The following is a 72089-nucleotide window of genomic DNA, read 5'->3' on the forward strand; positions in this document are numbered from 1 at the left end:
CCAAAGGGATCTGGACAGGCTGCAGGCCTGGTCCAGCAACTGGCTCCTGGAGTTCAACCGCAACAAGTGCAGTCATGAAGCTTGGGGAAGGGCAAAGAAAACCGCAGACGGAGTACGGTCTAGGGGGGGCCAGAGTCTACAAACCTTACTCAAGGAAAAGGAACTTGGGGTGATTATAACTCCGGACACATCTCCTGAAGCGCACATCACGCAAATAACTGCTGCAGCTTACGGGCGCCTAACAAACATAAGAACAGTATTCCGACATCTTAATAAGGAATCGTTCAGAACCCTGTACACAGTGTACGTTAGGCCCATATTGGAGTATGTATCACCAATTTGGAACCCACACCTAGCCAAGCACGTAAGGAAACCAGAGAAAGTGCAAAGGTTTGCAACAAGACTAGTCCCGGAGCTAAGGGGTATGTCCTAGGAGGAGAGGTTAAGGGAAGTTGACCTAACGACACTGGAGGACAGGAGAGATATGGGGGGGATATGATAACGACATATAAACTACTGAGAGGAATCGACAAGGTGGACAGAGACAAGATGTTCCAGAGATGGAACACAACAACAAAGATCACAGTTGGAAGTTGAAGACTCAGATTAATCACAGGGATGTTAGGAAGTATTTCTTCAGTCACAGAATTGTCAAGAAGTGGAATAGTCTCGGAAGTGATGTAGTGGAGCAAGGAAGAGGTATATTAAAGCTCACGGAGCAGGAAGAGTGACCTAGTAGCGACCAGTGAAGAGGCGGGGCTAGGAGCTATGACTCAACCCATGCAACCACAACACACACACACACCAGTGAAGAGGCGGGGCCAGGAGCTATGAATCGACCCCTGCAACCACATATAGGTGAGTACACACACACAGACACACACACCACACACGCACACCACACACAAACACACACAAACACACACACACACAAACACACACACACACACACACACAAGCACACACACACACACACATACACACACACACACACACACACACACACACACACACACACACACACACACACATACACACACACACACACACACACACACACACACACAGGAGCCAGGAGCTCGGACTCGACCCCCGCAACCTCAACTAGGTGAGTACACACACACGCTATGTGTACCCCTAACAACAATATTCAATACATCTATCGAAACAGGAAGATTGCCTGAGGCATGGAAGACAGCAAATGTAGTCCCAATCTTTAAAAAAGGAGACAGATATCAAGCACTAAACTACAGACCAGTGTCACTGACATGTATAGCATGCAAAATCATGGAAAAGATTGTCAGGAGAAGAATGGTGGAACATCTAGAAAGGAATGATCTCATCAACAGCAGCCAACATGGTTTCAGAGACGGGAAATCCTATGTCACAAACCTACTGGAGTTCTATGACATGGTGACAGCAGTAAGACAAGAGAGAGAGGGGTGGGTGGATTGCATTTTCTTGGACTGCAAGAAGGCGTTTGACACAGTACCACACAAGAGATTAGTGCAAAAACTGGAGGACCAAGCAGGGATAACAGGGAAGGCACTGCAATGGATCAGGGAATACTTGTCAGGGAGACAGCAGCGAGTCATGGTACGTGGCGAGGTGTCAGAGTGGGCACCTGTGACCAGCGGGGTCCCACAGGGGTCAGTCCTAAGATCAGTGCTGTTTCTGGTATTTGTGAACGACATGACGGAAGAAATAAACTCCGAGGTGTCCCTGTTTGCAGATGACGTGAAGTTGATGAGAAGAGTTCATTCGATCGAAGACCAGGCAGAACTACAAAGGGATCTGGACAGGCTGCAGACCTGGTCCAGCAACTGGCTCCTGGAGTTCAATCCCACCAAGTGCAAAGTCATGAGGATTGGGGAAGGGCAAAGAAGACCGCAGACGGAGTACAGTCTAGGGGGCCAGAGACTACAAACCTCACTCAAGGAAAAAGATCTTGGGGTGAGTATAACACCAGGCACATCTCCTGAAGTGCACATCAACCAAATAATTGCCGCAGCATATGGGCGCCTGGCAAACCTCAGAACAGCATTCCGACATCTTAATAAGGAATCGTTCAGGACCCTGTACACCGTGTACGTTAGGCCCATATTGGAGTATGCGGCACCAGTTTGGAACCCACACCTAGCCAAGCATGTAAAGAAACTAGAGAAAGTGCAAAGGTTTGCAACAAGACTAGTCCCAGAGTTAAGAGGTATGTCCTATGAGGAGAGGTTAAGGGAAATAAATCTGACGACACTGGAGGACAGGAGAGATAGGGGGGACATGATAACGACTTACAAAATACTGAGAGGAATTGACAAGGTGGACAAAGACAGGATGTTCCAGAGACTGAACACAGCAACACGGGGACACAGTTGGAAGCTGAAGACACAGATGAATCAAAGGGATGTTAGGAAGTATTTCTTCAGCCACAGAGTAGTCAGGAAGTGGAATAGTTTGGGAAGCGATGTAGTGGAGGCAGGATCCATACATAGCTTTAAGCAGAGGTACGATAAAGCTCATGGTTCAGGGAGAGTGACCTAGTAGCGACCAGTGAAGAGGCGGGGCCAGGAGCTCGGACTCGACCCCTGCAACCTCAACTAGGTGAGTACAACTAGGTGAGTACACACACACACACACACACACACACACTAAGACTCGACCCCTGCAACCACAAATAGGTGAGTACACACACATACACACACACACCTGGAAAACCTCATGCACCAACATGTTAAGGACACTACCAGAGTGAGAGGGGAGGATGAACCAGCAAGATTGGACCTTGTGTTCACCCTGGGCAGCTCAGACATTGAGGACATCAAGTATGAGAGTCCCCTAGGAGCTAGCGACCACGTGGTTCTGTGCTTTGAATACATAGTAGAGCTGCAAGTGGAGAGAATAACAGGAGTAGAATGGGAAAAGCCTGACTATAAAAGAGGGGACTACATAGGGTTGAAGAACTTCCTGCGGGAGGTCCAGTGGGACAGAGAACTGGCAGGAAAGCCAGTAAATGAAATGATGGAATATGTAGCAACAAAATGCAAGGAGGCAGTGGAAAGGTTCATTCCCAAGGGCAACAGTAACAACGGGAAGACCAGAACAAGCCCCTGGTTTACCCGACGGTGTAAGGAGGCAAAAACAAAGTGCAATAGAGAATGGAAAAAGTACAGAAGGCAGAGAACACACGAAAATAGGGAGATCAGTCGCAGAGCCAGGAACGAGTACGCACAGGTAAGGAGGGAGGCCCAGCGACAGTATGAAAATGACATAGCATCGAGAATCAAGACTGACCCGAAACTGTTGTATAGCCACATCAGGAGGAAGACAACAGTCAAAGACCAGGTGATCAGATTAAGGACAGAAGGTGGAGAACTCACAAGAAATGATCAGGAGGTGTGTGAGGAGCTGAACAGGAGATTTAAGGAAGTTTTTACAGTAGAGACAGGAAGGGCTGTGGGAAGACAGCACAGAAGGGAACATCAAGAGGGAATATACCAACAAGTGTTGGATGACATACGAACAACTGAGGAGGAGGTGAAGAAGCTCTTAAGTGACCTTGACACCTCAAAGGCGATGGGACCGGACAACATCTCCCCATGGGTCCTTAGAGAAGGAGCAGAGATGCTGTGTGTGCCTCTAACCACAATCTTCAACACATCCCTTGAAACTGGGCAACTACCTGAGAAATGGAAGACAGCTAATGTAGTCCCCATATTTAAGAAAGGAAACAGAAACGAGGCACTAAACTACAGACCTGTGTCTCTGACATGTATTGTGTGCAAAGTCATGGAGAAGATTATCAGGAGGAGAGTGGTCGAACACCTGGAAAGGAACAAGATTATAAATGAAAACCAGCATGGGTTCATGGAAGGCAAATCTTGTATCACAAACCTCCTGGAGTTTTATGACAAGGTAACAGAAGTAAGACACGAGAGAGAGGGTTGGGTAGATTGCATTTTCCTAGACTGCAGGAAGGCCTTTGACACAGTTCCCCACAAGAGATTAGTGCAGAAGCTGGAGGATCAGGCACACGTAAAAGGAAGGGCACTGCAATGGATAAGGGAATACCTGACAGGGAGGCAGCAACGAGTCATGGTACGTGAAGAGGTATCACAGTGGGCGCCTGTTACGAGCGGGGTCCCACAGGGGTCAGTTCTAGGACCAGTGCTATTTTTGATATATGTGAACGACATGATGGAAGGAATAGACTCTGAAGTGTCCCTGTTCGCAGATGACGTGAAGTTGATGAGAAGAATTAAATCGGACGAGGATGAGGCAGGACTGCAAAGAGACCTGGAGAGGCTGGACATGTGGTCCAGTAACTGGCTCCTCGAATTCAATCCAGCCAAATGCAAAGTCATGAAGATTGGGGAGGGGCAAAGAAGACCGCAGACAGAATATAGGCTAGGTGGACAAAGACTACAGACCTCACTCAGGGAGAAAGACCTTGGGGTGACCATAACACCGAGCACATCACCGGAGGCACACATCAACCAAATAACCGCTGCAGCATACGGGCGCCTGGCAAACCTGAGAATAGCGTTCCGATACCTTAATAAGGAATCGTTCAAGACACTGTACACTGTGTATGTTAGACCCATACTGGAGTATGCAGCACCAGTCTGGAACCCACACCTGGTCAAGCACGTCAAGAAGTTAGAGAAAGTACAAAGGTTTGCAACAAGGCTAGTCCCAGAGCTCAAGGGAATGTCGTACGAGGAAAGGTTAAGGGAAATCGGACTGACGACACTGGAGGACAGAAGGGTCAGGGGAGACATGATAACGACATACAAGATACTGCGGGGAATAGACAAGGTGGACAGAGATAGGATGTTCCAGAGAGGGGACACAGGGACAAGGGGTCACAACTGGAAGCTGAAGACTCGGACGAGTCACAGGGACGTTAGGAAGTATTTCTTCAGTCATAGAGTTGTCAGCAAGTGGAATAGCCTAGCAAGTGAAGTAGTGGAGGCAGGAACTATACATAGTTTTAAGAAGAGGTATGACAAAGCTCAGGAAGCAGAGAGAGAGAGGATCCAGTAGCGATCAGTGAAGAGGCGGGGCCAGGAGCTGAGTCTCGACCCCTGCAACCACAATTAGGTGAGTACAATTAGGTGAGTACACACACACACACACACACACACACACACACACACACACACACACACACACACACACCTCACTGAAGCAGGTGATGGCGGTTGTGGCTGACGCTCTGCCGCTGTTACCCTTCTGCTGCCGCTGCCGTCTTCTTCCCCGCCGCCATCGTTACCGCCGTCACCTCCCCCGTCGTCGTCCCCGCCGCCGCCGCGTTACCATCGCCTCTGTTTGCGTGCGCTCTTGCGTGCCTGCATGTGTTACGCGCGAGCGTGCGTGCGTGTGTGTGTTAATTACCATTTTGTCTTAGTGTGTGTGTGTGTGTGTGTTAGTTACCATTTTGTCTTAGTGTGTGTGTGTGTGTGTGTGTGTGTGTGTGTGTGTGTGTGTGTGTGTGTGTGTGTGTGTGTGTGTGTGTGTGTGTGTGTGTCGAAAAACCACCCTGCGTCCTATAAAACAAGTCTTGTAAGCCGCATTTTATAAGCCGTGAAATACGGTAGTTACCCCGGTTTTACACATGTGTTTGATTAATCAACTTGTCGGTATTGTATACTACTTGTCAGACATAGCACCCTGAATCTGCACTCTCTAGAAAGACGTAGAATTAGGGGGGTATGATTGAGGTGTATAAAGACAGGAATAAATAAAGGGAATGTAAATAGTGTGCTGAAAATATCTAGCCTAGACAGGACTCGCAGCAATGGTTTTAAGTTGGAAAAATTCAGATTCAGGAAGGATATAGGAAAGTACTGGTTTGGTAATAGAGTTGTGGATGAGTGGAACAAACTCCCAAGTACAGTTATAGAGGCCAGAACGTTGTGTAGCTTTAAAAATAGGTTGGATAAATACGTGAGTGGATATGGGTGGGTGTGAGTTAGACCTGATAGCTTGTGCTACCAGGTCGGTTGCCGTGTTCCTCCCTTAAGTCAATGTGACCTGACCTGACTAGGTTGGGTGCATTGGCTTAAGCCGGTAGGAGACTTGGACCTGCCTCGCATGGGCCAGTAGGCCTTCTGCAGTGTTCCTTCGTTCTTATGTTCTTATGTTCTTATCTCCACAGTCTACTTGCTAACCTGTGAACCAGCTTTCCGGCGTAAGTAAGTTTATTCAGGTGTACGTACACATAAATACAGGTACATAAATTGTCATACATAGCAGCATGTGTAGATTACCTAGGATAACCCACTTCCACCTACTTCCACTAGTGGGTCCCGTCTACCAATGACAGTGCCTTCATCTACTGCACTTCATCTGATTCCAGTATATAAGTGCTTATCTTTCTGTCTGTACTTAAGATTTATCAAACCTGCCATGATCAGCACCTGGGATAATGGACTGACTACCTCATGTACTGTCTTCTAAATATAATTCAGCAAGGCCTGAGGGACTGATTACCTACCCAGTCTTCTATTTATGCTCTTGTATTGACTGAATATGAACATTATAATGGTATAAAATACCGACAGGTTGTTAGGTAAGACACATATGCAACAGTTAGGTATCTTTATTATGAAACGTTTCGCCTACACAGTAGGCTTCTTCTTATATGCAACAGTTAGGTATCTTTATTATGAAACGTTTCGCCTACACAGTAGGCTTCTTCAGTCGAGTACAGAAAAGTTGATAGAAGCAGAAGATACTTGAAGACGATGTAATCAGTCCATCACCCTTAAAGTTTTGAGGTGGTCAGTCCCTCAGTCTGGAGAAGAGCATTGTTCCATAGTATGAAACAATATGGAGATGAAGTGACAGGATGGAGCCTACTGTGTAGGCGAAACGTTTCATAATAAAGATACCTAACTGTTACATATGTGTCTTACCTAACAACCTGTCGGTATTTTATACCATTTTAATGTTCAATCTGTCAGACACTGCAACACAAGGGTATCTTGGTACAGACCTGCAATCAACTTCGACAACTTCCACTAGTGAGAGCGGCTGGATTTGAGAGGGACCTGACCTGTCAACATCTGAGTTCTTACCTCTCCTAGTGACCTACGTCTCACCTCTTGGCGCTATATAAGCTCCATCCTGTCACTTCATCTCCATATTGTTTCATACTATGGAACAATGCTCTTCTCCAGACTGAGGGACTGACCACCTCAAAACTTTAAGGGTGATGGACTGATTACATCGTCTTCAAGTATCTTCTGCTTCTATCAACTTTTCTGTACTCGACTGAAGAAGCCTACTGTGTAGGCGAAACGTTTCATAATAAAGATACCTAACTGTTGCATATGTGTCTTACCTAACAACCTGTCGGTATTTTATACCATTTTAATGTTCAATCTGACAGTAATGGTTCTACTGCAGCATAACTTACGAACCTGGATTACTCCACAACGATCATTTCTTCTGAAAAGACACAAGCAGCTAATACTAAAATATATTTGGACGACGTTTCGCTCTAACAACTTTATCAAGAGCGAGATGATTTTCTTTTCTTTGTCCATATTTATTGCTGTTGTTGTTACGCCCTGTACCTGGAGTTTACCTGGAGAGGGTTTCTGTGTCAACGTCCCCGCGACCCGGTCTGAGACCAGGCCTCATGGTGGATCAGGGTCTCATCAGCTAGGCTGTAACTGAGGAAATGCTATGGTGATACCGACAAGATGTGGAAAAAGACACTTATGTACAGTTCAGGACATTTATTAAAGGAAACGTTTCGCCACGAGTGACTTCTTCAGTCCTAATACAGAGAAAACTAAGAAAACACACATATATATAGTGGTGGGAGTCAGGTGAGGTGAAGCGTGGGTAGAGGTGGTAATAGTAGTAGTAGTAGTAATGGAACTAAGGAGGTGAGGTTAGAGAGGGACCTGCTGGCATCAAGTAACACCAGTTCCCAATGTAGGGGAAACAGCCAGAACTCTGGACATTAGAATAGCAGAACACAAAAATGCTTGCAGAAATGATGACCGCAAAAACGCATGTGTTCAACATAGAGACGATGTTGGACACCTCATGAAATTCAATGAAGCTAAACTAGTTATTAAAGAAGACGACTTAAGACGGAGAAAATGCATTGAAGCTGCACTAATTTCTGTCAGTAACACTATAAAGCAAAAATCCGGTAGTTACAATATTTCAAAATTACTAAGCAAGAGGATACTACCCCTAGGCTGTAACTGCTGGACGCACGCAAGCTGACGTACGAACCACAGCCCGGTTGGTAAGGTACTGACTTCAGCTGCCTGTCCAGTGCCTTCTTGAAGACAACCAGGGGTCTATTGTAATCCCCTTTATGTATGCTGGGAGGCAATTGTAACCTGTCATTGTTTTTCCAAACAAACTTATTGTATATTATTTTGTTTTTTTTCGTGTATGACCCAAACGGGTTTATTGCTTAAATTATTATTATTATTATTATTATTATTATTATTATTATTATTATTATTATTATTATTATTATTATTATTATTATTATCTGATGTAACTTAAACTAAGTTTCCCTATCACGAAATTAAAATTTTTCATTGAAAAAATTACACTAAAGTTAGGCTGACTTTATTTCAGCAGCCTTAGTAAGTACATTACTTTAATTCAAGCACCTTTTGATCACATCGCTAAGCTGCCGTTTAAAATAAAAGGTTCATCTTAATTTACAGAAATGTATCTTATTCCAACATATGATATGATATATGCAAAACAACCACTCTGAAAGAATAGATAAATTCCAAGCGCTTTCGTGACTACTCACATTATCAAGGTTCCTTGATAATGAGTAGTCACGAAAGCGCTTGGAATTTCTCTATTCTTTCAGAGTGGTTGTTTTGCATATTTTAAAATCACCTGTTTACTGTGATCTTATTGCATATATATATATATATATATATATATATATATATATATATATATATATATATATATATATATATATATATATATATATATATATATATATATATATACATATATAAAATGCGTGTGTGTGTGTATTATTCAGCTCATACAGAACAAAAACTATAATTCTCCTTTTTTTTATATCAATGCGCTTAAAAAGTTCCATACAAAATTGAACAACAAACTATGAAGGCCATATCACCTGCTGTTCAATTTTTGGTGTAATTTTTCAATCGCATTTATAAAGAATCAAACTATATACAGGAGGTTTTTTTACGACGGTTGACTCTATATACAATATACGTATATAAGGTAGGCGAAGAAAAACAAAGATTGGAATATAAACATGCTAATATCGTTGTATTGATGCGAGGAAAACGGTTTACTGGTGGTGGTGGAGGCGAGCAGTAGTGGCTGCACCTGGACACCTGGACTGTGCTGATATTGCAGCTCGGGAGGTCATATGGACCGTGATGTGCACTTTTTGGTAAAGACGTCTTGGTAGTCATTGTTGACGAATGTTTTTATCTTCTGGGTCACCATGATGTGTGTGTGTGTGTGTGTGTACTCACCTAGTTGAGGTTGCAGGGGTCGAGTCCAAGCTCCTGGCCCCGCCTCTTCACTGGTCGCTACTAGGTCACTCTCCCTGAACCATGAGCTTTGTCGTACCTCTGCTTAAAGCTATGTATGGATCCTGACTCCACTACATCGCTTCCCAAACTATTCCACTTCCTGACTACTCTGTGGCTGAAGAAATACTTCCTAACATCCCTTTGATTCATCTGTGTCTTCAACTTCCAACTGTGTCCCCTTGTTACTGTGTCCAGTCTCTGGAACATCCTGTCTTTGTCCACCTTGTCAATTCCTCTCAGTATTTTGTAAGTCGTTATCATGTCCCCCCTATCTCTCCTGTCCTCCAGTGTCGTCAGGTTGATTTCCCTTAACCTCTCCTCATAGGACATACCTCTTAGCTCTGGGACTAGTCTTGTTGCAAACCTTTGCACTTTCTCTAGTTTCTTTACATGCTTGGCTAGGTGTGGGTTCCAAACTGGTGCCGCATACTCCAATATGGGCCTAACGTACACGGTGTACAGGGTCCTGAACGATTCCTTATTAAGATGTCGGAATGCTGTTCTGAGGTTTGCCAGGCGCCCATATGCTGCAGCAGTTATTTGGTTGATGTGCCCTTCAGGAGATGTGCCTGGTGTTATACTCACCCCAAGATCTTTTTCCTTGAGTGATGTCTGTAGTCTCTGACCCCCTAGACTGTACTCCATCTGCGGTCTTCTTTGCCCTTCCCCAATCCTCATGACTTTGCACTTGGTGGGATTGAACTCCAGGAGCCAGTTGCTGGACCAGGTCTGCAGCCTGTCCAGATCCCTTTGTATTTCTGCCTGGTCTTCGATCGAATGTGTGTGTGTGTGTGTGTGTGTATGTGTGTGTGTGTATGTGTGTATGTGTGTGTGTGTATGTGTGTGTGTGTGTGTGTGTATGTGTGTGTGTGTGTGTGTGTGTGTGTGTGTGTGTGTGTGTGTGTGTGTGTGTGTGTGTGTGTGTGTGTGTGTGTGTGTGTGTGTGTGTGAGTAAAGCTGTATTGTTGGTGTTTTTTTTTAATTCATTCAATTGCTGGTACTTTCAATTTAAATAAAAAACGTGAAAATTCTTAATAAACAAACCATAGAGATGATTTCCTGGGTGTTTGTGGCCACACCTCGTAGCCGGTGTAAGTCGGCCATTTTGTTGTAGCAGTGGTGTGGCGACGCCAGGGCACAACACCTGGTTAATAGGCTTCCAACACTCACCTTTATGAACTAGCACGGTACAAACCTTTCCTCAGTCATGGCAAGAATTTTTTTCAGGAGTCTGGTTTGCCATAGGCAAAAGGACACCTGTGTACAGTTGAGAATATTTATTAAGTGAGACGTTTCGCCATGAGTGGTCTTTTTGTCGGTCCTAGAGACAAGACCGCTCGTGGCGAAACGTTGCCTTTAATAAACGTCCTGAACTGTTCAAAAGTGTACTTCTCAGTTTGTGGGCACCACCGTACCGTTGATATCCCTGCCTTGTCTTAGTTTGCAAGTGTCCCAAGCTAAACGCTTACTACCACCACTACTATTACTACTACTACTACTACTACTACTACTACTACTACTACTACTACTACTACTACTACTACTACTACTACTACTACTACTACCACCACCACCACCACCACCACCACCACCACCACCGCCGCCACCGCCGCCACCACCACCGCCACCGCCGCCACCACCGCCACCAATGTCCTACTAATACTAGTACCACTGATATTACTATTGTACTACTATTACTATCACTATTCCACTGCTGTTAATACTACAGCTGCTAATACTGCTGCAGCTGTTGCTGTTACTACTACTATTACTAATACTGTTATTACTGTTAATACTGTTATTACTGTTAATACTGTTATTAGTAATACTATTACTCATACTACTATTACTACAGGTATTACAACTACATCTACAGCAACAATTATAACAACATCAATTATTACTTAAGGTTAAATATAAAACCCGCTTCCCCTCCTCACACACACGCGAGAAACGGATAAATAATAATATGCAAATTTTTTTATTTGTACTAAAACTAACATATCCTAAACTGCAAATTTACTTAGAAGAAATTAATAATATATAACCCCTAAATATTTGCATAACTATATATTGCAATTTTCTCTGAGGGATGGTTAGGTAGTCCTTAAATAATAATAATACGTAATAATAATAATAATAATAATAATAATAATAATAATAATAACAATAATAATAATAATAATAATAATAATAGTAATAATGGATGTTTTGTGTGTGAGGGGCTTGGACTTCCAACAAGCATGCGTGAGCGTGTTAGGAGTGGAGACAAATGGCTTTTAGGACTTGACGTGCTGTTGGAGTGTGAGCAAGGTAACATTTATGAAGGGATTTAAGGAAACCGGCAGGCCGGACTTGAGTCCTGGAGGTGGGAAGTACAGTGTCTGCACTCTGAAGGACGAGTGTTAATGTTGCAGTTTTATAACTGTAATGTGACCGCGCTTCTGGCAAGACAGTGATGGACTGAAGGTGATGAAAGTTTTTCTTTTTCAGGCCGCCATACCTTGTTGGGAAACGCAGTATGTGTTAATAAAAAAATATAATAATAATACTTTTATCACTACTTATATTACTAATAATAACACGAAGAAGAGGAAATAAAAAAAGAAAAAGAAAAAGAACGAATAAACTGTTATAAAAGTTTACTTATCTACAAAAAAAAAGGAATTTCAGGTTAATGTAACAGAGAGCAGTAATGAAAAAAGTTTGTGAACCAGAAGTGTGTGTGCTGGTGGTTGTTGTTGCTGCCTCACACTGCAGAAGTGTGTGTGCTGGTGGTTGTTGTTGCTGCCTCACACTGCTGAAGTGTGTGTGCTGGTGGTTGTTGTTGCTGCCTCACACTGCAGAAGTGTGTGTGCTGGTGGTTGTTGTTGCTGCCTCACACTGCAGAAGTGTGTGTGCTGGTGGTTGTTGTTGCTGCCTCACACTGCAGAAGTGTGTGTGCTGCTGGTTGTTGTTGCTGCCTCACACTGCAGAAGTGTGTGTGCTGGTTGTTGTTGTTGCTGCCTCACACTGCAGAAGTGTGTGTGCTGGTGGTTGTTGTTGCTGCCTCACACTGCAGAAGTGTGTGTGCTGGTGGTTGTTGTTGCTGCCTCACACTGCAGAAGTGTGTGTGTGCTGGTGGTTGTTGTTGCTGCCTCACACTGCAGAAGTGTGTGTGCTGGTGGTTGTTGTTGCTGCCTCACACTGCAGAAGTGTGTGTGCTGGTGGTTGTTGTTGCTGCCTCACACTGCAGAAGTGTGTGTGTGCTGGTGGTTGTTGTTGCTGCCTCACACTGCAGAAGTGTGTGTGTGCTGGTGGTTGTTGTTGCTGCCTCACACTGCAGAAGTGTGTGTGCTGGTGGTTGTTGTTGCTGCCTCACACTGCAGAAGTGTGTGTGCTGGTGGTTGTTGTTGCTGCCTCACACTGCAGAAGTGTGTGTGTGCTGGTGGTTGTTGTTGCTGCCTCACACTGCAGAAGTGTGTGTGTGCTGGTGGTTGTTGTTGCTGCCTCACACTGCAGAAGTGTGTGTGTGCTGGTGGTTGTTGTTGCTGCCTCACACTGCTGAAGTGTGTGTGCTGGTGGTTGTTGTTGCTGCCTCACACTGCAGAAGTGTGTGTGTGCTGGTGGTTGTTGTTGCTGCCTCACACTGCAGAAGTGTGTGTGTGCTGGTGGTTGTTGTTGCTGCCTCACACTGCAGAAGTGTGTGTGCTGGTGGTTGTTGTTGCTGCCTCACACTGCAGAAGTGTGTGTGCTGGTGGTTGTTGTTGCTGCCTCACACTGCTGAAGTGTGTGTGTGCTGGTGGTTGTTGTTGCTGCCTCACACTGCAGAAGTGTGTGTGTGCTGGTGGTTGTTGTTGCTGCCTCACACTGCAGAAGTGTGTGTGCTGGTGGTTGTTGTTGCTGCCTCACACTGCAGAAGTGTGTGCTGCTGGTTGTTGTTGCTGCCTCACACTGCAGAAGTGTGTGCTGCTGGTTGTTGTTGCTGCCTCACACTGCAGAAGCGCGTTGTTGCTGCCTTATGCTACAGAAGTATACTGCTGCTGCTGCCTCACACTGTAGACGTGTGTGTTGCTGTTTCCTCACGCTGCAGAAGTATGCTGCTGCTGCCTCACTCTGCAGAAGTATGCTGCTGATGTCTCATGCTGCAGAAGTATGCTGCTGCTGCCTCATTCTGCAGAAGTATGCTGCTGCTGCCTCATGCTGCAGAAGTATGCTGCTGCTGCCTCACTCTGCAGAAGTATGCTGCTGCTGCCTCACGCTGCAAAAGTATGCTGCTGCTGCCTCAATCTGCAGAAGTATGCTGCTGCTGCCTCACGCTGCAGAAGTATGCTGCTGGTGCTACACGCTGCAGAAGTATGCTGCTGCTGCCTCACTCTGCAGAAGTATGCTGCTGATGTCTCATGCTGCAGAAGTATGCTGCTGCTGCCTCATTCTGCAGAAGTATGCTGTTGCTGCCTCATGCTGCATAAGTATGCTGCTGCTGCCTCACTCTGCAGAAGTATGCTGCTGCTGCCTCACGCTGCAGAAGTATGCTGCTGGTGCTATACGCTGCAGAAGTATGCTGCTGCTGCCTCACTCTGCAGAAGTATGCTGCTGCTGCCTCATGCTGCAGAAGTATGCTGCTGCTGCCTCACTCTACAGAAGTATGCTGCTGCTGCCTCACGCTGCAGAAGTATGCTGCTGGTGCTACACGCTGCAGAAGTATGCTGCTGCTGCCTCACTCTGCAGAAGTATGCTGCTGATGCCTCATGCTGCAGAAGTATGCTGCTGCTGCCTCACTCTGCAGAAGTATGCTGCTGCTGCCTCACTCTGCAGAAGTATGCTGCTGGTGCTACACGCTGCAGAAGTATGCTGCTGCTGCCTCACTCTGCAGAAGTATGCTGCTGCTGCCTCATGCTGCAGAAGTATGCTGCTGCTGCCTCATGCTGCACAAGTATGCTGCTGCTGCCTCACTCCGCAGAACCTAAGAACATAAGAATGTAGGAACACTGCAGAAGGCCTACTGTCCCATGCGAGGCAGGTCCTTATCAAAACGACATCTACCTAAAGCTACTCAAGAAATAACTCCCGTACCCAATGACACCATTCAAACCCAGCCCCTCCCACTCATATATTTGTCCAGTCTCTTCTTAAAGCTACCCAAGGTCCTAGCATGTTGTTGAATTAGACACATGTGCAACTCTTGGGTATGTGTACGAAATGGTATATAATACCGACAAGATGAGAGTAAGACACATGTGCAACATCTGGGTATCTTTATTGTAGACGTTTCGCCATCCAGTGGCTTTATCAATACAAATTCTAGGACATAACTTGAAGACAGTAGAACTATGTACAGAAGATGAGGTAATCAGTCCCTCAACCTAGGAGTAGGTGCGAAGAGCAGCATAGTCGTGGAGATTCTGAAGCAGAAGAAAGAATCCTGGCGCTTATATAGTAACGTCAGGTGTAGCAGACGAGGGCATATTCACTGGTAGGCGGGATTCCCCAGTGGAAGTAGGTCCTTCCCAAAGAGATGGGTTAGTTGTAGAAGTAGTTGTCGTAGTCGTGAAGGTTATGTACATGTCCTTAGAATTAAGATTCCATGATGTTGCAGTGTCTGACAAGTTGTGTACGAAATGGTATATAATACCGACAAGATGAGAGTAAGACACATGTGCAACATCTAGGTATCTTTATTCTGAGGACATGTACATAACCTTCACGACTACGACAACTACTTCTACAACTAACCCATCTCTTTGGGAAGGACCTACTTCCACTGGGGAATCCCGCCTACCAGTGAATATGCCCTCGTCTGCTACACCTGACGTTACTATATAAGCGCCAGGATTCTTTCTTCTGCTTCAGAATCTCCACGACTATGGTGCTGTTCGCACCTACTCCTAGGTTGAGGGACTGATTACCTCATCTTCTGTACATAGTTCTACTGTCTTCAAGTTATGTCCTAGAATTTGTATTGATAAAGCCACTGGATGGCGAAACGTCTACAATAAAGATACCCAGATGTTGCACATGTGTCTTACTCTCAACTCTTGGGTATCTTTATTGAGGAAACGTTTCGCCACACAGTGGCTTCATCAGTCCATACAAAGGATAAACTTGAAGAACAGGAGGAGAATGAGGTAATCAGTCCCTCAGCCTTGAGTCGATGTGGTCAGTCCATCAATCTTGAATAGAATGCTGCTACTGCCTCATGCTGCACAAGTATGCTGCTGCTGCCTCACGCTGCAGAAGTATGCTGCTGCTGCCTCACTCTGCAGAAGTATGCTGCTGCTCCCTCACTCTGCAGAAGTATGCTGCTGCTGCCTCATGCTGCAGAAGTGTGCTGCCGCTGTTGCCTTCAATCAGACAGTCACACAATCAATTCATTTCCACGTGATGCATTGTTTGTACAAAATTGCATGACATTACATCTCTCATGAAAGGCCCCTTAATTATGCAGAGTATTTCGGGAAATGCAGAAGTGACTGCTGTTGCTGCTACCTCACGCTGCAACAGTGTGTGTTTGTGGTGTATGTCGAGTATGTTACACTTTATTCGATGTTCGTCACACAACCATTGGCATGTCATCTCGGCCAGCGAACTGGCAGTTCAGAGTATAGCAGTTCTGGGGCTCCACTGCTGTATTTATTGTCCAGTTCAATCCGCTAGTCAGGTGAAAACACGCTTTCCCAGCCATAGTGAGGTCATGCCTGTTTACCTGGCTGGGAGGGCAGACTTTCACTAACTCTGGTCGAAACCACTCGTTGCTTTGAGTGGTTCTGTTGTCTTATTATTATACTACTAACTTAATATTCTAAATAAATGTCGAAGGAATGCTGTGTTTGCCTTGCCCTTGTCTTTTCCTGTGGATCGCTATATTGCCAACTTTGTTGACTTGGTTTACGAATAGGTGCTACGGGCCTTAATTGCTACCTATGTTCGTAATAATGCTGTTACCTCGCGCTACAAAAGTGTGCTGGTGGCTGTTGTTGTTTGTTGGTTGTTGTTGTTGTTGTTGTTGTTGTTGTTGTTGCCGCTGACGCCGACGCCATCTCTGCGGAATGGAAGTGTTTACTGGTGACTTCTTGTTGCTGCTCCCTCACGCTGCAGATGTACCTCTGGAGCCTGTCCTGTTCTACCCCTGGAACCTGTCCTGTTGTACCCCTGGAACCTGCCCTGTTGTACCCCTGGAACCTGCCCTGACGTGCTTCTGGAGGCTGCCCTGTTGTACCTCTGGAACCTGCCTTGGTGTACCCCTGGAGCTTTTTTATTTCTAAATCGTTTGCAGTTTTTCAGAATTATTTAAGTTTCTGAAATGGGAACATTATTCTGTTGAGATGTAATGAAAAGCATATTAATGTATTGATGTATCGGAGGATGACGTCTCACTGTATCAGTGTTACACAGCGTTACATTAACATTATCGTTGTAACATTGCGTCACAATAATACTATCAGTGTAACATTGCGTTACAGCAACACCTTCGTTGTAACATTGTTACAGCAACATATACAAGCGCGCTCGCACACACGCACGTACACGCACGTACACATACATAGCTTTAAGTCGAGGTATGACAAAGCTCAGGAAGCAGAGAGAGGACCTAGTAGCGATCAGTGAAGAGGCGGGGCCAGGAGCTGAGTCTCGACCCCTGCAACTACAATTAGGTGAGTACACACACACACACACGCACACACACACACACACACACACACACACACACACACACACACACACACACACACATACACACACACACAGGGTAGGGAGGAGTGGATGGAGGAGCAGTGGAAAAGGATGGAACAAGAGTGGGAGAGAAAATTAGGAGAGCTTTCTGAAAAAATGGAGAAAGAGCTCTCTGTGAAATTGGAAAGGAGGTTGGAGAAGGAGACAAAGAATTGGGAGGCACAAGTCGAAACTGCAGTAGCCAAGATAAGGGTCCTAGAAGTTGAGATAAATAGGCTGAAGCGAGTTACAGGGGCAGTGACCAGAGAAGACACAGCATATGAAGCTGCGAGGCTGAACAGGAAGGAAGGAATTATGAATTATGCTAAGGTCACATCAATCTGCCAAGGAGGATCAAGGAGTGAAAGGGAAGATCAGCTGGTTGCAGATGGAGAGGGTGATAGGTCGAATGCTGAGGCACAACAAGGCTATCAAGAGCCACTGGAAAAATCAAGGGAGAAACTGACCACATACAGGCAGGATCCAGAGTCACAGAGGGTGAGGCAATGGGAGGAAGAAAGGGCAAAATCAGTGTTTATCCATGGGCTTCAGGAGAGAGAGGAAAGGACACACACTGAAAGGAAGCAGGAAGAAAGAAAGGAGATTGAGAAAATCATCACGGAAATAGGTGAAGAGATGGACGAGATTGTAAATTTTCAGAGAATAGGGGGGTACTCAAAGGGGAGAAACCGACCAATCAAGCTGATTCTCAGGACGGAAACAGTGCGGAACAGGATCCTCCAAGAGAAACCACGATTGAAATACTCGGAAGAGTACAAGAGGGTGTTCCTAGACAGAGACAGAACAAAATCAGAACGACAGCAGCTGAGGGAGAGGACAAAAAAGCGAAAGGAGCTAGGAAAAGAGACAAGGAGGGAACCAGCAGAGGTCAGTCAGAGCAGGACAGAACAGCAAGGGCAAGCACACACACAACTACTCTCAGAACCATACAACCTATCACACCATCCCAACACACACTACAATCCATACCCACAGCCTCCACCCAACACCGAGCTATAGAATCCCACAGTATGCCACCAGGTCTCCCACCCTCACAGGCCCCCCAAACCACAGTCTTGGAAAGGAAACTGAAGGTATGGTACACAAACGCTGATGGAATAACAAATAAGTGGGAGGAGTGGCACGAAAGAGTCAAAGAAGCATCACCGGACATCATAGCTCTCACAGAAACCAAGCTTACAGGTATGATAACAGATGCCATCTTTCCAACGGGATACCAAATCCTGAGGAAAGACAGAGGGAACAGGGGGGGTGGAGGAGTGGCGTTGCTGATCAAAAATCGCTGGAATTTTGATGAGCTGGAGAGAGGAGATAGCGGAGAAGAAAGTGATTACATAGTGGGAACACTTCACTCTGGAGGTCCCAAGGTGGTAATAGCAGTGATGTATAACCCACCACAGAACAGCAGGAGGCCAAGGCAAGAGTACGACGAGAGCAATAGAGCGATGGTTGACACACTGGCTAGAGTGGCCAGAAGAGCTCATGCATGCAGGGCAAAGCTCCTGATCATGGGTGACTTTAACCACAAGGAGATCGATTGGGAGAACTTGGACCCACATGGGGGCCAAGATACATGGAGGGCTAAGATGATGGAGGTGGTACTGGAGAACTTCATGTACCAACACGTAAGGGACACTACAAGAGAGAGAGGAGAGGATGAACCAGCAAGGCTGGACTTAGTATTCACCTTCAGTAGTGCAGATATCGAGGACATCACATATGAAAGACCCCTTGGGGCCAGTGACCATGTGGTTTTAAGCTTCGAATACACAGTAGAGCTACAAGTGGAGGGAGAAGCAGGAAGGCCAGGACGAATGAAGCCAAACTACAAGAAAGGGGACTACACAGGAATGAGGAACTACCTGAACGGGGTTCAGTGGGACAGAGAACTGGCAGGGAAGCCAGTTAATGAGATGATGGAATATGTAGCAACAAAATGCAAGGAGGCTGAGGAGAGGTTTGTACCCAAGGGTAACAGGAGTAATGAAAAAGCCAGGATGAGCCCATGGTTTACCCAAAGGTGCAGGGAGGCAAAAACCAAGTGTGCTAGGGAATGGAAGAAATATAGAAGGCAAAGGACCCAGGAGAATAAGGAGAACAGTCGTAGAGCCAGAAACGAATATGCACAGATAAGAAGGGAGGCCCAAAGACAATATGAAAATGACATAGCAGCGAAAGCCAAATCTGACCCGAAACTGTTGTACAGCCACATCAGGAGGAAAACAACAGTCAAGGACCAGGTAATCAGGCTAAGGAAGGAAGGAGGAGAGACAACAGGAAATGACCGTGAAGTATGTGAAGAACTCAACAAGAGATTCAAAGAAGTGTTCACAGAGGAGACAGAAGGGACTCCAGAAAGACGGAGAGGTGGGGCACACCACCAAGTGCTGGACACAGTGCACACAACCGAGGAAGAAGTGAAGAGGCTTCTGAGTGAGCTAGATACCTCAAAGGCAATGGGGCCAGATAACATCTCCCCATGGGTATTGAGAGAGGGAGCAGAGGCGCTATGTGTACCCCTAACAACAATATTCAATACATCTATCGAAACAGGGAGATTGCCTGAGGCATGGAAGACAGCAAATGTAGTCCCAATCTTTAAAAAAGGAGACAGACATGAAGCATTAAACTACAGACCAGTGTCACTGACATGTATAGTATGCAAAATCATGGAGAAGATTATCAGGAGAAGAGTGGTGGAACACCTAGAAAGGAATGATCTCATCAACAGCAGCCAGCATGGTTTCAGGGACGGGAAATCCTGTGTCACAAACCTACTGGAGTTCTATGACATGGTGACAGCAGTAAGACAAGAGAGAGAGGGGTGGGTGGATTGCATTTTCTTGGACTGCAAGAAGGCGTTTGACACAGTTCCACACAAGAGATTGGTGCAAAAACTGGAGGACCAAGCAGGGATAACAGGGAAGGCACTACAATGGATCAGGGAATACTTGTCAGGAAGACAGCAGCGAGTCATGGTACGTGGCGAGGTGTCAGAGTGGGCACCTGTGACCAGCGGGGTCCCGCAGGGGTCAGTCCTAGGACCAGTGCTGTTTCTGGTATTTGTGAACGACATGACGGAAGGAATAGACTCTGAGGTGTCCCTGTTTGCAGATGACGTGAAGTTGATGAGAAGAATACACTCGATCGAAGACCAGGCAGAACTACAAAGGGATCTGGACAGGCTGCAGACCTGGTCCAGCAATTGGCTCTTGGAGTTCAATCCCACCAAGTGCAAAGTCATGAAGATTGGGGAAGGGCAAAGAAGGCCGCAGACGGAGTACAGTCTAGGGGGTCAGAGACTACAAACCTCACTCAAGGAAAAAGATCTTGGGGTGAGTATAACACCAGGCACATCTCCTGAAGCGCACATCAACCAAATAACTGCTGCAGCATATGGGCGCCTAGCAAACCTCAGAACAGCATTCCGACATCTTAATAAGGAATCGTTCAGGACCCTGTACACCGTATACGTTAGGCCCATATTGGAGTATGCGGCACCAGTTTGGAACCCACACCTAGCCAAGCACGTAAAGAAACTAGAGAAAGTGCAAAGGTTTGCAACAAGACTAGTCCCAGAGCTAAGAGGTATGTCCTACGAGGAGAGGTTAAGGGAAATCAACCTGACGACACTGGAGGACAGGAGAGATAGGGGGGACATGATAACGACATACAAAATACTGAGAGGAATTGACAAGGTGGACAAAGACAGGATGTTCCAGAGATTGGACACAGTAACAAGGGGACACAGTTGGAAGCTGAAGACACAGATGAATCACAGGGATGTTAGGAAGTATTTCTTCAGCCACAGAGTAGTCAGTAAGTGGAATAGTTTGGGAAGCGATGTAGTGGAGGCAGGATCCATACATAGCTTTAAGCAGAGGTATGATAAAGCTCACGGCTCAGGGAGAGTGACCTAGTAGCGATCAGTGAAGAGGCGGGGCCAGGAGCTCGGACTCGACCCCCGCAACCTCAACTAGGTGAGTACAACTAGGTGAGTACACACACACACAAACACACACATACACACACACACACATACACACACACACATATACACATACACACACACACACACACACACACACACACACACACACACACACACACACACACACACACACACACACACACACACACACACACACACACACACACACTTGACACCTCAAAGGCGGTGGGACCAGACAACATCTCTCCGTGGGTCCTTAAAGAGGGAGCAGAGATATTGTGTGTACCATTAACATCATTTGAAACTGGGCAACTCCCCGAGGTATGGAAGATGGCAAATGTAGTCCCAATTTTTAAAAAGGGAGACAGACATGAGGCACTAAACTACAGACCTGTATCACTAACGTGTATAGTATGCAAGGTCATGGAGAAGATCATCAGGAGGAGAGTGGTGGAGCACCTGGAAAGAAACAAGTGTATAATTGACAACCAGCACGGTTTCAGGGAAGGAAAATCCTGTGTCACAAACCTACTAGAGTTTTATGATAAGGTGACAGAAGTAAGACAAGAGAGAGAGGGGTGGATCGACTGCATTTTTTTTGGACTGCAAGAAGGTCTTCGACACAGTTCCTCACAAGAGGTTATTGCAAAAGCTAGAGGATCAGGCACACATAACAGGAAAGGCACTGCAATGGATCAGAGAATACCTGACAGGGAGGCAACAACGAGTCATGGTACGTGACGAGGTGTCAGAGTGGGCGCGTGTGACAAGCGGGGTTCCACAGGGGTCAGTCCTAGGACCTGTGCTGTTCTTGGTATATGTGAACGACATAACGGAAGGGATAGACTCAGAAGTGTCCTTGTTTGCATATGATGTGAAGTTAATGAGAAGAATCAAATCGGATGAGGATCAGGCAGGACTACAAAGAGACCTGGACAGGCTACAAGCCTGGTCCAGTAACTGGCTCCTTGAGTTTAACCCTGCCAAATGCAAAGTCATGAAGATTGGGGAAGGGCAAAGAAGACCGCAGACACAATATAGTTTAGATGGCCAAAGACTGCAAACTTCACTCAAGGAAAAAGATCTGGGGGTGAGTATAACACCGAGCATATCTCCTGAGGCGCACGTCAATCAGATAACTGCTGCAGTATACAGGCGCCTGGCAAACCTACGGATAGCGTTCCGATACCTCAGCAAGGATTCGTTCAAAACTCTGTATACCATTTACGTCAGGCCCATACTGGAGTATGCAGCACCAGTTTGGAATCCACACCTAGTCAAGCACGTCAAGAAATTAGAGAAGGTGCAAAGGTTTGCAACAAGACTAGTCCCAGAGTTACGGGGATTGTCCTACGAAGAAAGGTTGAGGGATATCTGCCTGACGACACTGGAGGACAGGAGGGTCAGGGGAGACATGATAACGACATGTAAAATACTGCGCGGAATAGACAAGGTGGACAAAGACGGGATGTTCCAGAGATGGGACACAGACACAAGAGGTCACAATTGGAAGTTGAAGACTCAGATGAATCAAAGGGATGTTAGAAAGTATTTCTTCAGTCATAGAGTAGTCAGGCCGTGGAATAGCCTAGAAAGTGACGTAGTGGAGGCGGGAACCATACATAGTTTTAAGATGAGGTATGATAAAGCTCATGGGGTAGGGAGAGAGAGGACCTAGTAGCAATCAGTGAAGAGGCGGGACCAGGAACTATGACTCGACCCCTGCAACCACAAATAGGTGAGTACAAATAGGTGAGTACACACACACACACACACACACACACACACACACACACACACACACACACACACACACACACACACACACACACACACCTTTTTGTCCTTATCTAGGATAATTTTTTTTTTATTCGGGACTAATAACAAATGATTTTCATTTAATTTTTTTAAGACATCTTTTTTCTGTAGAACAAACAAATGTTTTTTTTTCTCTCTAGAACAAATATTTTTTTAAATAGGACAAAACCTTGTTCGTTTTATCTGGGACAAAACACAACAACAGTTCGGTTTTATGTCGGACAAGCAAGTGGTTTTTAGGACATTTTTTTTTTATCTTGGATTTTTTTTTATCTTTGTTAAATGTTTTTTTTTATTATGAAAGAATTTTTTTTATATTAGACAAACAATTGGCTTTATTTTGGGCATTTTTTATCTAGGACAAACAACAAATGGCTTCATCTAGAACAAACAACAAATGGCTTCATCTAGAACAAACAACAAATGGCTTCATCTAGAACAACAAATGGCTTCATCTAGAACAACAAATGGCTTCATCTAGAACAACAAATGGCTTCATCTAGAACAACAAATGGCTTCATCTAGAACAACAAATGGCTTCATCTAGAACAACAAATGGCTTCATCTAGAACAAACAACAAATGGCTTCATCTAGAACAACAAATGGCTTCATCTAGAACAAACAATAAATGGCTTCATCTAGAACAAACAACAAATGGCTTCATCTAGAACAACAAATGGCTTCATCTAGAACAAACAACAAATGGCTTCATCTAGAACAAACAACAAATGGCTTCATCTAGAACAAACAACAAATGGCTTCATCTAGAACAACAAATGGCTTCATCTAGAACAAACAACAAATGGCTTCATCTAGAACAACAAATGGCTTCATCTAGAACAAACAACAAATGGCTTCATCTAGAACAACAAATGGCTTCATCTAGAACAAACAACAAATGGCTTCATCTAGAACAACAAATGGCTTCATCTAGAACAAACAATAAATGGCTTCATCTAGAACAAACAACAAATGGCTTCATCTAGAACAACAAATGGCTTCATCTAGAACAAACAACAAATGGCTTCATCTAGAACAAACAACAAATGGCTTCATCTAGAACAACAAATGGCTTCATCTAGAACAAACAACAAATGGCTTCATCTAGAACAACAAATGGCTTCATCTAGAACAAACAATAACTGGCTTCATCTAGAACAAACAACAAATGGCTTCATCTAGAACAACAAATGGCTTCATCTAGAACAAACAACAAATGGCTTCATCTAGAACAAACAACAAATGGCTTCATCTAGAACAAACAACAAATGGCTTCATCTAGAACAAACAACAAATGGCTTCATCTAGAACAACAAATGGCTTCATCTAGAACAAACAACAAATGGCTTCATCTAGAACAACAAATGGCTTCATCTAGAACAAACAACAAATGGCTTCATCTAGAACAACAAATGGCTTCATCTAGAACAAACAACAAATGGCTTCATCTAGAACAACAAATGGCTTCATCTAGAACAAACAACAAATGGCTTCATCTAGAACAACAAATGGCTTCATCTAGAACAAACAACAAATGGCTTCATCTAGAACAACAAATGGCTTCATCTAGAACAAACAACAAATGGCTTCATCTAGAACAACAAATGGCTTCATCTAGAACAAACAATAAATGGCTTCATCTAGAACAAACAACAAATGGCTTCATCTAGAACAACAAATGGCTTCATCTAGAACAAACAACAAATGGCTTCATCTAGAACAAACAACAAATGGCTTCATCTAGAACAACAAATGGCTTCATCTAGAACAAACAACAAATGGCTTCATCTAGAACAACAAATGGCTTCATCTAGAACAAACAATAACTGGCTTCATCTAGAACAAACAACAAATGGCTTCATCTAGAACAACAAATGGCTTCATCTAGAACAAACAACAAATGGCTTCATCTAGAACAAACAACAAATGGCTTCATCTAGAACAAACAACAAATGGCTTCATCTAGAACAACAAATGGCTTCATCTAGAACAAACAACAAATGGCTTCATCTAGAACAACAAATGGCTTCATCTAGAACAAACAACAAATGGCTTCATCTAGAACAAACAACAAATGGCTTCATCTAGAACAAACAACAAATGGCTTCATCTAGAACAACAAATGGCTTCATCTAGAACAAACAATAAATGGCTTCATCTAGAACAAACAACAAATGGCTTCATCTAGAACAACAAATGGCTTCATCTAGAACAAACAACAAATGGCTTCATCTAGAACAAACAACAAATGGCTTCATCTAGAACAAACAACAAATGGCTTCATCTAGAACAAACAACAAATGGCTTCATCTAGAACAAACAACAAATGGCTTCATCTAGAACAAACAACAAATGGCTTCATCTAGAACAAACAACAAATGGCTCCATCTAGAACAAACAACAAATGGCTTCATCTAGAACAAACAACAAATGGCTTCATCTAGAACAAACAACAAATGGCTTCATCTAGAACAAACAACAAATGGCTTCATCTAGAACAAACAACAAATGGCTTCATCTAGAACAAACAACAAATGGCTTCATCTAGAACAAACAACAAATGGCTTCATCTAGAACAAACAACAAATGGCTTCATCTAGAACAAACAACAAATGGCTTCATCTAGAACAAACAACAAATGGCTTCATCTAGAACAAACAACAAATGGCTTCATCTAGAACAAACAACAAATGGCTTCATCTAGAACAAACAACAAATGGCTCCATCTAGAACAAACAACAAATGGCTTCATCTAGAACAAACAACAAATGGCTTCATCTAGAACAAACAACAAATGGCTTCATCTAGAACAAAAAATGGCTTCATCTAGAACAAACAACAAATGGCTTCATCTAGAACAAACAACAAATGGCTTCATCTAGAACAAACAACAAATGGCTTCATCTAGAACAAACAACAAATGGTTTTTATCTATAACAAATTTTTTTTATATTGCCTGGGACAAGATACAGATATTTTTTATCAAGGACAAACAATTTCTTTTAATCTAAGTCAAGCAACAGTTAGTTTTTTCAAGCAAATAAAAGTCTGATGTAGACGAGCATGTAAAGTAAATTTTATTGATAGAACTTTATTAAATCCAAAAGTCAATGTGTTTTTGTTGTTATTTTAAAAAATATAAAATAAGAGAAAAATTATAATAACTTAAAATAAGTTATTTTATTATTATTATTGTTATTATTATTATTATTATTCTTATTATTATTATTATTATTATTATTTATTATTATTATTATTATTATTATTATTATTATTATTATTATTATTATTATTTATTATTATTATTATTATTATTATTATTATTATTATTATTATTATTATTATTAATATTATTATTATTATTATATAATGGTATTTTATTATTTTTGTTTTATTATCAATACCTCTATTTTTTTCATTAACAATATTTCAAGATCTTCAGAAACAGTGTAATAAGCATTCCTAAACCATCCCACATGAGCATTTTGTCTAGTGTTGAGTGCGACCCATCCTCCTCTTAACTTTCTTATAATAATAATAATAATAATAATAATAATAATAATAATAATAATAATAATAATAATAATAATAATAATAATAATATTAATAATAATAATAATAATAATAATTTCTACGAGTACATGATACAACTTATACAGACCATAACTGACATCAGTGACGTACTATATGGAAAGTCCCTGGTTATGCAGAGCATTTCGGGCAACTTAGGTTAATCTTGTCCCTCAGATTGCGACTCAAACCAGTCGGCTAACACCCAGGTACCTACTTGCTGCTAGGTGAATAGGGACAGCAGGTATAAGGAAACATGCTCTATGTTTATCCTTACCGGGCATCGAACCACGGACATTCAGTGTGTGAACTGAGTGCGCTACCAACCGACGTACGGAACAACGAGAATTTCTTTCGCTTACGCCTTCCAGCATATTTCTGGGTTAGGTTGGGTTGTCTTCAAATTAATAAAAATAACTATCTCACAACAGGGGGAAATGTGAAGGAGGTGAAAAGTTGCGCTGCGGGAAGAGGAAACGTGCAGCCAGTGAGCAGAGGAAACGGGCAGCCAGTGAGCGCGGTACGCGTAACTATGTCAGATTTTCACTGTATCGCTGACAGTTGTATCCACAGGTACACTTGTTTCCTGTGTCTACAGAGAGATGCAAATAAACTTCTGTCTTTGTCGATTCGTTGACGCAAATACATTTGTGTCTTTGTCTACACGAAGACGCAAAATTTATTTGTCTACACGAAAACGCAAATACATTTGTATCTGTCTACACGAAGACGCAAATACATTTATGTCCTTGTCTACACGATGACGCAAATACATTGGTCCTTGTCTACACGATGACGCAAATACATATCTTTGTTTACAGACTTTACACGATGACGCAAATGCACATGTCTCATTATCAACACAAGAGCTTATCTGCTGAAGTGGGCCTCAGCTGTAGAGTTTAATACTTAGAACTCTTCCTGTGTTGTGCTGTTTCTCGAAACGGGTTTATTTGTGCCGTTGTGATGCATTTTGCACCGTTGTGGTGCATCTTATACTCATTGGAGCGGATGACAGAGAGACACATTATAATATATACCTGGAAAGTACTCGAGGGACTAGTCCCAAATCTACACACTGCCATAACAACATACTGGAGTGAGAGATATGGGAGGAAGTGTAAAATAAACCCAGTGAGGAGCAGGGGTGCGGTGGGGACAATAAGGGAACACTTTATCAACATAAGGGGTCCCAGACTACTCAACATCTTACCAGAAAATATCAGAAATACGACTGGAACAAGTGTAGAAGTCTTCAAGAGGACACTGGACAAGTATCTTCACCAGGTGCCAGATCAACCAGGCTGTGATGGATATGTGGGGCAGTGGGCCTCCAGCAGCAACAGCCTGGTTGACCAGGGAAGCGCCAGACGAGCCTGGCCCATGGCCGGGCTCCGAGAATAGTGAAACTCTCGAAACTCTTCAAAGGTATATCAAAGATAAGGTATTGGGATTCATCTTGCACTGTTGTGATGCAGCTTGCACGTTGTGATGCATCTGCGCCATCGTGATTTATCTTGCGCCACCGTGATTTATCTTGCACCTGTGTGGTGCATCTTGCAATAAACCTGAAAGAGAAACTCTAAAAATCACTTCAAGAAATTTGTGGTAAATAAGATTATGTTTAGAATTATTTTATTATTGTTGATATTATTATTATTATCATTATTATTATTATTATTATTATTATTATTATTATTATTATTATTATTAACATACTATTATTTTATTTTATAATTATTTTTATTTATAATTATTTTATTTTAACTTTTAGTAATAATACTTTACCTAATATATTTTATTTTTATTTGTCACGAGAAAATCACTTGACGTTAATCTATCCTGCTCAGTGATATTTAAATTTTATTGTACATATTTTTATTACAGTATAATCATTAGTATAGTGTTATTATGTTTTATAATTGAAAATAAATACTATTTTATTATTATTATTATTATTATTATTATTATTATTATTATTATTATTATTATTATTATTATTATTATAGGTACCTGGACAAATATTTTAAAAAGTCAGTATATATATATATATATATATATATATATATATATATATATATATATATATATATATATATATATATATATATATATATATATATATATATATATATATATATATATATATATATATATATATATATATATATATATATATATATATATATATATATATATATATATATATATATATTGGATCTGTAAAATTCTGTATTCTGAGCGTAACGTACTGTATATACGTACTGTAAGAAGAAACCACCTCTCCGTCTAAGGTACATTATGTATATACCTGAGTATACGTGTATATATCTAATTATTTTATGAATTAGAAAATGGTATATACAGGTATACTTAGGTATACAATGTACATTAGATAAACGGAGAAATGGCGTGTTTTAACGCAGTAATTTAAGAATAACGTTTTTTATTTATTTATTTTTTTATTTATTTATTTATTTTTTTTGGAGAGATTCGACACAGTTCGTGTTTCTGAGGACTGACAGGAATTTACTGTGAGTTGAATGTAAAATATACAATATGTGTGTTAAGAAAGTGCGTGGGTGCATACCCACGCTCAGATTAGCCAGAGGGATGTTAAGAAATACTTCTTCAGTCTCGGGGTAGTAAAATGGAATCCGCTAGACGAGGAAGTGGTGAAGGTGTTAACACCTTGCATCTTATGAACAGTAGATCTGATAAGAGCACAAAAAGCTAGAAACCAAACCTAACGAGTTACAATGACTACACACACACACACACACACATACACACACACACACACACACACACACACACACACACACACACACACACACACACACACACACCAACACACACACACACCAACACACACAGCAACACACACACACACACACACCAACACACACACACACCAACACACACACACACACACCAACACACACACACACACCAACACACACACACACACCAACACACACACACCAACACACACACACACCATCACACACACACACCAACACACACACACAACAACACACTCACACACCAACACACACACACACCAACACACACACACACACACACACACACACACACACACACACACACACACACACACACACACACACACACACACACACACACACATATTCCTGCACATACAACAGGCCTAGTGTCTAATCGACATGTGCCTAGGACCAAATGGTAACTAACTAACACACACACACACACACACACACACACACACACACACACACACACACACACACACACACACACACACACACACACTACGAGTATGTTTTCAAGTGATGTTAAAATCTTTTGTAAAATAAATATATAAATCTGTACAAAATGATTTGGATAAAATGGACAAATGGAGTGATGTGAGATGATAGAAAATAATGTAGATAAATGTTATGTAGAGGAAGTGAGAGAACGAAATATAAGGAAAGAAGAACATAGACTGTGTGACCATATTTTGAAAGTATCAGACAGGGAATTAGGAATTAAAAAAATTGTTAGGTAAAAGGACATAGATGAAACTAATGTGACATTTTATTGCGGCATCGTTTGGCTCTCCTGGAGTTTTGTCCAGATTGACAAAGCTCCTGGAGAGCGAAACGTAGCCAGAGTAAAATGTCACGTTAGTTACATCTGTGTCCATTTCCCCTAACATTTTGTTGGTTGTTATACCTTTAGTACCAAAAAAAAAATATATTATCACTGGTAAATCATATAAATCATATTAATAATATACACTGGCGAACTATAAAATTGCTTTCAAAAATATGGATGGAGAAATCCTAAATAGGTTGTTTACCTTATACAGTATACTAAGCCAAGATTGAAATGTGCAACGGTTGTGAAAAAACGAACAGGTTAGGAAAAAGTTCGCAGGAATCCAGAATGGTTATCAGAGTTCAATAACAAAAAAAAAATGAATGAAATGTTGACAAGACTAAAGATAAATTAGACACATGTGCAACTCTTGGGTATCTTTATTGAGGAAACGTTTCGCCACACAGTGGCTTCACCAGTCCATACAAAGGAGAATCTTGAAGAACAGGAGGAGAATGAGGTAATCAGTCCCTCAACCTTCTTCAAGATTCTCCTTTGTATGGACTGATGAAGCCACTGTGTGGCGAAACGTTTCCTCAATAAAGATACCCAAGAGTTGCACATGTGTCTAATTTATCAACATGTCGGTTCTCTGAACCATTCACCTACAAGACTAAAGATGCCTGGCTGACAGGTGGAAATGTGGAGACATGATAACCACATGCAAGGTCGCAAAAGAACAAGAAAGAGAAAATAATGGTGGTTTCTTTGTACCTGCAACAGGGATAATAAGAAGCCACAGTTGCAAATTGAGGAAAACGTGGAGCTGAAATTTAAAAAAAAAATGTAATGAACAAAGTATTGGAGACGGGATGGCACGAGCATAACTATGCTCTGGATTTGCTGTCGATTTTTCAGTATATTGCAAACACAGAATATGAAAAGGGGGGATAATAGATTGTTTACAATACAGGAAAAGCTGAACTAGAATATGCAGGTCTTTTATGCTGTCTAAACCTGAAAAAAACACTCAAAAAAATTGAAACTCGGATGATATGAAACCAAATGAATCTTGGAATTAGAGGAGGTGACCTTTAAAGAGACAGTTATCAATGAAAATATCATTTATGCAAGACATGAGACATCTTACAACGTGATGAAAGGATGTGGAAAACCAGATAGAACTAGAGTGCACAATGTTACCTACCTGGAGTCTACCTGGAGGGTATTCCGGGGATCAACGCCCCCGCGGCCCGGTCCACGACCAGGCCTCCAGGTGGATCAGGACCTGATCAGGCTGTTATTGCTGGCCGCACGTAGACCAACGTACCGGATGATCTGGCAACGACTCTTAAGTATTTGTCCAGCTCCCTCTTGAAGGCTGCCAGGGGCCTATTGGTAATTTCCCTTATGCCTGGTGGGAAGATGTTGAGCAGTCTTGGGCCCCGGACACTTATGGTGTTTTCTCTTAGTATACTAATGACAGATAAAACAATATAAAGTATTAACTTTGGTCCACCAGCACAGTTGTATTTTAGTAATTATCTTACGCTGTTGCACAGGTAGTGAAGACAGACTCCTTACACAGGTAGTGAAGACAAACTCCTTACACAGGTAGTGAAGACAGACTCCTTACACAGGTAGTGAAGACAGACTCTTTACACAGGTAGTGAAGACAAACTCCTTACACAGGTAGTGAAGACAGACTCCTTACACAGGTAGTGAAGACAAACTCCTTACACAGGTAGTGAAGACAGACTCTTTACACAGGTAGTGAAGACAAACTCCTTACACAGGTAGTGAAGACAAACTCCTTACACAGGTAGTGAAGACAGACTCTTTACACAGGTAGTGAAGACAAACTCCTTACACAGGTAGTGAAGACAGACTCCTTACACAGGTAGTGAAGACAGACTCCTTACACAGGTAGAGAAGACAGACTCCTTACACAGGTAGTGAAGACAGACTCCTTACACAGGTAGTGAAGACAAACTCCTTACACAGGTAGTGAAGACAGACTCTTTACACAGGTAGTGAAGACAAACTCCTTACACAGGTAGTGAAGACAGACTCCTTACACAGGTAGTGAAGACAAACTCCTTACACAGGTAGTGAAGACAGACTCTTTACACAGGTAGTGAAGACAAACTCCTTACCTTACACAGGTAGTGAAGACAGACTCTTTACACAGGTAGTGAAGACAGACTCTTTACACAGGTAGTGAAGACAAACTCCTAACACAGGTAGTGAAGACAGACTCTTTACACAGGTAGTGAAGACAGACTCCTTACACAGGTAGTGAAGACAGACTCATTACACAATATTGAAGACAAACTCCTTACACAGGTAGTGAAGACAGACTCTTTACACAGGTAGTGAAGACAGACTCCTTACACAGGTAGTGAAGACAGACTCATTACACAATAGTGAAGACAAACTCCTTACACAAGTAGTGAAGACAAACTCCTTACACAGGTAGTGAAGACAGACTCCTTACACAGGTAGTGAAGACAGACTCATTACACAGGTAGTGAAGACAGACTCATTACACAGGTAGTGAAGACAGACTCTTTACACAGGTAGTGAAGACAAACTCCTTACACAGGTAGTGAAGACAGACTCTTTACACAGGTAGTGAAGACAGACTCCTTACACAGGTAGTGAAGACAAACTACTTACACAGGTAGTGAAGACAAACTCCCTACACAGGTAGTGAAGACAGACTCCTTACACAGGTAGTGAAGACAGACTCATTACACAGGTAGTGAAGACAGACTCCTTACACAGGTAGTGAAGACAAACTCCTTACACAGGTAGTGAAGACAGACTCCTTACACAGGTAGTGAAGACAGACTCCTTACACAGGTAGTGAAGACAGACTCCTTACACAGGTAGTGAAGACAGACTCCTTACACAGGTAGTGAAGACAGACTCCTTACACAGGTAGTGAAGACAGACTCCTTACACAATATTGAAGACAAACTCCTTACACAGGTAGTGAAGACAGACTCCTTACACAGGTAGTGAAGACAGACTCCTTACACAGGTAGTGAAGACAGACTCCTTACACAGGTAGTGAAGACAGACTCCTTACACAGGTAGTGAAGACAGACTCCTTACACAGGTAGTGAAGACAAACTACTTACACAGGTAGTGAAGACAAACTACTTACACAGGTAGTGAAGACAAACTACTTACACAGGTAGTGAAGACAAACTACTTACACAGGTAGTGAAGACAAACTACTTACACAGGTAGTGAAGACAAACTACTTACACAGGTAGTGAAGACAAACTACTTACACAGGTAGTGAAGACAAACTACTTACACAGGTAGTGAAGACAAACTACTTACACAGGTAGTGAAGACAAACTACTTACACAGGTAGTGAAGACAAACTACTTACACAGGTAGTGAAGACAAACTACTTACACAGGTAGTGAAGACAAACTACTTACACAGGTAGTGAAGACAAACTACTTACACAGGTAGTGAAGACAAACTACTTACACAGGTAGTGAAGACAGACTCCTTACACAGGTAGTGAAGACAAACTACTTACACAGGTAGTGAAGACAAACAGGTAGTGAAGACAAACTACTTACACAGGTAGTGAAGACAAACTACTTACACAGGTAGTGAAGACAAACTACTTACACAGGTAGTGAAGACAAACTACTTACACAGGTAGTGAAGACAGACTCCTTACACAGGTAGTGAAGACAAACTACTTACACAGGTAGTGAAGACAGACTCCTTACACAGGTAGTGAAGACAAACTACTTACACAGGTAGTGAAGACAGACTCCTTACACAGGTAGTGAAGACAGACTCCTTACACAGGTAGTGAAGACAGACTCCTTACACAGGTAGTGAAGACAGACTCCTTACACAGGTAGTGAAGACAAACTCCTTACACAGGTAGTGAAGACAAACTACTTACACAGGTAGTGAAGACAGACTCCTTACACAGGTAGTGAAGACAGACTCCTTACACAGGTAGTGAAGACAGACTCCTTACACAGGTAGTGAAGACAAACGACTTACACAGGTAGTGAAGACAGACTCTTTACACAGGTAGTGAAGACAAACTACTTACACAGGTAGTGAAGACAAACTCCTTACACAGGTAGTGAAGACAGACTCTTTACACAGGTAGTGAAGACAAACTACTTACACAGGTAGTGAAGACAAACTACTTACACAGGTAGTGAAGACAAACTACTTACACAGGTAGTGAAGACAAACTACTTACACAGGTAGTGAAGACAAACTACTTACACAGGTAGTGAAGACAAACTACTTACACAGGTAGTGAAGACAAACTACTTACACAGGTAGTGAAGACAAACTACTTACACAGGTAGTGAAGACAAACTACTTACACAGGTAGCGAAGACAAACTACTTACACAGGTAGTGAAGACACTACTTACACAGGTAGTGAAGACAAACTACTTACACAGGTAGTGAAGACAAACTACTTACACAGGTAGTGAAGACACTCTTTAACAGGTAGTACTTACACAGGTAGTGAAGACAAACTACTTACACAGGTAGTGAAGACAAACTACTTACACAGGTAGTGAAGACAAACTACTTACACAGGTAGTGAAGACAAACTACTTACACAGGTAGTGAAGACACTCTTACACAGGTAGTGAAGACAAACTTACACAGGTAGTGAAGACAAACTACTTACACAGGTAGTGAAGACAAACTACTTACACAGGTAGTGAAGACACTACTTACACTACTACTTACACAGGTAGTGAAGACAAACTACTTACACAGGTAGTGAAGACAAACTACTTACACAGGTAGTGAAGACAAACTACTTACACAGGTAGTGAAGACAAACTACTTACACAGGTAGTGAAGACAAACTACTTACACAGGTAGTGAAGACAAACTACTTACACAGGTAGTGAAGACAAACTACTTACACAGGTAGTGAAGACAAACTACTTACACAGGTAGTGAAGACAAACTACTTACACAGTGAAGACAAACTACTTAGTGAAGACAAACTACTTACACAGGTAGTGAAGACAAACTACTTACACAGGTAGTGAAGACAAACTACTTACACAGGTAGTGAAGGTAGTGAAGACAAACTACTTACACAGTAGTGAAGACAAACTACTTGTAGTGAAGACAAACAAACTACTTACACAGTAGTGAAGACAAACTACTTACACAGGTAGTGAAGACAAACTACTTACACAGGTAGTGAAGACAAACTACTTACACAGGTAGTGAAGACAAACTACTTACACAGGTAGTGAAGACAAACTACTTACACAGGTAGTGAAGACAAACTACTTACACAGGTAGTGAAGACAAACTACTTACACAGGTAGTGAAGACAAACTACTTACACAGTAGTGAAGACAAACTACTTACACAGGTAGTGAAGACAAACTACTTACACAGGTAGTGAAGACAAACTACTTACACAGGTAGTGAAGACAAACTACTTACACAGGTAGTGAAGACAAACAGGTAGTGAAGACAGACTTACACAGGTAGTGAAGACAAACTACTTACACAGGTAGTGAAGACAAACTACTTACACAGGTAGTGAAGACAAACTACTTACACAGGTAGTGAAGACAAACTACTTACACAGTAGTGAAGACAAACTACTTACACAGTAGTGAAGACAAACTACTTACACAGTAGTGAAGACAAACTACTTACACAGGTAGTGAAGACAAACTACTTACACAGGTAGTGAAGACAAACTACTTACACAGTAGTGAAGACAAACTACTTACACAGTAGTGAAGACAAACTACTTACACAGGTAGTGAAGACAAACTACTTACACAGTAGTGAAGACAAACTACTTACACAGTAGTGAAGACAAACTACTTACACAGTAGTGAAGACAAACTACTTACACAGTAGTGAAGACAAACTACTTACACAGTAGTGAAGACAAACTACTTACACAGGTAGTGAAGACAAACTACTTACACAGGTAGTGAAGACAAACTACTTACACAGGTAGTGAAGACAAACTACTTACACAGTAGTGAAGACAAACTACTTACACAGTAGTGAAGACAAACTACTTACACAGGTAGTGAAGACAAACTACTTACACAGGTAGTGAAGACAAACTACTTACACAGGTAGTGAAGACAAACTACTTACACAGTAGTGAAGACAAACTACTTACACAGTAGTGAAGACAAACTACTTACACAGTAGTGAAGACAAACTACTTACAGTAAACATTTGAAAGTAGAACAACAAAATTCAGAGCTAGAGAACCAGTATACGTTTTTATTATTCAGTTAGATTTAAAGCTAAAAACCTTCATAACGTCAAAATTAATTAGTCTGCAAACACATTCAAATGTTATCAAAATTCGCAATTCTTTGCCGTTATATAGCGCTCTGTGACCCACTCGGGTTTATCGATTTTTTTTTTAAATATTGAAATAATTGGTCTCCCTGTTCTCCTTGTTTCGCCAAAGCTGTTAATAATTACAGTAACATTAATAATTACAAGAGCTTTCACTAATATTAAACAGTTTTGTATAATAAATTGTGAAGACTAAGTGTCTCTGCAATAGAAATTGTATACACATTGAAGAATTATAAATTACAGAATATTTTCTTTTAATGCTGCCAAGCAGGTTGGTAGTGTCAGATTTCTTGAATGATTCTCGTTTAATGAAATGGTTATCAGGATATAAGTATGGGAATCATCATGTAGAGATCCCTTTTTTTTTTCTTTTAAATGTGGTGTCAAGCCTTGCTCCGGTACGCCAGCCGGTGAATGAACTGTGACGGGGTTATCAACTGCATGACACTTGTCAGGAGATACTGTTGTTTCTAAAACACGTGTCAGGAGACACTGTTGTTTCTAAAACACGTGTCAGGAGACACTGTTGTTTCTAAAACACGTGTCAGGAGACACTTATTTCCAAAACACGTGTCAGGAGACACTGTTGTTTCTGAAACACGTGTCAGGAGACACTGTTGTTTCTAAAACACGTGTCAGGAGACACTTATTTCCAAAACACGTGTCAGGAGACACTGTTGTTTCTGAAACACGTGTCAGGAGACACTGTTGTTTCTAAAACACGTGTCAGGAGACAATGTTGTTTCTAAAACACGTGTCAGGAGACACTGTTGTTTCTAAAACACGTGTCAGGAGACACTGTTATTTCTAAAACACGTGTCAGAAGGCACTGTAGTTTCTAAAACACGTGTCAGGAGACACTGTTGTTTCTAAAACACGTGTCAGCAGACACTGTTGTTTCTAAAACACGTGTCAGGAGACACTGTTGTTTCTAAAACACGTGTCAGCAGACACTGTTGTTTCTAAAACACGTGTCAGGAGACACTGTTGTTTCTAAAACACGTGTCAGGAGACACTGTTGTTTCTAAAACACGTGTCAGGAGACACTGTTGTTTCTAAAACACGTGTCAGCAGACACTGTTGTTTCTAAAACACGTGTCAGGAGACACTGTTGTTTCTAAAACACGTGTCAGGAGACACTGTTGTTTCTAAAACACGTGTCAGCAGACACTGTTGTTTCTAAAACACGTGTCAGGAGACACTTGTTTCTAAAACACGTGTCAGGAGACACTGTTGTTTCTAAAACACGTGTCAGGAGACACTGTTGTTTCTAAAACACGTGTCAGGAGACACTATTGCTTTTAAAACACGTGTCAAGAGACACTGTTGTTTCTAAAACACGTGTCAAGAGACACTGTTGTTTCTAAAACACTTGTCAGGAGACACTATTGTTTCTAAAACACGTGTCAGGAGATACTTGTTTCTAAAACACGTGTCAGAAGACACTGTTGTTTCTAAAACACGTGTCAAGAGACACTGTTGTTTCTAAAACACGTATCAGAAGACACTGTTTTTTCTAAAACACGTGTCAGGTGACACTCTTGTTTCTAAAACACCTGTCAGAAGACACTGTTGTTTCCAAAACACATGTCAGGTGACACTGTTGTTTCTAAAACACCTGTCAGAAGACACTGTTGTTTCCAAAACACGTATCAGGAGACACTGTTGTTTCTAAAACACGTGTCAAGAGACACTTTTGTTTCTAAGACACGTGTGAGGAAAGACTTGTTTTTAAATCACGTGTCAGGAGACACTGTTGTTTCTAAAACACATGTTAGGAGTCACGTGTTTTTAAAGTATGTGTCAGTAGACACTGTGTTGGTATCTGACAATAAACCTCCACTACCATACCTCAGTGTGCAAGAGTGCCGGTACACCTCAGCTGTTTCAAAACATTCATGAAAAGCCTGTAACAGAAATGATTGACTGATAAATTCTCTGGTATATTATATTTGATACTTTATACGAAGGAAATATGGTGCATAATGTAACCTCAAAATTAATGTATATATATTTCGTGCCGAATAAGTAAAACCTGCGATTTTGGCTTAAATAGCAACGCACTTCTTGCCGAATAGAGAAAGCGAAAATTTGTGTATGCAATAATTTTCGCAGAAATCATTCTGAACCTAACGAGAAAAAATGTGTTTCACTGTTTGTTTATTATTAAATTATTGTAGACTTATCCAAAATATATTTAGTTGGATTATGCTAAATTAAACCGAGCTTTTTGTAATAAGGTTAGGCAAGTTTTCTAATTTTTTTTTGGTATAAAATTATTAATTTTTACATTAACAACAATAAAAACATAGATCTTTAAACGTATAAGAGAAAATTTTAGAAAGGACTTAATTTCAAGTGAGTTCTTGCTAACTGACCAATTTTACCTATTCGGCACGACACACACACACACACACACACACACACACACACACACACACACACACACACACAAGCACACACACACCCACACACACACATACACACACACACACACACACACACACACACACACACACACACACACACACACACACACACACACACACACCCACACCCACACACACACACACACACACACACACACACACACCCACACCCACACACACACACACACACACACACACACACACACACACACCCACACCCACACACACACACACACACACACACACACACACACACACACACACACCCACACCCACACACACACACACACACACACACACCCACACCCACACACACACACACACACACACACACACACACACACACACACACACACACACATACACACACACACACACACACACACACACACACACCCACACACACACACACACACACACACACACACACACACACACACACACACACACACACACACACACACACACACTATATTACATTACATTATTTATTTATTTATATATATTTCTATAAAAATAGTAATAATAATAATTACGTTTAAAATTGCCGAGTAATAATTATCAGCATGTTAATATTTATTAAGATTATATAATTTTATTCATAAATTTATAGTATTATCTCATTATTTTTTTCACAGTTTCGTTTAATATATTTGCTGTGTCATAGAAAGTAATTAATATATATTATTATTGGTAGTGATAATATCGCCAGTAAAAGAATAGTAATAACAGTATAAGCAGCACTGATATTACTAGTAATATAATAACATTATTTAGTAATAATAGGTTTAATCTAAGGAAGATAGCTTAAGTTCCTTAGACCAAGAGCCCTTTACTAGGATCAAATCTTTTCTTCTGTCCCCCTTGTAGAGAATTATTACTTGAAGAAATATTATATTGTATAGGAAGTCTCCTGTAATAATGATTATAATAAGATTTTAAATTGTTACTAAATAGATACTTAAAATTATCACCTTCATTTTACACAGAAGAATTTTATTTCCTAAATAATTACCACAGAAAATGATGGTCATCTAATTTCAAAGGATTTGTAAACGCTTTGTAAATTTTGCTCTTCAGTAATTTGAAGGAGTTGCGTAGTGTTTATCCCTAAAGCAGTGAACCATAACATTATCTATTTACTTCCTATCACCTTATAATTGTTGCTCTGTGCTTTCTTTCTTGTAGTTGAACGAGACGTCAGTAACGTAACGTTCTTGTTTGCGTAGCTATAGTGCTGTTATACGTTGAAATTAATTAAATGGAAGTCCAATATACTGTATGTGCGCTGCACTCAGCTGATTAAGTCAAACTCTGAACACGAAGAGATAAAACGTATGAAGATATGAACTTGCACACGGTCATTCAGTAGAACAAAAAAAAATAATGATGCCTAAGGAATCATGTAATATATATACAGAGACTGTAAGATGTAGAGTCAAAGTAACACAAGCAAAAAAACTTCTTTTCTCTAATGCGACGTTTAAGACGTGAGATTTTCCACACAGTAAAGCGTGCTAATCTCGTTAATTAATGAAACGAAGACTAAAGAAAAAAAATCTTGTACACTGTGAGATATACGTAACTCCAAATGAATTAATACTCAGATCCAATTTACTTATTTACTTAAGCGTATAAAATTCACAACTTTACATATACGAATACTCATTTAGTAATGGATTATTAGTTTGTCTAGCCTTTGTTGTATAACATGTACACTGGGGACGAGGGGGGGGGGAGTGGGGTTACACCATCTAGTATCTACACTGTCCAGGCAAGGTAACTTAGTGTTATATAGTGTGGGATACAAACTTAGCGTTATTTGCTTAACCGTTACCAAGGCTGTGCGCTACTAAAACTGTTATGTGTTTCTCAGATATTTTTTTAAACTATATTTTACAACGTTTAACCGTTTCTCAGGCTGCTTAGGCGTTCCTCAAAATTTTCAGTTAACCGTTGTTCAGGATATTTAGCCGTTGTTCAAACAGTTTAATTACCCGTTGGGTGTTGCACTGTTGCTTATGGTGTATAACGTCGCTCATGGTTATCCGTTCCTCGATTCTATTAACCGTTGTTTAACCTCAGCAGAATGTCAGTCGACCCGTTCATTGACCAGGCCAATATATGTATGTCAGTCAACCGACTCAGGGGTCCCAAGTCAGTACCACAGTGTGAGAGAGAAAGATATTGCAGAACAGTTTTCATACTACAACAGTAATATAGTTATGTTGGGAGTTAGAAGCCATTACTGCCTCTCATATTCTAAACAATGGGACGAGACAGAAACTGGTATTTCTACTCAGATTCAAACTTGGTACTGTAATTCTCTCTCTCTCTTTCTCTCAAACACATTGGCCGTTTCCTACCAATGACGGTGGCTCAAAAAAATCATTCACCATCACTCATTCCGTAGCTATCTTTTCAGAAGTGCACGGACATCATAACTCAATGCACCAGCATACCGCAGCCTCCCCACCCGTCCTTCAGGGTGCATCCCCTATACTTCCCACCTCCTGGTTTCCAACTAACCGGTTTCTCTTAATCCTTTCAAAAATATTACATTGCTTACACTCCAACACCATGTCAAATCCCCAAGAAACCGCTTGTCTCCTCTTCAATTTAACTCGTGCACATACATACTCTAGTACATACATAAACAGTATATGTTAAACCCTGAGATGTCACCTCAGGGGTTAACATAAAATATGCTTCTCTTGCCTCATCTTCTTATTCCTCTGAAGATATGTGTATAAGCACATGAAAGCGGTCAGCTTTTATTTCCTATTTTTACTGTGGTATCTTATATTTGCAATTGCGCGTTGTATTGTGACTTCTTCGAAAAAAATGCATTATATGTGGCATGTTATCTAAAAATGTTTAGGTGCTTATAGTTATTAAAACTGAATTTATTTTCTAGAAATGTACAGTGCAGTTTGAAGCACAATTTAACTCACTTTATAATGTAATTGTACTTTACTATTTTTCTGTTACTTATTACGTATATACTTATGTCCATATATGATTGTGTGTTCCGCTAAAGTATATAGTATGTTACTGATAATGTAAACTCTACAAACATGAGTTTTTACAAATGTCGTCAACAAGTACTTACAGTCACCACACTGTGAAATCTACCAAACGTTTTGACACTGGTGTCTACGTTCTTATCTCGCTTGTCTGTGCTCGGCATTTCCGAATTCCTGGGCCTGTCCTCTGCCTTCCTGCGGGTCGGAGTGACTGAACCCATTTCCAATTTCTCGATAATAGTTTTATTGATTTGGTTGAAACGTGGCTGGTTGCGCCACGCAGAGATCAGGGGTAGCAGAGTACAGTATATACTGGGAACATGTTTGAACCAGAGCGCGGAGACCACGGGTCATCTAGTATTTCAATGTACTAAAAAGTTATACAAAATTTGGTCTTATATATATATATATATATATATATATATATATATATATATATATATATATATATATATATATATATATATATATATATATATATATATATATATATATATATATATTTATTTATTTATTTATTTGTGTTCACACATGCATATATGTATGCATACATACACTTGCTTGTATATCTAGCTGTGACCGATTTTCATGGGTTTCCCTCTCGTAGCCCGGCTTGAGGCCAGGCTCCCTCGTTGACCACCTGGTCTACCAAGCTCCTAGTGCTAGCGGACCGCACACTTAACCATCACAGCACAATCAGAAAGTTTAATAAGAGCGCAAATAAATCAACAGGAAACTAGAATTGAAGGTAAAGAGTGTTGTACCCAGGGCGATATGTTACACACACACACACACACACACACACACACACACACACACACACACACACACACACACACACACACACACACACACACAGTTTTCCGTGGAGACAAAAAGGCTTCCAACAAATCGGGATGGCGACGCACACCAACAAGTACTGGACACACTACACACAACCCAGGAAGAGGTGTTGAAGCTGCTAACCGAACTTGATACAAAGGCGGCGAGTCCGGGCAACACCTCTCCGTGAGTGTGCGCCACTAACAACACCTCTCCGTGAGTGTGCGCCACTAACAACACCTCTCCGTGAGTGTGCGCCACTAACAACACCTCTCCGTGAGTGTGCGCCACTAACAACACCTCCTCGTGAGTGTGCGCCACTAACAACACCTCTCCGTGAGTGTGCGCCACTAACAACAGTCGTCAACGCATCTATCATAATGGGCAACTACCTGAGGTATGGAAGGCAGTAAATGTAGTCTCACTTTTCAGGAAAGGAGACAGATAGACAGCATGAAACTACAGACCAGTGTCACTACCATGTATAGTATGCAAAGTTACAAAGGAGAGTGGTGGAGCATCTAGAAAGAAATGAACTTATACACAATAACAAGCACGGTTTCAAGGAGGGGAAATCCTGTGTCACAAACCTACTGGACTTTTACGACAAGGTAACTAAAGTAAGACAAAAGGGAGAGGGGTGGGTTGACTGCATTTTCTGGGACTGTAAGAAGGCTATCGACACAGTTCTGCACAAGAGATTAGTGCACAAGCTAGAGGATCAGGCAGAAATAAGAGGAAAGACACTGCAATGTATCAGGGAATAACTGACAGGAAGTGATAGTATGTGACAAGGCGTCAGAGTGGGCGCATGTGACGAGCGGGGTTCCACAAGGGTCAGTCCTAGGGCCAGTGCTGTTTCTTGTATATGTGATGACATGACGGAATGGACAAATTCGGAGGTATCCCTCTTTGCAGACGATGTGAAGATAATGCGGCGAATTCAAGCAGACGAGGGTCAGGTAGGACTACAAAGAGATCTGGACATGCTGGAGTTTAACCCCACCAAGTGCAAAGTCATAAAAATTGAGGAAGGTCAAAGAAGACGGCAGACGGAATACAGGTTAGGGGGCTGCATACCTCACTCAAGGAAAAGGATCTTAGAATGAGTATCATGTCGAGCACATTTCCTAAGGTGCACATCAACCAAATAACCGCTGCAGCATATGGGTGCCTGGCAAACCTAATAATAGCATTTCGAGAACTGAGTCAAGAGTCATTCAAGACACTGCACTCTGTGTACGTCAGCCCTATATTGGAGTATGCAGCACCAGCATGGAACCGACACCTGGTCAAGCACGTTAAGAAATCACAGAATGTGCAAAGACTTGCAACAAGATTAGACCAGGAGGTAATGAGTATGTCCTACGAGGAGAGGTTATGGGAAATCAACCTGACGACACTGGAGGACAGGAGAGATAGGGAGGACATGATAGCAACATATAAAATACTGAGAGGAATTGACAAGTTGGATAGGGACAGAATGTTTCAGAGATGGGACACAGTAACAAGGGGTCACAACTGGAAGTTGAAAACTCAGATGAGTCGCAGGAATGTTAGAAAGTATTTCTGCAATCATAGAGTTATCAGTAAGTGGGACAAATCGAAGAGTGGAGGCAGGATCCATACATAGCTTTAAGAAGAGGTACGATAAAGTTCTTGGAGCAGGGAGAGAGTGGATTTTCTAACGACCAGCGAAGAGGCGGAGCAGAAGGTAAAAATCGACCCCCCCCTGCAACCACAAATAGGTGAGTACAATCACTCTCCCCCCCTATTTCTCTCACACATGCACACACACACACACACACACACACACACACACACACACACACACACACACACACACACACACACACACACACACACGGCCGTGGAATGGCCTAGAAAGTGAAGTAGTGGAGGCGGGAACCATACATAGTTTTAAGGCGAGGTATGATAAAGCTCATGGGGCAGGAAGAGAGAGGACCTAGTAGCAGTCAGTGAAGAGGCGGGGCCAGGAGCTATGAATCGACCCCTGCAACCACAAATAGGTGAGTACAAATAGGTGAGTACACAAACACACACACATACACATTCACACACACACACATACATACACACACACACACATACACATACACACACACACATACACATACACACACACATACACACACACATACACATACACACACACATACACACACACACACACACACACACACACACACACACACACACACACACACACACACACACACACACACACACACACACACACACACACACGCATACACGGAAGGGATAGACTCAGAAGTGTCCTTGTTTGCAGACGATGTGAAGTTAATGAGAAGAATCAAATCGGACGAGGATCAGGCAGGACTACAAAGAGATCTGGACAGGCTACAAGCCTGGTCCAGCAACTGGCTCCTTGAATTTAACCCTGCCAAATGCAAAGTCATGAAGATTGGGGAAGGGCAAAGAAGACCGCAGACACAATATAGTTTAGATGGCCAAAGACTGCAAACCTCACTAAAGGAAAAAGATCTGGGGGTGAGTATAACACCGAGCATATCTCCTGAGGCGCACATCAATCAGATAACTGCTGCAGCATACGGGCGCTTGGCAAACCTACGGATAGCGTTCCGATACCTCAGTAAGGATTCGTTTAAGACTCTGTACACCATCTACGTCAGGCCCATACTGGAGTATGCAGCACCAGTTTGGAATCCACACCTAGTCAAGCACGTCAAGAAATTAGAGAAAGTGCAAAGGTTTGCAACAAGACTAGTCCCAGAGCTACGGGGATTGTCCTATGAAGAAAGGTTGAGGGAAATCGGCCTGACGACACTGGAGGCCAGGAGGGTCAGGGGAGACATGATAACGACATATAAAATACTGCGCGGAATAGACGAGGTGGACAAAGACGGGATGTTCCAGAGATGGGACACAGACACAAGAGGTCACAATTGGAAGTTGAAGACTCAGATGAATCAAAGGGATGTTAGGAAGTATTTCTTCAGTCATAGAGTAGTCAGGCCATGGAATAGCCTAGAAAGTGATGTGGTGGAGGCAGGAACCATACATAGTTTTAAGGCGAGGTATGATAGAGCTCATGGGGCAGGGAGAGAGAGGACCTAGTAGCAATCAGCGAAGAGGCGGGGCCAGGAGCTGTGACTCGACCCCTGCAACCACAAATAGGTGAGTACAAATAGGTGAGTACACACATACATACATACACACACACACACATACACATACACACACACACACACATTAAAGACCAGGCAGAACTACAAAGGGATCTGGACAGGCTGCAGACCTGGTCCAGCAATTGGCTCCTGGAGTTCAACCACACCAAGTGCAAAGTCATGAAGATTGGGGAAGGGCAAAGAAGACCGCAGACGGAGTACAGTCTAGGGGGCCAGAAACTACAAACATCACTCAAGAAAAAAGATCTTGGAGTGAGTATAACACCAGGCACATCTCCTGAAGCGCACATCAACCAAATAACTGCTGCAGCATATGGGCGCCTAGCAAACCTCAGAACAGCATTCTGACATCTTAATAAGGAATCGTTCAGGACCCTGTACACCGTATACGTTAGGCCCAAATTGGAGTATGCGGCACCAGTTTGGAACCCACACCTAGCCAAGCACGTAAAGAAACTAGAGAAAGTGCAAAGGTTTGCAACAAGACTAGTCCCAGAACTAAGAGGTATGTCCGACAAGGAGAGGTTAAGGGAAATCAACTGACGACAGGAGAGATACTGGGGACATGATAACGACATACAAAATACTGAGAGGAATTGACAAGGTGGACAAAGACAGGATGTTCCAGAGATGGGACACAGCAACAAGGGGACACAGTTGGAAGTTGAAGACACAGATGAATCACAGGGAAGTTAGGAAGTATTTCTTCAGCCAGAGAGCAGTCAGGAAGTGGAATAGTTTGGGAAGCGATGTAGTGGAGGCAAGATCCATACATAGCTTTAAGCAGAGGTATGATAAAGCTCACGGCTCAAGGAGAGTGACCTAGTAGCGATCAGTGAAGAGGCGGGGCCAGGAGCTTGGACTCGACCCCTGCAACCTCAACTAGGTGAGCACACACACACACACACACACACACACACACACACACACACACACACACACACACACACACACACACACACACACACACACACACACACACACACACACACACACACACACACACACACACACACACACACACACACACACACACACACACACACACACACACACACACACACACACACACATACATACATACATACATATGCAGTGATATACAACAGGCCTAGTGTCTAATCGACATGTGCCTAGGACAAAATAGTAACTAACACACACACACATACGCACGCACGCACACACGCATATACAACAGGCCTAGTGTCTAACCGACATGTGCCTAGGACAGAACACACACACACACACACACACACACACACACACACACACACACACACACACACACACACACACACACACACACACACACACAGGTAAGAAGGGAGGCCCAACGACAATATGAAAATGACATAGCGAAAGCCAAATCTGACCCAAAGCTGTTGTACAGCCACATCAGGAGGAAAGCAGTCAAGGACCAGGTAATCAGGCTATGGACGGAAGGAGGAGAGATCACAAGAAACGACCGCAAAGTATGTGAGGAACTCAACATTAGATTCAAAGGAGTGTTCACAGAGGAGAAAAAATCCAGAAAAACGGAGAGGTGGGGTACACCACTAAATGTTGGACACAATACATACAACTGAGGAAGAAGTGAAGAGGCTTCCGAGCGAGCTAGACACCTCAAAGGCGGTGGGGCCGAATAACATCTCTCCATTGGTCCTGAGAGAGGATGCAGAGGCACTATGTGCACCTCTAACAACAGACCGGGCCGCGGGGGCGTTGACCCCCGGAACTCTCTCCAGGTAAACTCCAGGTAAACAGAGAAGATTACCTGAGGTATGGAAGACAGCAAATGTAGTCCCAGTTTTTAAAAAGGGGGACAGACAAGAAACACTAAACTATAGACTAGTGTCACTGACATGTATAGTATGCAAAGTCATGGAGAAGATTATCGGGAGAAGAGTGGTGGAACACATTGGAAGAAATGACCTTAGCAGCCAATACGGTTTCAGAGATGGGAAATCCTGTGTCACGAACCTACTGGAGTTCTACGACAGGGTGACAGCAATAAGACAAGAAAGAGAGTGGTGGGTAGATTGCATTTTCTTGGACTGTAAGAAGGCATTTGACACAGTTCCACACAAGAGATTAGTGCAAAAACTGGAGGACCAGGCAGGGATAACAGGGAAGGCACTACAGTGGATCAGGAATATCTGTCAGGAAGACAGCTGCGAGTCATGGTACATGGCGAGGTGTCAGAGTGGGCACCAGTGACGAGTGGGGTTCCACAGGGGTTAGTCCTAGGGCAGGTGTTGTTTCTGGTATTTGTGAACGACATGACAGAAGGAATAGACTCTGAAGTGTCTCTGTTTGCAGATGATGTGAAGTTGATGAGAAGAATTCAGTTGGACGAGGACCAGGAAGAACTACAAAGGGATCTGGACAGGCTGCAGGCCTGGTCCAGCAATTGGCTCCAGGAGTTCAACCCCACGAAGTGCAAAGTCATGAAGATTGGGGAAGGACAAAGAAGACCACAGACGGAGTACAGTCTAGGGGGTCAGAGACTACAAACCTCACTCATGGAAAAAAGATCTTGGGGTGAGTATAACAACAGGCACATCTCCTAAGGCACACATCAACCAAATAACTGCTGCAGCATATGGGCACCTAGCAAACCTAAGAACAACATTCCGTCATCTTAATAAGGAATCGTCCAGGACCCTGTACACTGTGTATGTTAGGCCCATATTGGAGTATGCAGCACCAGTTTGGAATCCACATCTAGCTAAGCACGTAAAGAAACTAGAGAATGTGCAAAGGTTTGCAACCAGTGAAGAGGCGGGGCCTGGAGCTATGCCTCGATTTCTGCAACCACAACTAGGTGAGTACACATACACACACACACACACACACACACAACACACACACACACACACACACACACACACACACACACACACACGCATGAGCTTGGACTCGACCCCTGCAACCTCAACTAGGTGAGTACACACACATATACACACATGCTCTCTCCTTCCCTCTCTCCTCATCCTCACCTTCCATCCATCTTCCTTCTCCCCCATCTTCTTTCTCCCCCTTCTCTCTCCCCCACACTCCCTTTCTCCTCTCTCCCTATACCCCCTTGCACCACCTAATCTCTCCCTGCTGCTGTCCCCCCCTCCCACCTCATATCCTTCTTTCCCCCACCCTACCTCCCTCCCCCTCCCCCTCCCTACAACCAACACCTATCCAAACACAAACACATGCTTCGTTCTGTGGTAAAACGTGTTATTCAAGAACAAGGCTGAGAACCAGGGGTCTGGTGGACAAACTTGGGAGGGAAGACTGCGAGGCAGAGCTCAGAAAAAAGAGAGGAAGACTGGGAAGGAAGCTAGAAGAACTTGGCAAGAAAATGGAGAGGATAACTGCAGAGAGAAGGAAGTGGGAGCAGCAAGAAATAACAGCAGAAGCTAAGATACACTGCTTAGGAGAGGAACTGAAAAACCTGAAACAGCTTAGAGAGAAAAAGACAGTACAGACATTACATAAGGAACTTCTACATCAGGCACAGACAAGGGGACTGGAGGGAGCATAGAAGCTATACTGTATGCAAAGGCCCTATCAGACCCACGTGGGTGAAGACAAAGATGAGGAGCACATTGGGAACAAATGAGAGGTCTCACAACAATGAAGGAGCTATTATATATGTAGAGACTTTAACAGACACCTGCAGGGGCCAGGAATAGCTGAGCAGGAAAGACAGACCACTGAGCATAGGGGACTCAGCCAGGGAAGGGATTGCAGGAAGGAATGCTCCAATGGAAGGAATTAAAACACCTCTGAGGATGCAATGGGAGACACAGTGGGAGGACAAAAGGGAGAGATTAGTTTTTGTCTATGGGCTCCAGGAAGTCAAAGGGGGAAACCTATGATGAAAGAAAACAGGAAGAGAGAAAAGTGATTGAGGGTATCATGAAAGCATTAGGTAAGGGCGACATAACACAGGTGACAAGTTTTTGGAGAATTGGGTGGTTTTAAGGCAGAATCAACTCGAACCATGATTCTGCAGGAGAAAGCACGACTGAGAGACAAACCGGAGTACCAGAGAGAGTACCTCAATCGATACAGAACACAAGAGGAAGGGATGATACTGAACGAGTACAAAGATGAATGAGAGGAAATAAAGATGAGCAGAAGAACCCAGACCGAGGTGGAAGGCCAAACACACCCTCCAGAAACACATGCAGAAGAACTCCAACCGTGACAGCCCCAAAGCAACTGAACAATCTAAACCAACATTCACACACTGATCCCTCTGTCCCCAACCCCCACACCACAAACCCCACCCCTACAGCAACCCCCTATGGGCACTCTGCCCTCACCCCTACCTCCAATAGGCCCCTGCCAGGGCTCCCACTTCCTCATCCCCAATATTCTCCCAGGACCACAGTTTCAGAAAAGAAGTTGAAGGTTTGGTACATGAACGTGGATGGAATAACAAATAAACATGATTGGCATGAAAGAATCAACGAGAAGTGCCCAGACATCATAGCAGTCACAGAAACTAAACTCACTGAGACAGCAACAGATGCAGTCTTCCCACCAAGATACAAGATCATGAGAAAAGATAGAAGGAGCAGAGGGGGAGGAGGGGTTGCACTGCTCATAAAAAACCGATGAAGATTTGAGGAAATGGAAGGCATGGACGAGAGTGGAGAAAGAGATTATATAGTAGGTACACTTCAGTCTGGGAAACATAAGGTAGTCATTTCGGTGATATATAATCCACCACAGAACTGCAGGAGGCCAAGAGAGGAATATGAAGAGAGCAACAGAGCAATTGTGGACACACTGGCTGAGGTGGCAAGAAGAGCTCACTCGAGCAGAGCAAAGTTATTGGTTATGGGCGATTTCAACCTCAGGGAGATTGATTGGGAAAACCTGGAGCCACATGAGGGTCCCGAAAAATGGAGAGCCAAGATGATGGATGTAGTACTGGAAAATCTCATGCATCAACATGTTAAGGATACTACCAGAGAGAGAGGGGGAGGATGAACCAGCAAGACTGGACTTCATATTCACCCTGAGCAGTTCAGACATTGAGGACATCACTTATGAGAGGCCCCTTGGAGGTAGTGATCATGTGGTTCTGTGCTTTGAATACATAGTTACAAGTGGAGAGGGTATCAGGAGTTGAATGGGGAAAGCCAAACTATAAAAGGGGGAACTACACAGGTATGAGAAACTTCCTGCAGGAGGTTCAGTGGGATAGAGAATTGGTAGAAAGGTCAGTAAATGAAATGATGGAATACGTAACAACAAAATGCAAGGAGCCAGAGGAAAGGTTTGTTCCCAAGTGCAACAGAAATAATGGGGAGACCAGAACAAGCCCCCTCGTTTACCCGAAGGTGTAGGGAGGCAAAAACTAAGTGCATTAGAGAATGGGAAAAATACAGAAGGCAAAGGACCCAGGAAAATAAGGAGATTAGTTGAAAAGCCAGAAGCGAGTATGCACAGATAATGAGGAAGGCCCAGCAACAGTACGAAAACAACATAGCATCGAAAGTCAAGTCTGACCCGAAACTGCTGTATAGCCACATTAGTAGGAAGAAAATCAAAGACCAGGTGATCAGGCTGAGGAAAGGTGGGGAACTCAAAAGAAATGATCAAGAGGTATGCGAGGAGCTCAACACGAGCTTGAAGGAAGTATTTACAGTAGAGATAGGAACGACTCTGGTAAGACAGCACAGAGGGAAACACCAACAGGAAATATACCAAAAAGTGTTGGATGACATACATGCAACTGAGGATGAGGTGCAGAGGCTGCACCTCTTCCTCAAGGTGCATGCTGTCCACAGGGAGATGCATGCTGTTCACAGGGAGATGCTATCCTCTGGGCAGCATTCTCCCTGTGGGTCCTTAGAGAAGGAGCACAGATGCTGTGTGTGCCACTAACCACAATCTTCAACACATCCTTTGAAACTGGGCAACTACCTGAGGTTTGGAAGATGGCAGAAGTAGTCCCCATTTTTAAGAAAGGAAACAGAAACGAGGAACTAAACTATAGACCAGTGTCACTAATGTGTATAGTATGCAAAGTCATGGAGAAGATTATCAGGAGGAGAGTGGTGGAGCACCTGGAACAGAATGAGATTATAAACGACAGCCAGCACGGATTCACGGAAGGGAAATCCTGTGTCACAAACCTTCTGGAGCTTCATGACCAAGTAACAGAAGTAACACACGAGAGAGAGGGATGGGTTGATTGCATTTTCCTGGACTGCAGGAAGGCCTTCGATACAGTTCCTAAAAAGAGATTAGTGCAGAAGCTGGAAGATTAGGCGCGTATATCAGGAAGGGCACTGCAATGGATCAGAGAATACCTGACAGGGAGGCAATAACGAGTCATGGTACATGATGACGTATCACAGTGGGCGCCTGTGACGAGTGGGGTTCCACAGGGGTCATTCCTATATTACCAGTGCTATTTTTGGTATATGTGAATTACGTAATGGAAGGGATAGACTCAGAACTGCCCCTGTTTGCAGATGATTTGAAGTTAATGAGGAGAATTAAATCAGATGTGGACCAGACAGATCTACAAAGAGACCTGGACAGGCTGGATGCGTGGTCCAGCAACTGGCTCCTAGAATTTAACCCCTCCAAATGCAAAGTCATGAAGATCAGAGAAGGGCTTGGAGGCCAAAGACTGCAAACCTCACTCAAGGAGAAAGATCTAGGAGTGAGTATAACACCGAGTACATCACTAGAAGCACACATTTATCAGATAACTGCTGCATCATATGGGCGCCTGGCAAACATGAGAATAGCGCTCCGGTACCTCAGCAAGGAATCGTTCAAGACTTTATACACTATGTACGTCAGGTCCATACTCAAGTACTCAGCACCAGTTTGGAACCCACACCTGGTCAAACACGTCAAGATATTAGAGAAAATCTTAAGGTTCGCAACAAGGCTAGTTCCAGAGCTAAGGGGAATGTCCTACGAAGAAAGGTTAAGGGAAATCGGTCTGACGACACTGGAAGACAGGAGAGCCAGAGCAGACATGATAACGACATACAAAATACTACGTGGAATAGACAAGGTGGACAGTGACAGTATGTTCCAGAGATGAGACACACAAACAAGGGGTCACAATTGGAAGCTGAAGACTCAGATGAGTCAAAGGGATGTTAGGAAGTATTTCTTCAGCCAAAGAGTTGTTAGGAAGTGGAATAGTCTGGCAAGCGATGTAGTGGAGGCAGGAACCAGACATAGTTTTAAGACGAGGTATGATAAAGCTCATGGAGCAGGGAGAGCGAGGGCCCAGTAGCGGCGAGTAAAGAAGCGGGAGGCGAGTTTCGACCTCTGCAACCACAATTACGTGAGTACAGTTAGGTGAGCACACACACACACACACACACACACACACACACACACACACACACACACACACACACACACACACACACACACACACACACACACACACACACACACGCACACACACACATACACCTGCAACCTCAACTAGGTGAGTACAACTAGGTGAGTACACACACACACACATACACATACATATGCACATACACATATACACACGTGCATACACTCACACATACACACACACACACACACACACACACACACACACACACACACACACACACACACACACACACACACACACACACACACACACACACACACACACACACACACACACACACTCGGACTCGACCCTTGCAACCTCAACTAGGTGAGTACACACACACACATACACATGCCTAAGGGACAGTCAGGTGTTCCGGAGTGTGTACCTCGACCGAGACAGAACACAAGAAGAAAGGATGACACTGAAAGAGAGGGTACAGCATCGCAAGGAGGAATGGGAGACAAGGAAGGTGGAAAGCAGGAGAAATCAGGCCCACATGGAAGAACAAACACAACCCCCTCCAGTACCGCCCACAGAAGGAACACAACCATGGCAATCCCAAAGCAATCAAACGACCTAACCCAAAACTCACTCACTGCACCCTCTGCCCCCATCCCCCTCAGTACAAACCCCACCCCACAGAAACCCACACATCCCCCTCTGCATAAACCCCACCCCCACAGTAACCCTCAGTAGCCCGTACATCCCCCTCAGCTCAAACCCCACCCCCATAGAAACCCACAGTAGCCCACACAATGCACCCTCTCCCCCATCCCCCTCACCACAAACCCCACCCTCACAGTAACCCAGAGCAACTCACACACTGTACCCTCTACCCCCATCCCCCTCACCACAACCCCCTCCCCCATTGTAACCCCCCATAGGCCCTCTTCCCCCATCCACCTCACCATCACCCCCACCCCCACTGAAACCCCCCATAGGCCCTCTGCCCCCACACCCCACACCACAGACCCCACCCCCACACCAACCCCCTATAAGCCCCTGCTCCCCCTAACCCACCTCTCTCTCCAGACCACAGTTATTGAAAAGAAGTTGAAGGTTTGGTACACGAACGCGGATGGAATAATGAATAAATGTGAGGAGTGGCACGAAAGTACCAAGGAGTTGTCCCCAGACATCATAGCAGTTACAGAAACGAAACTAACTGGGATAGTAACAGATGCAATCTTCCAACCCGGATATCAGATCCTGATGAAGGATAGAAGGAGCAGGGGGGCGAGGAGGGGTTGCACTACTAATAAAAAACCGGTGGGGCTATCAAGAAATGGAAGGTATGGACGAGATTGGAGAAAGGGATTACATAGTAGGTACAGTTCAGTCAGGGGAACACAAGGTAGTCATTGCAGTTATGTATAACCCACCACAGAACTGCAGGAGGCCAAGAGAGGAATATGATGAGTGCAACAGAGCAATGGTGGACACTCTAGCTGAGGTGGCAAGAAGGGCCCACTCAAGTAGAGCGAAGTTACTGGTCGTGGGCGACTTCAGTCACAGGGAGATTGACTGGGAAAACCTGGAGCCACATGGGGGTCCCGAAACATGGAGAGCCAAGATGATGGATGTGATGCTGGCAAATCTCATGCACTAACATGTTAGGAATACTACCAGACAGAGAAGGGAGGATGAACCAGCAAGACTGGACCTCGTGTTCACCCTGAGTAGCTCAGACATTGAGCACATCACATATGAAAGGCCTCTTGGAGTTAGTGACCACGTAGTTATGAACTTTGAATACATCGTGGAGCTAAAAGTGGAGAGGGCAACAGGAGTAGAAAGGGAAAAGCTAAACTGTAAAAGGGAGGACTGCACAGGAATGAGGACCTTCCTACAGGAGGTTCAGTGGGAACAGGAGTTGGTAGGAAAAACAGTAAACGAAATGATGGACTTTGTAACAACAAAATGCAAGGAGACAGAGGAAAAGTTTGCTCCCAAGGGTAACAGAAATAATGGGAAGGACAGAACGAGCCCTTGGTTTACCCGAAGGTGAAGGGAGGCAAAAACAAAGTGCTCTAGAGAATGGAAAAAGTACAAAAGGAAAAGGACTCAGGAGAACAAAGAGATTAGTTGACGAGCCAGAAACGAGTATGCGCAGATAAGGAGGGAGGCGCAGCGGCAGTATGAAAATGACATAGCATCAAAAGTCAAGTCTGACCCGAAACTACTCTACAGCCACATCAGGAGGAAGACAACAGTCAAGGACCAGGTAATCAGGCTGAGGAAAGAAGGTGGGGAGCTCACAAGAAATGACCAGGAGGTATGTGAGGAGCTCAACATGAGATTTCAGGAAGTATTTACAGTGGAGGCTGAAGGGACAATGGGAAGACAAAACAGTGGCGTACAGCAACAAGGAATGTACCAACAAGTGTTGGATGAATTACACACAACTGAGGAGGAGGTGGAGAAGCTCCTAAGTGACCTTGATACCTCAAAGGCGGTGGGACCGGACAATATCTCTCTGTGGGTCCTTAGAGAGGGAGCAGGGACACTATGTGTGCCACTCACCAAAATCTTCAATACTTCCCTTGAAATTGGGCAACTACCTGAAGTATGGAAGAAGGCAAATGTAGTCCCCATCTTTAAGAAGGGAGACAGAAATGAAGCACTAAATTGTAGACCAGTGTCACTGACATGTATAGTATGCAAAGTCTTGGAAAAGATTATCAGGAGGAGAGTGGTGGAGCACCTGGAGCAGAACAAGATTATAAACGACAGCCAGCACGGATTCATGGAAGGCAAATCATGTGTCACAAACCTACTAGAGTTTTATGACAAGGTAACTGAAGTAAGAAATGAGAGGGAGGGGTGGGTCGATTGCATTTTCTTGGACTGCAAGAAGGCCTTCGACACAGTTCCTCACAAGAGATTAGTACAGAAGCTAGAGGAACAGGCACGTATAACAGGAAGGGCACTGCAATGGATCAGAGAATACCTAACAGGGAGGCAAGACCGAGTCATGGTCCGTGATGAGGTATCACAGTGGGCGCCAGTGACGAGCGGGGTCCCACAGTGGTCAGTCCTGGGACCAGTGCTATTCTTGGTATATGTGAACGGCATGACGGAAGGGATAGACTCAGAAGTGTCCCTGTTTGCAAATGACTTGAAGTTAATGAGGAGAATTAAATCAGACGCGGACCAGACAGGTCTACAAAGAGACCTGGACAGGCTGGATGTGTGATCCAGAAACTGGCTCCTAAAATTTAACCCCGCCAAATGCAAAGTCATGAAGATCGGAGGAGGGCAAAGAAGACTGCAGACAGAGTATAGGCTAGGTGGCCAAAGACTGCAAACCTCACTCAAGGAGAAAGACCTAGGAGTGAGTATAATACCGAGTACATCGCCAGAAGCACACATTAACCAGATAACTGCTGTGGCATATGGGCGCTTGGCAAACCTGAGAATAGCGTTCCGGTACCTATGTAAGGAATCGTTCAAGACTTTATACACTGTGTACGTCAGGCCCATACTGGAGTACGCAGCACCAGTTTGGAACCCACACCTGGTCAAACACGTCAAGAAATTAAAGAAAGTGTAAAGGTTTGCAACAAGGCTAGTTCCAGAGCTAAGGGGAATGTCCTGTGAAGAAAGGTTAAGGGAAATCGGTCTGACAACACTGGAGGACAGGAGGGTCAGGGGAGACATGATAACGACATACAAAATACTGCGTGGAATAGACAAGGTGGACAGAGACAGGATGTTCCAGAGATGGGACACAGAAACAAGGGATCACAATTGGAAGCTGAAGATTCAGATTTATATATTTATTTATTTATTTATTTATTTGTTAATTTGAACATGATACAGAGAAGTACAAGGAATACAATTTTTAAAGTGCAGCATGCCAAAGCCCCTTGTATGCAGAACATTATGGGCAGCTTAAAATTAACTTAAGATTAACTAAGCAATGATATATTCAGTGGTACAAAAATTATTGTAAAACAGATAACAATTTAGTACAAATGAGTATTACAAAGACAGGTCATATGGTCATTACTGTGTTGCTGTGTGATCAGGAGAATGGAGTATTATGTTAGGTAATGAAGTTAAATAGTAACAAAGTTTTATTGGGTCACAGGTTGACATTTATGAGATACAATAATGAGATACATATATGAGATACCATTTATGAGATACAATTATTCAGTATTTATTTAGTTGCGGGTGAGTAAGTGATTTTTGAGAAGAGACTTGAATTTATAAACAGTGTTTCTTTTATATTCACAGGTAATGAATTCCAGATTTTAGGGCCTTTTATGTGCATTGAGTTTTTGCATAGTGTGAGATGGACACGAGGAACAAAGAGTGATCTGTGCCTTGTGTTATGGTCATGTGTTCTGTTGAGGTTGGTAAGATGTTTGAGGGGAGGGTTTATGTCAGAGTTAAGTGTTCTATGTATGTAGTAGGTACAGTAATAAGTATGGATGTTTTGTATGGTGAGTAGGTTTAGAGTTTTGAATATTGGTGGAGTGTGCTGCCTGTAGTGGGAATTTGTTATCATTCTGACTGCAGCCTTTTGTTGGGTGATTAATGGTCTGAGATGGTTTATTGTTGTTGAGCCCCATGCACAAATTCCATAGGTGAGATAGGGGTAAATAAGTGAGTGATATAGGGCCAGGAGGGCTGACTGTGGAACATAGTACCGTATCTTCGATAGTATGCGTAAGGTCTTGGATTTTTTTTTTTTTGGGGGGGGGGGAATTTGTTGTACATGTGTTTGAAATTTGAGTCTATTATCAAGGTGGATTCCTAGGAATTTTCCCTCTGTGAGTTTTGTGATAGGTGATCCATTTATCATTATGTTAAGAGACACATCTGCAGCTCTGTTTCCAAACTGAATGTAGCAAGTTTTGTCAATGTTTAGAGTAAGTTTGCTGGTCCTCATCCAGGTTGATATTTTCTGTAATTCGGTGTTTACAGTATTGGCTAGCATGACTGGGCTCGGGTGAGAGAAGACGTATGTAGTGTCATCTGCAAATAGTGTGGGTTTGAGTAGTTGCGATGCATTTGGTAGGTCATTTATGTATATGAGAAAGAGAAGAGGGCCTAGGACACTTCCCTGTGGGACCCCAACTGTAATTGGCTGCGTGGAAGTTTGCCCCATTTGTGTACACATATTGGCTTCTGTTGCTGAGGTATGACTTTAGGTAGTTGAGGGAGTGCCCTCTTATACCATAGTGCGACAATTTTATGTGGAGCAAGTCGTGGTCAACTGTATCGAAAGCTTTACGTAAGTCAATGAAGATCCCCAAAGGGATGTTAGGAAGTATTTCTTCAGTCATAGAGTAGTTAGGAAGTGGAATAGTCTAGCAAGCGATGTAGTGGAGGCAGGAACAATACATAGTTTTAAGACGAGGTATGATAAAGCTCATGGAGCAGGGGGAGAGAGGACCTAGTAGCGGTCGGTGAAGAGGCTGGGCCAGGAGCCGAGACTCGACTCCTGCAACCACAACTAGGTGAGTACACACATACGCAAAGAGTAAAATATCAGACATATTCTATTTAGTATGTCTTTCATATATAACATAAACAGTATTGGCTCTAATACAGAGTCTTGCGGATCCTAAGGTTCCTAAATAACAAAAAAAAAGGCACAATACTGTGACTGGAACGATACACAAATAACCCGCACATAGAAGAGAGGAGCTTACGACGGTTCCCTTTGAGCCACCGGAGTACATTCCCAGTTATTCCTGCCTGCACCTCAAGTTTTTGCCCCCGTATCTTGTAGGGCGCCTTTTGCAATGTGTGTGTGTACTCCCCTATTTGTGGTTGTGGGAGTTGAGTCATAGCTCCTGGCCTCGCCTGTTCACCGGTCGCTACTAGATCCTCTCTCTTCCTGTTCCATGAGCTTTATCATACCTCGTCTTAAAACTGTGTGTAATCACCTGTTTGTGCTTCCAGGGGTCGATTCATAGCTCCTGATCTCTCCTCTTCGCTAGTGTGTGTGTGTGTGTGTGTTGGGGAGTGGGGGGAATGTGGGTCAGTCTTTGTTTCACAACAAGATCTCTCTCTCCTCTCCTTCTCATGCTGGTTGGTTGCTGATGTGTGGAAGAGACTGAAGCCAGCTGGGTCACAGGGATTCCCTCTTCCAACCTTATCATAACACTACATTTATTATGATTATTATTAATAAATAGTGGTAGTCCTAGTAGTAGTAGTAGTAATGATGTCATTCTGGGGGACGGGTGGCGATAATGCTAGATTCTACTTCTTCACGTCCTCAGAGGAACTGACAGGGTGGTTAGAGCAAGTCTACTCGAGAGGCGAGAATCAAGTACACGAGGGCAAAGCTGGAAGCTAAAAATACAGAAGAGTCACAAAGGATGTTAATATCTCTTTAGCTTCAGAATGGTCAGGAAGTGGAACGACCTATAGACAGTCAAGTGGTAGAGGTAAGATCCATACAGTGTTTTGAGACTTAGTATAATAGGGTTTGTGCAGCCAGGTAGTGGCCAGTTGAGAGGTGGAGATCAGAATGCTCTTGCCAAAAATTGTGTGGGTTCGGATCCAGAAACTGCACTAGTTGGGAACCCCTCCCCCACACATTTTAGCCAACAGAAAGCAAAACTGTGCAGATTCTATATTTGGGGTATGTGTAGAGATGAAATGTCTGGGAAAACAAATGGGACGTGCAACTTTGACTCCCCCCCCCAAAAAAAAAAAATGCCGTGACCTCATGACCAAAGGAATGTGTAGTTCTTTCTGTAAACGTTATCACGTTAAAATGTGTTATACAAGAGATATCACACGCTACTTTCCCCTCAGTGTTGACTTCAAACAAGAGATATCACACGCTACTTTCCCCTCAGTGTTGACTTCAAACAAGAGATATCACACGCTACTTTACCCTCAGTGTTGACTTCAAACAAGAGATATCACATGCTACTTTCCCCTCAGTGTTGACTTCAAACAAGAGATATCACACGGTACTTTACCCTCAGTGTTGACTTCAAACAAGAGATATCACACGCTACTTTACCCTCAGTGTTGACTTCAAACAAGAGATATCACACGCTACTTTCCCCTCAGTGTTGACTTCAAACAAGAGATATCACACGCTACTTTCCCCTCAGTGTTGACTTCAAACAAGAGATATCACACGCTACTTTCCCCTCAGTGTTGACTTCAAACAAGAGATATCACACGCTACTTTCCCCTCAGTGTTGACTTCAAATAAGAGGTATCATATACCACTGTTCTCTCTAAAAAATTATATAAAGTAAGTTCTCTGATAAAGGTCCCGTATACAGAGCGTTTTTTTTTTTGTATATGTAATTGAAAAAAGTTCATTCTTGAATAGCCCGTAAAAAGAAGTCTTCGATGCGTTTTTTTAATTGCATTTACAAGCTGCATAACATTTGCGAACTCGGCTCTATATGTTGTGTAGATATCTTTAAATTGAAGACAACAAATTGTATACGCGATCAACTGTGCTCTGAATGGATGTGCTGCTTATGACATTGTGGGTTTAGCGCTTAGTTATGATTATAATAATTACGATGTGCTACTAGAGGTTACCTCAGGCGTTGTCAGTCTTGTAAGTGTATCGTGTAAAATGACACCTGCAAAATAAAAAAATTATCTTTTTTATTTAAATTATCTTCATATAATTTCCTACTGTGGCGGGTGTCATAAAGAAGAAATCTCGATTTAATCACTTGTTATACAAGTTTAAACATTGTAACAAGTAAACAAAACAGCACGTTGTCGCATCTTGCAAAACACTCATGTGGATAAGAAACTAAAATCCAAACACGTTGGTTAATGGTACAAGCAAACCCACTGTAGGAAATAAAACAAAAGAGGAAAAATACTGTAAATTTTTGCCTATAAATGAAGCAGAAAAGGGTTTAAATTGTAGGCCGAAATATACTGATTCTTCCTCTTTCCTTCTTCATTTTTTTTCGCTTGCGAGTTCGTCTGTACCATGGAGCTAAATACTTCCTATAGTGAGATCGTCTTCTGCATACCTCACGGTTTCACCTGCTTCCTAAGTTGCTAGGTATCTTAATCTCCCAGGCGCGACACTGATGCTATATATTTTGAGTGCAACAACATACTAAATAAAGGTTTATCGTTGCTTTGGGGCTGTTGGACTAGCTTGCTATCTAGCTAGCTGAAACCAAATCATAGCATAGCTCAGTGGTCTAATCCCCGGGCTAGTCGAGACATACTGGCAAGTCTTACACCTGCCCCTGTTTAGCTAGCAGGAAATAAGTACCTGTTAGTAGTAGACTGCTCTGGGTCATATCCCAGAGAAGAGGACCGAAGTACTCCAGTGAAAATAAGCCATGTTGCTGGACTTACTTGGCTCATACTGGGTTAATAATCCTCGGGGATAATCCGAAAATAATCGCCAGGAACAATAATAACAGTTTGCAATTTGAACACGGTGTATTGCGGCTTGAGCACGGAGTACCCAGGCTTGAACACGGTGTACCGAGGTTTGAACACTGTGTACAACACAACCCAGGTCTTCACCATTTTTAGTAGCGTTGTACTCCCTCCATGCGACTCGCCTTACGCAGTTTGCCTGTGTAAAACATTTTAAGCATGTCTGGCCCGAGGCCATTTTTTTATGCTCCCAAAAATGTAAACTGGAACACCCGGCGCTAAACTTGCAAATTGCTTCAAGGAGTGATATTGGATCCTATAATCATCCAAGCTTATGGGATTCTGTCTGAGAGCGAGTCTAATCGTTTATTAACAGAAGATTTACGATGCTTGGCTCGCCCTGGTAGAAGAATATGATCATTTATTGGTAAAAGGATTCATGGCGAGATGCCAAAATACTTTGTTTTGGGGACAAGTATAGATTCCTCTACGAAGATGCTGGAGAGAGAGAGCGAGCTCGTGCACGTACGTCTGGCGGACTATCTGTCCAGCTGACAATAACACCTGACTGAATCATGCAAGAAGTCACCTCGAAAGACCACCATACCAGCTCGTGCTCCACCTCCAGAAAAATCACCTGACAGTACTAGCGTTCCTCTACAGGCAATTTAACAAGGTAATTGAAGCCTGGAGGCTGTGTATATGAATTGTGGTCGAAAACCTCGATATAGTCTTACAAAATTGTTAAATTATATTTATTAACTTGTATGATAACATCTGAAAACTGATAAAACCACCACCGTGTCAGAGGTTAAATGGAAAGAGGACAAAACATATGAAAAGAAAAAAAAAGAGGATTAAATTAAGGTACCGGTTATTTGTTAATGTATTTATTTATGCGCGGAGGATCTAAATATGTAGTCGTTCACCGAACTGATGATGCGCGCATGCAAACTATGTATGACCTGGTAAGAGGAAGGAATCCTTCTAGGCTTTATAAATACGGGAAGTATGCGAGCTATGACTGTAAGGCGATAATAGGATAGAGCTGAGAGTGATAGTACCGGCAGTAGTAGTCGTAGTAGTAGTAATAGTAGTAGTAGTAGTAGTAATAGTAGTAGTAGTAGTAGTAATAGTAGTAGTGTTGTAGAGCATGGTGAAGTTAGAGAAAAAGGACGTTTCTTTTGTAATTGAAACTTAAGTACAAACATAATGTGCTGCTAGGCTGTTATATGGGAGTTACACAGAGGTCACAAAAGCTGCCTGAAGGTTACTTGATAACGATTTCGGTACTCACCGCCTGTACTCCCTGGTCCCAGACCAGGAACCCTGATTTATGGCCTGATCAACCAGATCAAAAGTGCTAGCAGCATGCAGCAGTCCAACGTAGGCTTCATAGGCCGACTGATCAGAAACTAACTACAAGAATTACCCAGTTCTCTCTTGAAGACAAGGATCTGTTGGTAGTTTCCCTTATATAAAGGGTGTTAAAAAGTCTTGGACCCTTTACACTTATTGATTTTTCTCTTATTGTACTCACTGCATCCCTGCTTTTTATTCTAGCCTTTTGGTCTCGTAGGGGGTGATTTCGGGGTGTAGATTTTGGATGAATCCCTCAGGACTGGCTGATAAGTTGATGACTAAGACATATGTGTAACTCCTGGGTATCTTTGAGGAACATTTCACCAACCAGGAGCTTTACCTGTCGAATGCATAGACATGAGAAAAAAGACTGATAAAATGGAGCGACACAGCATCGTCATAGAATATTGGTAAAGAGAATATTTTGACTTTCTACTTACAGCGAAGATTTCGTAACTGACAGAATTACTTAAAAGATGGACCACTACAAATACTACATCGCACCTGAAGGAAATGGACATCAGTGGTATGAAGTTGTATGTGGCATCGAAGGTGTATTTGACAGTTCCATTACAGAGTCGAGAGTGGAGCTCTTTGGGAAAATGGTGTTCTTATTAGTGGAGGTAGTGAAGAATCTTTGGCTTTTCCAAGGCCGAGGGTGTCGTCGTCGACTTCATTTTTTTTCTGCAGAGGTGTGTATGTCTTGATCTCCAGACAGTGTTATTGTGGCTTTGGAGGTGGCGGCAAATAGGGCAGGTGGAGTAGCTTGTGTTTCTTGGGAGACTGCAGCTGGTAGGTTTGGAGCGGCTTGGGCGGCAGTGATTGGAGGATTTTTAGTATATCTGTGGATGGTGCAATATGAAAAACTTGAATCTCGGCAAGTCATTGAGTTGAAAGAGTTCGTTGATGATAGAGTTGAATGTTCCAGGGAAAGCAGCGTTTTGCATAGGGGCATAAATCATGGAGTACATGATCTTGATGGAAGCTTCGTCTTGGATTGTTAAAGAGTGTTTATTGATTGCAGAGGCTGGTTGTTGGGTTACTTGGAGAATCTTCTGAGTATCAACGGAGGTCGGTGTCTTCGTGGAGCTAAGTTTCTTTCGTGCCTCGAGCTTCTTATTTATGATTTCTTTTCTGAGTGGGCATTTGGCTGCAAGAGTGCGTTGGCCACCATTGCAGTTGAGATATTTTCACTGAGTGGGTGAGGTGCAATCAATATGTTTGTATCCTTCGTTGCCACAGCTGAAACAATATTTCTTCTCCTTCAGTGGGCAGTCTTTCGCGAGTTGTGTATAAGAGTAGCAGTTCCAGCATCGGGTAATGTGGTGGTTCGATATTCCTAGGGTTGACATGGTAACAGGAAATTCGGAGACTGTCACTAAGTGGTTGAGAGGCCATGGAGATCTCAGTAAACCCGATTTTGACCATTGAGGAAGCGGTGGGAATTTTGGTTATCATATCAACAGCAGCCCAATTGTTTTGGTCTTCATTTAGTTTGTTTTCAGTTTGGTTGTTGATTAGCTTACGTCACTATCTAGCCTCTTAAGAAACAGATTTTTATGGCCCTCGGAGCTTGAGAAGGAACTACTTCGAAGTCATGGTCCTTAAGAAAGTTCATTGTCTGTCACATCGTCGTGAAGCAATCGAAGAAAGCATCCTTAGTGCTGAATAGGTTGGATAGTTTCACCTGCAGAATGTTCCTCAAGAGTGTGGCCAAGGTTTTCTTTGATGCAGGAGAGAATGCCCTGCGAACTGGACGAATGCGCGCACGGGTGCGCCTGCATCCTTAGGTTTGATGAGTTACCAGTGAAGTACGTGTGGTGAGTGTACAGTACAGATCTCATTCAGTGAGTACGAGTACCAGTTGAGTGCATTAAGATAAATTAGACACGTGCAACACGTGGGTATCCTTATTGTGGAAACGTTTCGCCAGCCAGTAGCTTCCTCAGCCCAATACAGAGAAGAATGGTTGAAGATCAGGAGTTTGAGGTAATCAGTCCCTCAGCCTGAAGTCGATATGATCAGTCCATGGGCTGCAGTAAAGATGTGATGTCCTTTTTGCGCACGATTTGAAGAGTTTGAGGAAAAAACTCGCATTAATTTAATTTTGGCTCTCATTAAATGAGACCTGGTATTTAATAATTCGCACTATATCGAATTTCACACAATCTGAACTCGCACTAATGACAACCTAGCTGTATATATATAGATATCAGCAAGACAAGCCATGGGGGATGGAAATCTTCAGCCCAAGTACTTTCACATGTCTCCGTGCGTCATCAGGAGCTATGCAGTGTTGCAAGAGTAGCAGTGAGGGAAAGTTTTCTCAGAGTAAGTTGGCGTGGAAATACCAGCCAGTTTCTCCCCAAAAAAATGAGAGACGCTGGTCAGTTCACCAGCCACCCTCCCTCCCCATATGGGGTAGGGTAGCAGAGGGCCTCCCAGATTACAGGTGGGAAACAGAATAATGCAAGATGTAATAGGCACCCCTAAGTTTCATCTAATCGTCGTGAACAAGTCATGTGACACAAGAGATCATGGTGCACTAATGGATAATACACATACAAAACAATGATCTGTAAACCTTCTAATCAGTGAGTCAAATGCGCTCATTCGTCAGCTTAAAATCAGTGATATATATTTTTTCGTTACATTCTGATTGATTTCGGCTGATTTATAGCAAATACAAATTTTCATTCTGCTAATTCGGCAGAGGACACCCTTGCCGAATAGGCCAAACTCGCTTAATCGGCACAACACACACACACACACACACACACACACACACACACACACATATATATATATATATATATATATATATATATATATATATATATATATATATATATATATATATATATATATATATATATATATACGGGATTAAATTATGGGGAGTCAAATACAAAATGGGAATTGACACAGTTACTTTTTGCTGATGATACTGTGCTCATGGGAGATTCTAATGAAAAATTGCAAAGGTTAGTGGATGAATTTGGGAGTGTGTGTAAAGGTAGAAAGTTGAAAGTGAACATAGAAAAGAGTAAGGTGATTAGCGTATCAAATGATTTAGATAAAGAAAAATTGGATATCAAATTGGGGAGGAGGAGTATGGAAGAAGTGAATGTTTTCAGATACTTGGGAGTTGACGTGTCGGCGGATGGATTTATGAAGGATGAGGTTAATCATAGAATTGATGAGGGAAAAAAGGTGAGTGGTGCGTTGAGGTATATGTGGAGACAAAAAACGTTATCTATGGAGGCAAAGAAGGAAATGTATGAAAGTATAGTAGTACCAACACTCTTATATGGGTGTGAAGCTTAGGTTGTGAATACAGCAGCGAGGAAGCGGTTGGAGGCAGTGGAGATGTCCTGTCTAAGGGCAATGTGTGGTGTAAATATTATGCAGAAAATTCGGAGTGTGGGAATTAGGAGAAGGTGTGGAGTTAATAAAAGTATTAGTCAGAGGGCTGAAGAGGGGTTGTTGAGGTGGATTGGTCATTTAGAGAGAATGGATCAAAGAAGAATGACATGGATAGCGTATAAATCTGTAGGGGAAGGAAGGTGGGGTAGGGGTCGTCTTCGAAAAGGTTGGAGGGAGGGGGTAAAGGAGGTTTTGTGGGCGAGGGGCTTGGACTTCCAGCAAGCGTGCGTGAGCGTGTTAGATAGGAGTGAATGGAGACGAATGGTATTTGGGGCCTGACGAGCTGTTGGAATGTGAGCAGGGTAATATTTAGTGAAGGGATTCAGGGAAACCGGTTATTTTTATATAGCCGGACTTGAGTCCTGGAAATGGGAAGTACAATGCCTGCACTCTAAAGGAGGGGTTCGGGATATTAGCAGTTTGGAGGGATATGTTGTGTATCTTTATACGTATATGCTTCTAAACTGTTGTGTTCTGAGCACCTCTGCAAAAACAGTGATTATGTGTGAGTGAGGTGAAAGTGTTGAATGATAATGAAAGTATTTTCTTTTTGGGGATTTTCTTTCTCTTTTGGGTCACCCTACCTCGGTGGGAGACGGCCGACTTGTTAAATATATATATATATATATATATATATATATATATATATATATATATATATATATATATATATATATATATATATATATATATATATATATTATATGCATATACATACATACATACATACATACACACATACATATTAAGAATTACTGTTTAATCTTAATTTACGAAATATTCTGAACTTTAATCCTTACACTTCCCAACTAATTGTAGCAGTTAGTCATGCAGGATTACCGCAGCAACAGTCTTTTCATTAAGAGCACTTAAGTCCGAAAGGTAAGTTAGCGGTCCCTCTTGCGGTGCCCGCTAATAGTGCCAACAAGTGCCACATTAATGTGTGTAAGTAGACACCGACGTCTATTACACTGCACGCCAGCATTTGGTTTCTTAATATACACAGTTGAATTTGCGTACCGAGAACTTTCACCGTACCTCGTACATTTCAGGTCCTACCTGTAATGTATACTACTAACCTCTTGGGATTTGACCCTACAGAGGTCGGCTAACAACTGGGTATCTTCTTACTATTGGCAAACAGGGGCAACAGATGTATGGAAATATATCCAACGTCTCATTTCGCCTCAGGAACGAACCCGGGTCATTCGGTTGAGCCGAAAGTGTTTACTACTGAGCCAGGAGCCACCTTGGTGTGACCCCCCACCTCGGAGCCAGCAGCACTACTCCACGGGTCATCCTATAATAACCAACACCAGTGTCGAGTGATTTTTTTCCCTCTGACAAATGCAATAACAGCAACAACAGTTCATGCAGCATAATTGCAGCAATAGTTCATTGATTCTAATACCCTTATTGCATGCAGGATAATATCAGCAATATTGCTTAGTTGGTAATAGCACTATTGCATGCATGTTAATAGCTGGATTTCATATGTGGCAATAGCAATCTTGCATACATGGTAATACCAAAATGCATACAGATCAGTATCTGCAACACTGCATCCAGGGTCATATCAACACCGAAGTAAAGACACGCAACACGACAGTATTTTATTTGGATGATTTTGCTCTGTGTAAACTTTTGATCGAATCATGACCTGCTAAAGCTCTGTGCAGAGCGAAACGTTGTCCTAATACAAACTTGCACTGCAACGTGTCTTCTCTTCATTATTCTCAGCCTTACGCCATTTGGTTCCAATTGTAACATTGTTGCATACATAATAACAGCCTCAGTAGTTCACGCATGGTAACAGCAATATTGCATGCATAGTAAATGTAGGTAACAGGAACCCCTTGCAATTTTTACATAAACGTACAGACTAAGAGCTTATTCTACCTCAGCTTATTTTTGTGCTCAGCTCTGTCTGAGGTATACTACCCCCATCCCCTTCCCCACGTTGCCACCATAAGAGTCTGCTAAGAACCAGGTATCTATTTACTATATGGTGAAGAAGGGCAATAGATATGAGGAGACTGGTTAACATGCCAACTTGCCAGAGATTGAACCTAAATCTTTCGGTTGCGTATTGAAGATGCTACCAACGAGCTACGAGCCACCTATTATAGATTGATCGAGTCTATGAGGCCGAATACTTCTCCAGGCTCGGGAAATGACCGCATCAAAAAGGCTTCAGTCCTGAGATCATCTCACATTTATCTCGCCACTGCTTCTGCTGCTGTCTCCAATATTTTAGTGGCATCTGTATTCGACTAAATCCTGCAAATCAGGAGAAAAGTTTCGAAAATAAAGATACCGAATTGTTGCACATGTCTTAATCATGCACGGGTCTCTGACTTCTTCTGTGAATTGCATTTTTCTGTATTTGTTGTGTCCCTCATAATAATAATGTTCCTTTGTTAGCCTGAAGTTTCGCGACAAACCTAACGTTCTTAGACTCCTTATGTTGATATATAGCTAACGTTATTTTATATAACTAATAATACCCAGTGTTCCTACATAAAACTACGTACATCTAACATTCCTCTAACACTTTCTTTACCTATTCTTCCTGAACTTTATCGTGATGGAGTTTTTGCCACCTCCCTCCCAACCCCAACGATAGGTTACCTTCCCATGGTGGCGGGACTTGAGCCCCTTCCCCTCGAGGTTGGGTTACCGTCCCATGGTGGCGAGGTTTGAACCTCCTCTAGATTCAAGGTTGAAACTTGTAAAGTTTTGAATATTGTAAAGTAAGCCACAAATCAAAGCAATCTTTTATTGGCTATGAAGGCGGCGGCTGCCATCATGATGCTGCTGCTGCTTGAGGTTGTTCCTCCACACGTTGTCTTTTGGCTTTCTCTGCCTTTTTCCTCGTTCACTTATGATTTGACAGTGGTCCCGTATGGGCCGAAACGTCATCCTAAGGTCCTTAAGTGAGGGTGTTTCGCGAGTTGTGTTAATACATCTCCAGGGAAAAAAAATACAGCCATTATAATAGTTTCCATTGATTTACTGTTCAACCAGGCTGTTGCTGTTGATGTCTTGGCCCACAATCATCGCAGATTTTTGGGATTTTTTTTTAACTAGCTCGTTATGAATTAAGCCCATTTGAATGTGCGTAAGTGGAGCTTTCAACCTACAGTTGTTGTTTTATCTTCTAGTGAGATTGAATACATTAGCTATGTGCTGCTACCTCTTCTGTATAGTAATTACTACATAACAGAAACAGAAGCTAGCTGTTTTCCTATTACAGTCTGTCACACACGGTGAATTTAATGTTTTTGAAATATGTCAGCCTGAGCTGGGAAACTTTATTAGGGCTACAGGAGCTCTGTGGGTCTCGTTCCAACATAACTGGAATTTCTATTAGGAATTAGTCTTTCAGGATGGCATTGAAAAAAAAAATAAAAAATTTAGAGACGCAAGCTGCACATTTCAGTCATTATTTGTATGGTCGTAACAAACTTCTGTGCAAAATTTCAGACTATTTCATGTACATTTACCCTGCAACATCGCGATCGACTTTTCGTCAAATTATACACCACTGAAAGCAATTATAATTTATTGGTTATCAGGATAATAATCAAGTGTACATGGGTAACATCAATTTTGGTTGTGAAGATTGTATAATCAAATGTACATGGGTTATACCAATCATCAACTATTTAATTATAAACTAGTACAAGTTATAAGTGAAGTCATTCTTCGTGTGGAACTCGGGCATCACTTTCCTGGAAAATATTCTTTGCCTGATATATCAATCACTTGCCTTCTGTCCAGTGTAAGCTTCATTCATCAATTTTATCCCTCTCTCAACAGCTTGAGTGTTGTTTGGCCACTTGGGCACCTCCAGTGGAGTCTCAATAATTGTCAGAACTTGTTGATCTGATAGAGAAGCAATGAAAGGAGACTCAGTTTTGAGTTCAGTCTTTCAGTCAGTCATGGAATGATAGTTCTTTGCTTGCCATTTTAGTTTGGGAATCACTACTTTTCTTGAGTTGACTTTAGGAGCCATACTGTCATTCTTTTCATCTTCACTGTCATCCTCATCATCAGTGTAGATTAACAAGTCCTCGTCAACAGCATCAGCAGAATCTTCTCCATCCTCATCAGAGCTCTCAGTACTTTCTTTTGTCTGCTGATTCTCTTCTCTATTTTTTCTTGTTGAAACAGCCTTGTCTCTCACACACATGTCTTATCAGCGCACATACCAAGAAGCAGCTGATTTTTTGTCTTCTTTACTATCTTCTTTTCTTCATTGTTCAGATTTCACATAAACTGTAGTCACTGGAAGACGTTCTTTGGATCGTGCGTGACATAAGAGTGCAGCTTGATGTGGAACAACATCGGAGGATTGATGTTGCCACATACAGCATAAGGATCCTACTCCATAAAGTATTCCACCTTGACACACACGGTGGACCTGGTTCAAGAGCAACCAAGTCATCATCAACCACACCCGTGATCACTTCTTTGCAAATCCTATGCAAGTATTTCTGGTCCCAGAACAGATCCTCTGCCACCTTGTCAAACAGAGCAGGGAAATCAGTGAAACTGGCTGGAAAGTAACAGCTAGCAGCGCAGGCAGAGGATCCTTGATTTGTTTGCCAATGGGACCTCTCCAGTGCTCAGGACCACTTGGCTTACCGTCATAGTGGTAGAAAACAGACCGAAATGGCAGCTCATTTCCATGAAGCTGACAGATGAAATAATGGTTCCGTCACAACCATCACATACAACAGGCTGCCGAATTAGTTTCTGTTCCACCAGTAATGTATAGATAGTCTTGGCAATCTCCTTTCCATGGCCTGACTTGGGAGTCACATGAGTGAGATATTCAGTGCCGGGCTCCACCATAATGACATAATGATCTTTCACCACTATCTTTGGACTATTTCTTGTTTTTTTCATTGTCATTACACGAGTGGAGGTCTTCTTACCATCAAAATACAGTGATGTGATATTTTCCAAGTTTGCTAGCTCATTTTCTTGCCTCCATTCGGTATTTGTGTCTGGTGATAATGCCATAGTCCATCAAGGTGGCGGTAGCAATGGCAGTTCCAGCATAATCACTGATCAAGTATCGGTCACATGTAGCAGTCAGTATGGGGAGTCTTGTTCTGTTCTGCTGTGAGCTGCTGGCAATCAGACCACTCAAGATATAATCAGCATCAGTATCGACAGAAGGGCTATCTCTGGCATCACTTGAATTATCGCTAGAATCGTGACTCACGAAATCGTAATGACACAATTGCAAACAAACCCCACCCGTGGTATGGTTTATCGTTAAAATCAGAAACTTCTTAGCTGCCGGTTCACTCTGTCTTTCCTCCAGCTGCTTCCTGGCTCTGGCTGCATCCTGCTCCTTTACCGTCACTCTATCCCACATACTCGTTACTGTCATATCAAAGCCAATTTTCATCTTCCTATCGCCTCTGGTCAAGGAGGAACTGTACCTCACGTTTAGGAACTTTCACAGCACAATTACAGGTCAGGTGGTATCCGTCACACTCCTTTATTTTGCACCCTACATCTT

Source organism: Cherax quadricarinatus, chromosome 9 (assembly GCF_038502225.1).
Source record: "Cherax quadricarinatus isolate ZL_2023a chromosome 9, ASM3850222v1, whole genome shotgun sequence".
Lineage (NCBI taxonomy): Eukaryota > Metazoa > Arthropoda > Malacostraca > Decapoda > Parastacidae > Cherax > Cherax quadricarinatus.